At 55.4% G+C, this 68,388-nt stretch overlaps 1 protein-coding gene and 1 pseudogene across 1 annotated transcript; both read right to left on the bottom strand.

Annotated features, from left to right (window-relative positions):
• Positions 1-11,604: 11,604 nt before the first annotated feature.
• On the bottom strand, positions 11,605-42,818 carry NALF2 (NALCN channel auxiliary factor 2). Its single transcript, XM_066640210.1, has 3 exons — positions 42,363-42,818; positions 19,342-19,513; positions 11,605-18,398 (listed from the first exon to the last, which is right to left on the bottom strand). Exons 1-3 carry the CDS (start codon positions 42,816-42,818, stop codon positions 17,977-17,979), a joined length of 1,050 nt encoding a protein of 349 aa, XP_066496307.1. The 3' UTR covers positions 11,605-17,976.
• LOC136663491 (5S ribosomal RNA) lies at positions 24,484-24,601 on the bottom strand (annotated as a pseudogene).
• Positions 42,819-68,388: the final 25,570 nt, after the last annotated feature.

The following is a 68,388-nucleotide window of genomic DNA, read 5'->3' as shown; positions in this document are numbered from 1 at the left end:
AGGGTGTTTTCACAACCCCAGTAGCCTGCTTGGGGAGGCATTTTTCCAGGGAGCCCTATGGGAACCGGGCCTCTTGGGTTGGCGCAGCAGGCCGGACCCATCAAGCTGCAGGTTACACCGGCTGAAAGAGTGGTTGGGAAGGGAGTGAGCGCTTGGCACAGGCATCAGGGCCCTGGATCAGTGCACAGGCCATCGATAGAAGCCCCCTCTTTCATGACAATGCATAGCATTGGTTACAAAAGTACCGTTTCCCACCTGGCCTGGGCCTAGAGCCAGGATCGCCAAGGTTTGCAGGCCCAGGCTGGGGACTGTTTCTTGGCCATAGCCGATTCAGCACTTCCAAAACATGATCAGCAGTGCTCTGAGGGTGTGAAGGAGTCACTCGTTTTCCATTCCCTCAACAGACTCAAAGCAGGAGTCCGTGCTCTGTGGGGTCCTCTCTGCTTTTGCTGCCACGGCACTTACTCCAAGGCACATGCGTACAGGCTGACCAGCTATGATGGAGCGCGCTGCACGCCGATTGGGGAGTAAGCCCTGTTGAACACACTGGGGCCTGCTTCCAGGTAAGCAGGCGCAGGAGCAGGTTCTGGAAGTGGCTCCTTCAGGCTGCTGGTGTGAAGGGCTTGTGGCCCCAGAGGCTCGCCCCATCTGATGCTGCCTGGAGGAGAGGGGCAGCAGGTGAGGCCCAGGTGCCCTTGCAGAAGAACAGGATGGCTTCCTGTTCCAGACATTCTCCCTTTACCTGGCTGAGGGGCCAGCGGAGGCGGGTCCTGTTCCCCAGGCCAACAGGCTGGCTGCGCATGCAGCAGATGAGACTGTGCGCATCAAGCTCGGTTTGCACGTCAGACCCAGCAAAGAGTTTCCAACAGGAATTGAGTTTGAGGCAAAGGAGGTTTCATAAATATTACAATTACTCAGACTACTTTCAGCACCTCATTAAAACACAATTTGGCACCTGCCACGGTGGTGCTTGCCAACTCCCACATTTCAGGGATTTCAGCTCTGCCCTATACTGTTGACAGGAAAGTCAACACCACTGCAAGTTGAGTCAGATGCCTGCAGTCACAGCACCTGTTTGCCCCCACAGCTCCCCTTCCCCTCCTCGCCAGAAGCACCATCTCTGCCTGGGAAGACGCTTCCTCCTCTGACCAGATTCACAGACCCAGGACTCTGCCTCGCACAGGGGCTGCCTGTGTTTTGCTTCCTCTGCACAGACAGATCCCCTTGCTGGATCCTGAGGTTTCCTGCCCGCACTTCACGCATTTGAGTCTAGAGTCCTGGCCTTAAAAAGCTTCTCTGTGGGCTTCCCCAATATTTAGATATCAAATGTGCAAAATCCTGTCATTCCCTACAGTTTTTCATTCTCCAGCTCTCTTTCTTGCATCAGCAGCTTTTGAGCACAGTGGAAATGAAGAAGATGCACTTCTCCATAAATGCATCCAGGACCGTTGACTTTCTTTTCTTGACAGCCCTTCCCCTTGCCTCTCCAGCTACTGGCCATCTCATGCTGGTTGGTGCTGGCTGAACGGACCAGCCACGGCTGCTCTCAAGAATTCTTCTGCTCCAGGGAGATCATCCCCATTCTTGACTCGAGCAGGAGGCCCTGAGCGTCCTCCTACTCTAGGCCCACAGTGGCACCTTCTTGACAGCCACCCTGCCAGGATGCACGGGAGTGTTTTTCTCTCTGATTGTTCTCAGACTCACAAAGGGGAGCGGTGTGGAGTCTCACCATCTCTGCACTGGTCTGCATTCATCTGTTATTTTATGCACACCAAAGCACCTTCTGCACCAAAATGTCACCAAAGGGGAATAGTGACCTATTTCAAAAAATGGTAAGGATGCCCGAGACACTGTCTGGGAATCACCTTCAACACAAAGAAGAGTGCATAGAAGTGTTCACAGTTTGGGTCCTGCGCCATCATCTTTCATCCAAGCATTAGACCAGGGCTGTCAAACATAAGGCCCAGGGGCCGAATGCGGCCCTCAGAAGATTTTATCTGGCCCTCAGGCTCTCAACTGCTGAGGTGTTACACCTGAAATGGCAGCCCACATGAAAATTGAGCTTTCCCAAATCTTGAACTATGATCAAGATTTGCGTACTTTCTCTTCTGTCATTTGCAGTTAACGAGTTTCTATATGAGAACAGGGTCTGATTTCTGGCCATTAGCTGCTTAATGATGTCACTATCTGCTTAATGACATCACTTCTGGCCCTAAGCTGGAGCCCTGAACACTAACTTTGGCCCTCTGTATGAAACAAGTTTGTTGTTGTTGGCATCCTTCAGTCTCGGAAGACTACGGTATCACGCTCTGAATAGTGGTTCTGGAACAGTGTCCTCTCCAGTGTGCGAAACCTGGGTAAAGTAGATATGAAGGATAGACTGTTACCCATGCAGCAAATCCCCCCTCTCCACGTCGCTGAAATGGTCCAATGGAAAGGCAGAAGCCAATACGGTTGGTTCCAGTGGCATCGCAGGAGTTGCCAGAACGTGACTGTGTTCAGCCATGAACTGCCTCAGGGACTCCGGCTCCTGATTTTGCCTCAAGGTTGACTCCGGAAGCCTTTTCCATAACTGAACATAAGAACATAAAAACAGCCCCACTGGATCAGGCCATAGGCCCATCTAGTCCAGCTTCCTGTATCTCACAGCAGCCACCAAATGCCCCAGGGAGCACACCAGATAACAAGAGACCTCATTCTGGTGCCCGCCCTTGCATCTGGCATTCTGACATAGCCCATTTCTAAAATCAGGAGGTTGCACATACTCATCATGGCTTGTAACCCGTAATGGATTTTTTCTCCTGAAACTTGTCCAATCCCCTTTTAAAGTCATCCAGGCCAGATGCCATCACCACATCCTGTGGCAAGGAGTTCCACAGACCAACCACATGCTGAGTAAAGAAATATTTTCTTTTGTCTGTTCTAACTCTCCCAACACTCAATTTTAGAGGATGTCCCCTGGTTCTGGTGTTATGTGAGAGTGTTAAGAGCATCTCTCTATCCACTCTGTCCATCACCAGCATAATTTTTTATGTCTCAATCATGTCCCCCCTCAGGCACCTCTTTTCTAGGCTGAAGAGGCCCAAACGCCATAGCCTTTCCTCATAAGGAAGGTGCCCCAGCCCAGTAATCATCTTAGTCGCTCTCTTTTGCACCTTTTCCATTTCCACTATGTCTTTTTTGAGATGCGGTGACCAGAACTGGACACAATACTCCAGGTGCGGCCCTACCATCGATTTGTACAACGGCATTATAATATTAGCCACTTTGTTCTCAATACCTTTTCTAATGATCCCAAGCATAGAATTGGCCTTCTTCACTTCCGCCGCACATTGGGTCGACACTTTCATTGACCTGTCCACCACCACCCCAAGATCTCTCTCCTGATCTGTCACAGACAGCTCAGAACCCATCAGCCTATATGTGAAGTTTTGATTTTTTGCCCCAATGTGCATGACCTTACACTTACTGACATTGAAGCACATTTGCCGTTTTGCTGCCCATTCTGCCAGTCTGGAGAGATCCTTCTAGAGCTCCTCACAATCACTTCTGGTCTTCACCACTCGGAAAAGTTTGGTGTTGTCTGCAAACTTAGCCACCTCATTGCTCAACCCTGTCTCCAGGTCATTTATGAAGAGGCTACTGGATGTAGCCACAAGGCAATGGAGGTTTGGGATCAGAGTTTTCCTTCTCTCAGATGAGCTGCTTTCCCAGGCTAACGAGTCCCATCTACCCGGCAGCTGTTTAGTTGCCTCTTACGACAAGTACAGCCAAACTGAGGGCCTGTTCTTATCCCCCAGTCCCCAGGGGTAAAAAAGTTCGACACCCCTACATTAGACTAACTCCTGTGGCTGTACGGTTTTAAGGCATCCAGTCCCACACCTACGAGTATGAAATGAAAGACTCAGGCTGCAATCCTAATCACACTTTCCTGAGAGTAAGCCCCACAGCACAAAATAGGACTTACTTCTGAGTAGACCTGGTTAGGATTGTGCCGTCAGTCTCCTGTGCACTTCCTGGAGATGAAGTCCCATTGAACACAGTGGGACTTCTTTCTGAACAGACATGCACCTTCTCCCCTAGTGACAGACCAACCCACATGGTGGACAACATCATGGTTCAGACCTGGGGAGGGACGGAAAAGGTGGAGAAGCAAACGGCCTGATGAAAGATTTCTGACAAAGGATGTGTCTGTGCAGAAACCCGATGCAAGTGGGACTGCCTTCTTCAGGACCACAGAGAAGAAATCCACCACACCAAAGCACCCCCAGCTCAGATACAGATGTGTTCTTTATCATAAATCATCCACCATCAACTCCCACTGGAGTTCGTCTCCCCACTTTGATCTGCCTCAAATATGCATTGAAAAGGGGAACCTTCCCTCTGACCACCCCATTCTGAGCAGGAAATGGAGCCAGGGAGCCACAAAGCTTCATTACATGGTCTTCTCCTTAAGAATATGCTCCCAGACTAGACTTCTCTCTTCTTCCACCTCCACACATGGAAGGGGGGCATGCATCATGTGGCTACTTTCCCGCTGATCCATTCAGGATTCTTCCAGTGGGCACTGGATGAATGCAGCGGACCACAGCCTACGAAAGCCGAGTGCACCACAATGTGCAAAGGGCTTTTGTTTTCCACCACAAACTGAATGGCCAATATTCCCCTGGTGTATCTTGCTCAGGGATCTCTTGATCCCTTACCTCATCCAGCACAAGGCCCCCCCCCTGCTTCCTAGAGCTCTTTCTTGCCAGATGACAGCATACCACTCAGCCTAAACCAGCCTTCGAAATAGATCCTGTTCACGCCTCTCCTCTTCACACCTCTATCCTGACACCAGTTTCGACATGCTCCAGCTGTTACTCGCATTGACACATGTTGCTATAGGGTGAGGCAGCCTGGAGGCATCTGTCTGGTCGCTGCTTCTGTGCCCCAAATCCCTGTTGCATAAACCTTCTCCCACCCTCCCCATCGAGCAACAGTCCTGCCTGTCTCCCTTCACGAGAGGATTCCAGTAGCCCTGAGAGGGGGATGAGTTTGTCCCTTCCCCCCACACGAGGTGGGTGAGACTCAGCTCAGATGCCTCCAGCCTCCACAGCTGCTCTCACCAGGCATCGCAAAATGCAGGACAGAAATATGAGGGCTGTGAAACTGAATGGCGGGAGATCTGGGGTGACCAAAAGGAGGGACTTCTTGGCACAGCAGCCCTTAGTCTATGCAAGTCATTGCCACAGGGTGTGTTTCTGGTCACGAGCTCAGGCGGCTTTTGTGACACCTTCCTGGAAGGCCAGGGGTCTGGGATCCATGGCTTGCACGTGGGCCGTGGCAGGAGTGAAGCCTGCCTTTGCCCCTCACTGGGGGCTTCTGTGGGAAGCAGGTGCTGGGCCTGCCGGGCTCCCTTGGGCCAGGGCCAGCAGGGTTTCTCTTCTGGTCATCTGCAGAGTGAAGACACTGGCAAGCAGAGGTGGCTGATGGGGCCAGGGCCCACCTTAGGCCCACTTCCCACTGGCCGTGCGTGTCTCCTCCCAAGCCCGTGTCTGGCTTGTTACGGGCTGGCTGTTGCCTGGCAAGAAGCCCTCCTCAGCTTCTATGTGGCAACATGTTGTGTGGAAACAGACCTGAGAAAAACTGAAGGATCCCGAGCAGCCTCCCCTGAGTCATGCTCGCCTGCAAGCCTCTCGGCTATTCCGCTTCCAAGAGTCTAGATGGTGACACATCTGGCAGGCCGCGAGTGGGGCAGTTTCAAAGGTGTCTGCCATTTCTGACTCAGACAGGACAGGTCAGGACAGCCTATGGCTCCCCCACCCCACCTGTGGCTTTGACGCAGCCAGCAGCATGCATGCGCACCCCATGCTCCGGAGGCAGGCGCTCACAGCTCCTGGTTCTGCAGTCGGGGCAAGCAGGAGAAGACACTGCCTGGAAGCAGCAGCGACTGAACTGCGGCTCTGCTCCAAAGAGGAGCTGCCCCAAACTCTGGTGGTCAGAGTGTTCTCCAAGAGCTCAGTTAGAAAGGGCTCTGCACACAGGGTGCCCCCCCATCTCCATCAGGCTGAAGGTGTGCTTTGGGGTGACCACAAGGTATCTAGACAAGGTATCCTCTTTTTCCAGGACAGTCCTCTTCCTTAGCCTCATGTCCTGGAAAGGAACTTAAATGTCCTCCTTTTTCCTATGAGCAGCCCCTACTGGCAGCACATAATCTTCTTGTAATTAATAAATTATATGTAATATAATTTAAAATTTAATAGTAAGTAATACAGTGTTTAAATTAACCACATGAAATCACATGAGATCGATATATGAGTGTTTTTAGCTTTTATTTTGCCATGCTCTATATTTTTCTTGGATGTCCTGCATTTTGGGGTGGCTTGTCCTCCTTTGTGGTTATGACAAATGGTCACTCTGGGTGACCGGAACAAACGTGGGCGAGCAGGTGGACTTTTCAGAGGTCTGTGGGCTTACAGAACCTGAGCAGGCTTCTTTGAAGTGAAGTCTCATCAAGCTTCCTGGGAAATGGCTTCCTGGGAAATATGGTGGGGGTTGCAGGCTCCTTTGCAAGGCTGGGAGGCCCACCAGGCCAGCACTCTCTCCTCGAAGGATTCGATCCCTCTTCCCACCAGGTGCTCAAGCAGGCTGGCAATCACAGCACAATAATGGTGTGTTTGAAAACGACCAAACTCCTTGACTGACAATAAAAGAGCAAGGCCTTCTTAGCCCGTGTCCCACTCAGTGTGTTGGTTCATGACAACACACAGAAGCTCAGGCTGCTGCCATGTGCTGAGCTTAACTGGCCTGAGTATGGGCTGCCACATTGCCACAGTTGCTCAGAAACAACATGGACAGCGGTAGGTGCAGAGCAGATCTGGCAGGACCCGTTCAGCCCACAGCATGGACACGCAGAAGGACAGGTACAGCCGGAAGGCTCACTGGACTTACAGAAGCAGGGGCTGCCTTGGGCTGAGGGGCTTGTGGGAGGACACTCCTGGAGAGAGACTGGAAGGGAGAAGGGAGGCAGCGGGGCTGGAGTGGGAGAGGAATGGGGCGGCAGGCAGGCAGGCGTCATCTCTTTGTCATGCAAAACTGTTTCCGTTCACTGGGGCTGGCTGGCACCTGACGTGCTTATTTGTTAGTTCCTGTTGATTTCCTTGGAACCGACTTCCAAGTTTCTGTGTTCAGGCTTGCAGCCCAGTTCCCTGATCCAAAGCACATTTCTTGGAAGTCAGTTCCACTGAAACCAACTTCCAAGTAGGGCATCTTCACAACACTTTAAGACTTTTTATTCTATGCAGAAAGCAAAGGAGACCCCACTTTAATCTTCTTGGACGCACATCTGTCTCTGCCTTTCTCAGCTCAGAGAAGTGGTCATCCCCAGTTCTCCCTGCTCAGTTGGCAGGAAGTGCAGATGTTGTGATTGTATGATGACCAGTCAGCATTCGTGCTGCTGCACTGGAGAGGCCACTTGGTCCTCCCAGGGCTTGGAAAAAGGGAATCTGGCTTCTCCTGGAGAAGCTGGGCTCATCAGCAAGAGGTTTCCAAGGCATGCCAAGCCCTGGAGCCAGAGGGCGAGCTGAACGAAGGGTGGTCTGCACTGGACTGCTCAGGCTGCCAGTCTCCCAAGGCAAACCCAAACAGAAATACTTTGCTTGATGGCTGGGAATATTTTGGAAACCTCTTGGATTGCGATCCTTTTATTAGTTGCACAACTTTGCGATTTTTCTTTCATCAGAGAAGTTCTGTGAAGCTCCTTTAATGCGAAAGCAAACAAGACTTTCTTCCCAAGGTCTCCCTGCCAGGCTGATTCAGTGCAACACAATGTGATCTTGTTCACTTGATTAGAAGAGCGCTTGAAAACACTTACCGGGAAGGAAGCTACAAGCAAACCCAGAGTGTTCCCAGTCTCCCAACAATCATGCCATTGCTTTGGGGTGAAAACAGATGCCTCATTGTGGAAGGGCAGGCTGGGTTCCCTAGTTGAAGCTGCACGGCCACACAGCTCAAAGCCCTGGCAAGGCAAGCTTGGAAATGGTGCCACAGGAACCACCTGGAGAGCCATGGATGGGGGGCACCCACCAAGACTGCTCACCACCCAGTAAGTCCACACTCGACGCCACCTAAGTGGCACCCAGGGCAAATGCCCGCTCGTGCCACACCCTATCTATGCTTCTGGCAGTGAGGAGGCTGCACCTGCAGAACAGATAGAAGCGGCCGCAGCTCACCTTCTCCCAGGAGGTGTTGCAGGTGAACTGAGAAATGAGTGACAAACTCAGAGGTCTCAACAGCCTGCCTCCAGGGCAAAGGGTTGCTGGTTTCACTTTAGGTGAAATATGCAAACACTCAACCCTGCAGGTGATGAGGAGCATTGTCAGAATCCAGGGCTGGGCTGTGCAAATGCAGAGGGGTTGTTTGCTGATTTTGACCATCAGCCTTATTGTTCAATAATGTTCAATAATGTTGAGAATGCCCCATTTCCAGGCTGTTTGGTGCACAATCGAATGGGTAAGAACCTTCATTCTCTTAAGCCACCGCATTTTTTTAAATTCTAGCCTGTGTTTGTAATGTAGACTAGGAAACCTTCCCCCACCCATTTCCAGAATGCCTGATGTGTGTCGGCCCAGGGCACTGACCTGAGGGAATGCAGAGGCTTCCTGGCTGGTACTTCACAGCTATTTGTTGCAAAGTGAGTTGCTGGCTTCTGGGAAGGCTTTTGAGAAGCAACAGTGCCCTCTAGTGGACAATGCTGAGAACCACAAACAGGAATGCTTTCCCCTTTTGCAGTTTAGCCGCAAGTCCAGTTCAGGTCCCTGGCCCAATTCTGAATGCGGCCGCCAGGAACTGAATGCAACAGATGAAGGGCCGAGCGAGACTGAGCCAGAAGTGGGTGGCCGCACGCTCCTTCCAGAAGCCTCCTGCCACCATCTCCTGCACCTGCCCCCTCCCTGGAAGCTCTGCCGGCTCCCGGGCAGTGCCAAGAGAGGCTCTGCCTAGTCTTGATCCACTTCTCCGCCTGGATCTCACTAACAAGCTTCATGAAAGGCTCAGCAATGAGGCTCCAGCCAGACTGGGTGCAGCTCCTTCCATCATCCTCCCCAATTAATTAACTCATCAGGATGGAACCATCCTGCCACTCTGCCCCTCCAGGCGCGTGTGGGAAAGGGATCAGTGTCACCTCTGCGAGAGGCGCACTCGTCCCTGACCTGGTGAGCAGGGCGCAGTCCTTGCCTGCTGCTTCTGCTCCGCTGGGCGAGGCACCTCCACCTCCACCGTAAGAGGGGGGCACTCATGGCCTTGGCTGGGTGGCTCCTCCTCGGCCTCTTGCCCTCCACCTCATTGTCTCTGGAGCCAAAGCTGACCCACTGCTCAGTGCTCCTTCCTTCCGACTCCCCTGGGGTGCTGGCCAGGCCCCGCTTTCTGCCTCCCAGCCTCAAGCAGAGCGGCACTGTTGCTGCTCCTGCATCAGCCTCCACAACCACAGCTCTATGTGGCCATCATGTAACACGGCCTGACCAACCCCACCCCCCGCCTCTCTGGGTCTCCCTGGTATCAAGGCCATCGATCTGCCAGGGAGGCCAAACAGCAGCATTGGCAACTGCAGGGGTGGCACAAGACCTGCTGGCACTTGAGGATACCAGCCCCCTCACCCTCAAGTGGACAGCCTGCATTGGAAATGGAAGAAGAGGGCGGAGCAGGCAAGGACATGGGGAGGTGGGCCCTCCTGCTGCCTTGTCCTCTGCCCCACCTCCCTCTCCCTGTTCCAATTTCAGGAGTGGAAGGAAGGGGAGATGGAAGTGGGCAAACCTGTCAATCTGCTGCCTGAAGTGAGGGCCTCAGTTGGCCTCAAGGAGAGGCTGGCCACGAGGCCCTCTTCAGAAACCAGTCGGAACTTCTGTGTTAATAAATGTGGCCATTAAGCTCAGGGAAAAGGGGGCCGCACAAAAGATGGGTGGGGAGGTTGCATGACCAACACCCTTTGTGAAGACTGAGTGGGCACTGGCCACCCATCCTGAACTCAGTGCCCTCCCCAGATGTGCCTGTGGTGGCTTCTGTGGCCATTCTCTCCTGTTCGAGGTTCTCCCTGAAGGGACACGCTTGTCATTTCATGTCCTCTAAGCGATACTAATCTCCCCCCCCCCCAGCAGCAGCAACTTCAGCTTGTCTCTTTTGTGGGGAGATCTGCCTGCAGGTCTAAGACAGACAGCAGTGCAACAGGTCCAGCTTTCCCGGTCCTCACGTGATGGAACCGTCACCAGAGGGTGCCAAGCAAGCAGGGCACCCTGAGCTACTCTGCAGCTTCCTGCATCCTTGGTCCAGAGGATTGTGGGAGTGTCCTGTCACGCCCTCTAAAGGCACTTCTCCCTCCCCCCTTCCCCTCCAGCAGGGGCTTCTTGGGCTCTCCCTGCAAAATCCCCTCTGCACCCTCGTCAGGCCTCATTCTGCAGCGAGTCAGGCAGGCAGCTGTGCTAGCTCTTTGTCAGAGGTGCCAGAAGGCAGGAAGCCAAATGCCAGGCGGGATCTTGCTGTAAAACATCCAGGGAAACAAGAGGCACTGCTTATCTCTTCCGGATAAACACCAGGGAGGCTCTGGCAAGCAGGCAGCTTCCGCTCACTGCCTGGGGCCTGCAGCATCACCTGTCTCGCTGTGGCCAACAACCCTGAGCAGTCCGGGCAGGGCGGTTCCTGCACACTGCCGGCCAGGAGGGAGGCCTGTCAGTGCTGCAGTGAGGTTCCACTGAATGGGCCTCACGGAGGCACCCCTCCTGCAGTGCGGTGATGGACAGCTGTTTCTACCCTGGTGCTCCAGCCCCACTCCCCACCTGCGGGGCCTGCTGTGCTGCAGCTCCCACTCCCCGAGTCCATGTGCAGAATGTGGCAAATCTCTTGACCTGGGACTGCCTGACCTGAGGTCACCTCCCAGCTGGTGACTGAAGTCTCCCAGTGAGCCTCCCATGTGTGCCCCAACAGCCCTGGCCTGCTTGTGCAAAGGGAGGTCACCAGACAGTTGAGGACTGCTGCTGCAACTTGGCCTCTTTGACAAGGGCTGTGTGTGTGTAGCGATGCAGCTGAGGATTTCCTGCGGCAAAACACCAGCAGACAACAATCAGGTGCCAGCCCAGCTGAGGGAGCTGCCAGACGGGGGAGTGTTGCCAAATCCGGCACTCGGGGAAGGCAAGTGCATGTCTGCAGACTTGCCGGCAAAGCTGGCACTCAGCCCAAGAGCAGCCAAACAAGGAGCCCCCTCGTGCTTCTGCCACGTCTAGCAAATCCAGCCCTGCAAATCCTCCTCCTCCTGGCAGCTGATGGGCAGAAATCCAGCTTCTGCTCCTCGGTGATTGACATGCAGGCCAGGCCAGCCAGGAAGCACACAAGGCCCTGCCTGTGCAGAGGTGTCTGCCTGCGGAGAAGGCCTTTGAGCGAGGACGTGGTGGATGGGTGGCCCTCCCTACCAGGGCTGTCCTGGGGGGGGGGCAGGCTGGCCCAGCAGATGCCAGCCTGGCAAGAACTCTCTTCTCTCACTCCTGTTGCCTTCGCCTCTGCGGGCAGCTGTTGGGTGTCCCTGCAAGGCTGGAGCAGCTCTTGGATGCACAAGGAGGGGAAAGAAAACTGTGTGTGTGTGGGGGGGAGTTATCATCAAGTCTTAACATTTTATTTCTTTACTGGGTTAAACGAGGAGCAGAGAAAACCTCTGATCCCAAATACAACAGAACTGAAAGCCGTACTGGTACAGAGACTATCGAAACACAGAGTAGTAGGATAATAGGTCAATACAACGGAAGTATAGCATGGTTTTGTTGTGGGTGGGTTTTTTTGTCAAACCATCCTGGAAAATAAATGTAGGAACTAGTGCAAAAGAGTTCTGAACATGAAGCACAGTGTATAAAAGGGCATAAGAAAACTGCCCCCTCCAAGGACACAGTCACTTTCTTAGGACAGAGGGAGGGAGGGAGAGAAACCTGGTGGGGGTCATGAGAGCCAGAGAAAGGAGGGGGGGGAAGCTGGAAAGAGAAACGGGGGGGGGAGTAGAAAGAATCTTGTCCAACACTGACTGGAGGAGGTCTGGCTGCCACTCACCCGCTGAGCCAGGACACAGGACCACTTGCCGGGCCAGCAGCCACCCGGCTCACCCGTGCGCTTGAGAAGGGTTCAGTGGCAAGCAGCCAGTTCCTGGTCCTGCTCAGCACAGTCCCTGGAGCGCCCCCCCCCCAGCTTCTCTTCCCTGTCTAGCCGAAGGTTGGGCTGGAGTATTGGGGGAGGAGCTTTGGCAGCGGCTGGAGAGCCCCCTTCCCACTATGAAGGCCCTAAAGGTTAAAAAAAATACCCAGCATAAAAACGAACCTTCCGAAACCCCCGCGGACGTGAATGGAGGGCGCGGGCTGAGCTGCAGCCTCCCCTCCCCTCCCCCCACCTGTGCAGGCTCCTTTGGCCACTGCCTCCCCTTTCCCACCCCACCCCTGAGGAGCAGCTAGAATGGCCGGGGGTGGGGGATGCTGTGCAGCCCTCCCTTTGAGAAAGAGGCTGCTGGTCTTTCTGGCTGGGACATGAACAGCAGACTGCTTCAACCTGCGTCACCAGCAATGGCCAGGGGAGGGGTCCCCCCTTCCCCTCCTCCATATTTTCTGCCAGGATGACAGAAGCACAGGCAGGCACCATGCTGCAGCCAGACTTTCTTCAAGGTTTATCCTCTAGAAGAGGGGTGCCCAAATCCCAGCCAGGGACCACTTGTGGCCCTCGGGAGCCCCCAGTCTCCAATGAGCCTCTGGCCCTCCGGAGACTTGCTGGAGCCCGTGCTTGCCTGATGCAATTGCTTTCAGCAGGAGGGCAACTGTTCAGCCTCTCACCTGAGCTGTGGGACAAGGGCTCCCTCCACTACTTGCTGTTTCATGTCTGTGGTACAGCAGTAGCAGCGAAGGAAAGGCCAGCCTTGCTTTGTGCAAGGCCTTTTATAGGCCTTGAGCTACTGCAGGATCTTCATTCATTCATAGAAGTTCCATCTCTAATAAATTCATTCAAATTTGAAATGTAAATTAATTCATTTTTTCCCCAGCCCCCTACATAGTGTCGGAGAGATAATGTGGCCCTCCTGCTAAAATGTTTGGACACCCCTGCTCTAGAACGCCAGGGAAATGTCGCTTTAAACTCCCCTGCAGATTCCACCTGCAAGGTATCAGTCCCAGGAGAGGCACTGGAGGGCTCTAGCGTGTGTACGACAACAGCGCAGGAAAGGGCCATGAAGCAAAGGCAGCTGGAAGGTGCAACTGAGCTCATCTCTGAGAGGGACACGGACATCCCCCCAACTCTCATTTGGCTGGGCTGCCCTGTTGCCTCTCCCATTCTGAGGAAGAACTTCTGGGCTCCAGGAGAAGCAGTGCCAGGGCGGTTCAGGCCCAACCAAATGTGCAGAGACCTACACAAGGTGGCCTGATCTGGGAGGGGGGTTAGTGTTTGTAAAGCAAATCAACCTTCCCCTCCAATCTGGTCACACTTTGTGATTGCACGCACAATTAGTTTGATCCCCTGAGCTCAATCAAGGCTCTGCACCTTGGACCAGACTAGGCTTCCTCCCAGAAGAGGGTCCTGATCACACCCTCAGCGGCTCCAGGAGAACAACCCTTGAAGCCCCTCATCCATGGGCAAAGTGGCACTTGAAAAGAGATGGATGACTCCATGCTCCTGGCAGCACCCGTCGGGTAAAGAAGAAGACAAGACAATCACAAACCTGCAAAACGTAACCAGAACCATTTTCTAAAGGGCCTGCAGTAATGGAAGAAAATCTGAATGGATCTTGTCAAGAAAAGGTAGGCAAACTTCCAGCCTCACTGCACGTGCAACTGAACTGTGAAGCCCAGAATCCTGGAGGCCACCTACAGCTGGTGCTAGAACACATCCAGCCAGGTCCCCCTCACTCCCAGTAATCCTGGGAGTAAGCCTTACTGCCCAGGTCACACCTCCGCACCCCATGCCCCACTTTGGCTGACTCTAGTGCTAGATCTCATGGCAGAGAGTTCCCAGGTCAGGTGCATGAAGACTGACAGAACTCACTCTCTTGTCACCTAATGGCCAATGGCTGAAACCACAATTAGCACAGACATTTGTAAGTTGCCATGGGGGAGAAATCAGAATAAGCATTTTAGCTCAGTCTGGCAGCTGTCCTTTCTAAATGTTCTGGAAACTGGTCTTCCAGAGATGTCTTCCTGGCCTCCTCTTTACTTGAGAGCTCAAAGCTCTGACAGAAAAGGTCTCTTCTGCTGAAAAGAGCAGCAATCCTCCCTCCCTCCTCCTTTCCATGGAGGCCTCTCACACCTCTGGAACTCCATGAGCAGAAGCGGCCCATGCATGGCAGGGTGAAGCGGCTGCCTCAGGCACAGGCCAGGTGCCCCTGCCCCCTCTCCCCAGGGTGAGAGAGCCTCTTGGAATGCCCCCCCACCTGCCAGGTGTCTTGGCCCTGCTCCCAGGGTGGGGAAGCTGGAGCCCTTTGTGGCTGCGGCATGCATCATGTGCCAAGGCGTCCTCTTTTTCTTTTTTAGGGGTGAAACAAAACAGAGTCTAAAACTCTTCTTCTGTAACTGTCAATTATGTCTAAAATAATGCTGGACTTGTCGGATTGTGCCCAGACATTCGGAAGCATGCTTAGCAGTTGTGGAGGGGCTTTGAGATGGGATCACGGAGTGTACTTGGCTCCATGCAGCCCACCAGGAGTCTGGCTGAAAGGCTACGAGCCCCATGGGGTGCGAGCTTCCATAAAGCCCAAAGAAGCTATCGCGACCCACTATGGGTTTCATGATCACAAACCAGAAGTGGGTCATAACAGCTTTTTAAAAAAAGCTTTTGAGGCTTGGGGAGCCCTGCAGAGGCATCCACGGGGATTCCCGCATGCCACAGAGGCCAGCACTGCCTTAGGTAAGTCTCAAACCCCCACTTTTGGCCCCAGCAGTGACACAATTGTGGCAGTTGTACCTGTGGTCTTTGCCACCACCCTGCCCCTTAAGGGGGCAGGGACAAGGCTTTCCTGGCTGGGGTGTTGTGATGCCCAGTCTGTGAACCTCTGCCTAGATAACCCCTGGAGAGTGCCCTGTCCTTTGGGAGCCTGTCGCTGCCAGACCTCTGGGAGACGAGGCGCACTTTTCTGGTCTGAATGAAAAATGGGCGCCTCGTGTCACTCTCCCCCGAAGATGCCTGCATTTAAAACAGGGGAGAGGGAGAGCTCTCTGCTGCCGCTCTCTGACTGCAGTAACTCAGGCAGAGCAGCAGTGGGCCGCCTCCTCCGAGAGAGATGGATCTGCTGCTGCGTCTCTGTGCAGGGAGTGGCCCCACCACCTGAGTGCACCCAGCATCAGGTCAAGCAAAACCACCCAGCCAAGCAGACCCGAGATTCAGGCCCAGAACAGCAGATCCTCCTGCCAGAGGTGGGCACTGTAGGAGCCCTGATGGAAAGGAGGATTTCTGGGTCACACGTGTGCCACAGGTGAGTTTATCTGGCACCTGGCTTAGGAAGTGACTGTGTGAGGGACACCCTTCAGCCTGTCTTTGGAGGTACTTCCCTTCCTCTGCTGCCTCGTCAAGGTTTCCATTGACTCTGGTGTTTCTTTGCGGGGACTGGAGAGCTGCCGGATGGAGGGTTTCTGGAGCGATGAGCTGCTGCTCTATCTGCTCATCCAGCTGGCAGGTGGGGAGGAGTGTGTGCGGAGGGAGGGGGTCAAGGCAAAGGCCCAATCCAAACAATACACTGGGGTGGGATTGTTGGGCCACACCAGCCTGTCCAGTGACACACATGCCTGTCCTGCGCAAAGCAACTGCCTGTCTACACTGCCAGCTTGGTCCTCCACAGACCCACTGGCCGATCATGAGGCCTCGGGACAGCCCGTGCCCCGTGCAAGGGACCAGCAGCCCGCCGCAGGTGCTACTGGCAAGTGCGTCCACAGCCATCCTGGAAGAAACAGGGCAGCCCCTGGCAGGGCCAAAACAATCCATATCACACTCGCTCCTGCCAGAGGAAATGTGGGCCAAGAACACAGGCTGTGTGGAGTGCAGCCACAAACCATCCTGCTCCCTGCAAGCCACTGAATGATCCAACTGACCTGGAGACGTGAGGAGAGCCAACAGCAGGGACAAGGAAGGACTCGGATCGACAGAGGAGATCAGCGGAAGAGCCGAGCGGACAAGATGGACCTGAAGCTCCCAAAGCAGAATGGGTGGAGCCTGTTGTATGGGCCAGAGGTCAGGCAGCCAACGAGTGTTGGGGGGGCAAAGACCACACCTCACCCACATAACTGATTTGGATCAGACCCACTAGAGACTTGGGGCCTTGGGAACCACTCTGCCCAGGCCCCGCTTAATCTCTTGCTTTGGTGAGATAGACACAGCAGTCCCAGATGCCGCCTCCTTGGAGCCCACCTTGCAGGGGGAAGTCTTTGCGGGGGGGGGGGGGGGGTTCTGCCTAGCCTTGCATTTGGGCACAGCATCTCTGGTCTCTTCACAGGCAGTGGAGTCATTCTTTCTCTGGGGGCTGCGGCCTCCTTCCAGGGCCTGCTTGACCAATGCACCAGCCACAGGCCTGGTGGACAGGAGCTCCCAACAGCAAGCCGTTGGCCAGGCTCGCTGCTCCCCTGGCTGGCTCCACAAGAGCTGCTGGGAGATCCCCAGGAGGGGCTCCCTAGCAGGACCTGCTCAGCAGCACCAGAGCCATCACACACTGCCCTGGTGCCCGGGCAGGGATGATGTCACGTGACACGTGTCCCGTCACCTCACTGCCAGGTTCTCCCTGGAGGAAGGGGTACTCGCTGCATAGGCTTCATGCCCCCCATTCCTTCTCCAGCGGAGGCTCTCCTTTCCATGGGAGAAGGAACAGAGAGCACAAAGCCACCAGCACCTCCTCCACCCCCCTTGGTGCAATGCCTGGGGCAGCTGCCCCTCAGACTCCACCCTGGTTACAGCACCTTCTCAAACACAGCCATTCTGCTTGGGAGCACCCGTGACCAGCCCACAAACACAGAGGCAGCTGTGCCCCTGAGCCGACGGGGTGCGTGTGTGCCCAGAAGAGGAGCAGAGCCCTAGAGACAGCTCAGCGGGCGGGGATGGAAATGCACTCAGGCCCCACCAGCTGCAGAGGCAGCCAGAGAATTCACGCACAGGGGGATCTGAGCACAATCCATGTCCGAAATGACAACGAAAGGGGCGAGCTGGTGCAGACGGACCCAGGCGGGGCCGAGAGGCACTCTGGGAGGTCACCCGGGGAAGGAAGGCCCATTCCTTTCTAGCGAAGCAGAGAAGCGCTGCCCTGCCTGGGAGGCACAGCCTGAGCCGGCTGCTTGCAGCGTGGACAGAGCCAGGCCCCGGGAAAGGCGCAGCCTTCCGCAAGCAGAGGAACCCACGTGGCTGGAAGTGCCAGCAGTGCTCTGGGCTTGACCTGCAGCAGTGAGGACAGGAGATCATTCTCTGTGTGGCATCGGGGGGGGGGGATGAGTGGGGCCTCGGACGCCAGTGGACAGGAGGGAGCGGGGGGGGCCTCTGTGTCATCATCAGCATCACTGTTTGGGTCTGGCTGAGAGAACAATACAAACGTGGTGCCTCTGGCCGGCCGGCTCCGTTGCCCCAGGGCACAGGCACCCAGGAGGGCACTTCTGCCCCAACCACCATGGACCGCCGGTGGCAGCGAGTGGAGCGGAGCCCCCTCTGCCTCTCCTCTGCCCCGGCCCCCCGCCTGGCCTGCGGGGCCTGGCTGTACCTCATCCTCGGGCCCCCACGGGCCTGCTGTACACTGAACCCTTCTCAAGGCGAAGCCCCCACAGCCCTGCAAACGCGCCGGGGGCCTCTTCGCCACAGGCAGCCTCTGCGACGAGCCGCTCTGGGAGGGAGATTCCGCGCGGGGTGGGTCTGCGTGTGCCACCCCCGATCCTGCGTCTCCCACTGGGGGAAGAGCGGGTGCTTCCCCCCCGGACAGGGACAGAGCAGGCACCTTGCCTGGAGGTTTCCTTTCCCGCTGCAGAGTCACTCGTCTCTGGCCAGGCTCTCATCCATGGCAGGCAAGGCCTCCAAGCGCAGCCCCCCGCTGCCAGCGGCCCCCCCACTGTGCACGCTGGAGAAGGACACCATGGTGTGGAGGAGCATTAAGACCAGTACACACAGTCTGAGCCGGCTGTGGCCGAGGCGGGCCCCTGCAGAGACGGGCAGCAGGGACGGGTGGGGCTGGGGGTGCTGGGGGTGGTGGTAGTAGAGGTGGTAGTGCTGCTGCCGCTGCTGCTGCCGCTGCTGGTGGCGGGGGGCGTCCTGGTGCTGCTGGCCACGGAACGCCTCCGACTCCGTGGACTTGGTGGAGGCGTTGGAGTTGCTCTCGGGGTGGGGGTCGCAGGAGTCCCACGGCACGTCACAGCACTTGGCCTCCTGGGGGGGCAGTGGGTTCTCCAGCAGCCCTGGCAAAAGACAACAGGAAAGAGCAGGAGTCAGCTGAAGGGAAGAGGCTCCCCCCACAGAAGGGCCGGAGGAACACAGGCAGGGCTGCAAGAGCCCTTCAGTAGGCCGGCCCAGGCAGGCAGCTGACTGGCAAAAGGGGGTGGGGGTGGGGGCCAAATCCAGATGTTTGGCATCTGGCTGGTGTCCATAGACAGACAAGGTGGCAACTGCCCCTCCCTTCCCCCCATCCCCTGAGAACAGCCCCATCAGAAAGTGCTCCACAAGAGGAGAAGCAAAGGAATGAAGGGAAGCTGACTCTGGGCCCCCGAGGCCTTCATGTGGGACTGGACCCATGGCGGGTTGAGGCGGCCTGGTGCACCCGACTACTGATGACTCCACTGCCACCCTCTAACCTCCTGCCCCCTCCACCCCCACACCTGTGCAGTACAGTCAGGAGGTGGCAGAATGTGTCCCTGGCACAGCCACTCTCCTTTTACCACCAGCCCCTCCGCCAAGCGCTCCCAGGATGCCTTTCCAGACCCACACCAGCCTAGGAGGAACCAGTGCCTCTTCCCGGCCTGTGAGGCCCTCTGGGGCTGCCCACCAGCTCCCTCCTCACTCACTCTTTGCTCCAGACGTAAAGCCCAGTCTTACTGGCTTGTCATGCCAGTATATTGCCAGGGCAACGAGAGCCCCACTGTCAAAGGAGCTCCTCTGCAGCGGTTAAGTTGCATGCTGCCAGCAGCCTGGTGCAGAGGCGGGGAAGGGGTGGGGCAAGATGGAGTGGGACTGTGCCTTCAGCCGTAGTGCTTGATCCCTCCTGCCACTTGCCTCCCAGTTCTTGCTGCAGGCTGTGTGCTGCCACTGCCTTGACGCTCCCCGCTCCCCAACTCCATCTGCTCTGGCTTCCTCCGTGCACCATGCTCTCCACCACAGGGACCCGCCTTGCCAAGTGCCCATTACCTGTACAGATGAAGCCAGGCAGCCCTCCATAGATCAGGTCGTCATTGTCCGGCAAGACAAAGGGGCACCTGGTCTGCACCTCCAGGCAGTATTGCTTGCATGGAATCCGGTGTGGGCACTGTTGCTGTGTCACATTGAAATACTCCGAGCACAGCCAAGCCTTGTAGACAGCCTGCGGGAAGGAAAGGAGAGGCCAGAAGAGGGTGAACACACGACCGAGCATAGAACGCTGCCCCGCCGCTGGGGCCGACCCAGCATGCTGTGGAGATGCTGCTGGGCACCCCTGCAGGCAGAGATGGGATGATAGTGGCTCTCCTCCTCTGTAAGAGGCACCCCAAAGCCATGGGGGGAGAATGGTGGGGTGGAGGGCGACTGCCTTGCAGACCTGGGAAAGAGCAAGCTGAGCCAAGGAGGTGTCGGGGAGATCAAAGGGCCACGTGAGCGAGAACAACTTCCGCTCTTAAGGTCTGGGAGGGGGTGGGAACGGACTGGGCGTCTGTGATGAATGCCTTGTTCCCCCCATCTTCTTTTCGGGGGGGGCAATTTTTAAACACTTCTTCCTGTCCAGAAGCTCCTGTGCAGGTCCAGCAGCTTCAGAGCAGCTGAGAAGTCCTCCTGCAGCCACCTCGTCCTTCCCTTGTGCAGGTGGATCTAGTCTTTCTGCCCAGCTGGAGTAGCCAAGACTCACTGACTGGGGGCCGAACCTGCTCCTCTAAGACAAGGAGTGGGGTGGTTTGGTGGGGGTTCTACTCCTCCAGTCAGGCAGGCCACATCAAACGGGGGGGGGGGGATGAGGTTCCAGCACAAGGCCAGGCTCTGTATGTTCCGTCCTCCTCGTGGAAGGAGCACCCACCCACTTCTCACCCAGGGAGTGCGGCAGGAAGCAGGACTCCTGGGACCAGGGCAGCAGCTAGTGACGGGATCTGCTGTACATTTACATGCAGATACATGTGGGGATTGATGTGGGATTTGTTCACCTTTTTCCCTCCAAGCCAAGTGGCAAACTTCAGAGGGGCTTAAGGGAGGCGAGTGGTGCGGGTGTGCGCCTGCCTGCCTGCCTGCCTGCCTGCCTGCCTGCCTGCCTGCGCTTTGTTCTGGAGTAGCACACCTGCTCCATCTGCTGGACACTACTGGCTACTGCAGCCATTCAGACCAGCTTCACTTTGTGTCCATTCTGCCAAGTCCCGGCATTTCCATCAGCCTGCTTGTCCTCTGCCCCCTTTCCTCCTCTGGTTTAATTCCTGGATTTTTGATTAACTAGACCACTCTGTCTCCCGCCTGCCTGCTGGGCAAAGTGTGACATTGAAAGGGACGGGGCAAGGCCAATTCGGTTCCACTTTGTTTTGCAAAGGGACATGCTGGAACTCGGTATGCTGTTAAAAGAGCTTGGTTTCTGGTGAGGGTTTGTATGGCCTCCAGGCCTCTTCTTGTGGCTGCCAAGGAGAGAGTGGTAAGCCTAGTGGGGCTGCTGAGTCTCTGGGGGGTGGGGAAATCCAGCAAGTATGGCATGGGCTCCTCAGCTGCCAAATCCCTCCCCCATAATCAGCCAATGACTATATCTAGCTGCTGATGTCACCTGAGTGGGTAGTCCTGGCTCCAAAGACTTTTCTAGCTGTCTCTACCCTCCCACCACCCTGTTTTGCCCCTTCCTGCTCCCATTCTGCTTGCTCGTCACCACACTCCCCCGCTCAGTTTCACCCCTCCCCCTTTGCAAAGGGACCCCAAAGAAACTTTGTACCCCCCAAAAAATTCCTCTCAGAGGCCCTGGCAGGACAGGATGGCACAGGCTCCCCTGGCTGAGGGGGCAGAGCCAGGCTGGCCAGCGCCTGCTCTCTCCCTCGCTCTCCTGTCCCCCTTCCCCCCTGCGGCAGCAGCGCCCTGCCACGCGGGACCTTTGCCTGGGCCCTGGGAAACACCTGCCGGAGTGACTCAGCACAGCACCCCACACCTGCAGCTGGCCTTGGGTAATCCGGCTCACTTCTTGCAGCACCCCCCCCCCCCAAAAGATGTCATTTCCTGGCCCAGGCAGCAAGTCCCAAATCCAGGGAGATCTCTGGGAAACCTTTCCTGCCCCCTCGGGGGGGGGGGGAGGTAAAAATTAAGTCCACTGAACACAAGAAGCAGAACCATAACTCCTTGAACCACAGACCCCTTTCCCAAAGTAGCTGCAGGAGACCACAAGAACAGCCCCCTCCCCCAGCCAGAGGCGGCATTTCTTCTCTATCTTTGAGATGGAGGGGCTGAACTTCAACACGAAGAAGCAATCAGGCAAAGATGCCCACTTAGCCAGGACCCCACAGTGGTTTCAAACTTTTAGCACCGGTACCCACTTTTTAGAATGAGAATCTGTCAGGACCCACCGGAAGTGATGTCATGACCAGAAGTGACATCATCAAGCAGGAAAATTTTTAACAATCCTAGGCTGAAGTCCTACCCACACTTATCTAGCAGTAAGATTCATTTACTACTATTGTTTAAAGCATATATAGAGAGTAGCCTGTTAAAAATACAGATCTATGACATTTCCCCAATGCAGTCACATGCCATGATAGCATCAAGTCTAATATTCAATAGCATCAAGTGTAATATTTAATATTCAACAAAATATTGAAATGAGTGGGGACCCACCTGAAACTGGCTTGTGACCCACCTAGTGGGTCCTGACCCACAGTTTGAGAAATACTGCTCTAAAGAATTTCCTGATAAAATTTTCAAAGAATTTTGTCCCCAGTAATGGGAAGTGTGAGCAAATTCATGTCACATGGAAGCCACTGGGGTGGGGGGAAGAACCCAGCTGACGGCACTGGTCTGGACACCAATTTCTGTTTGGAATTTTCTCCAGGCAAATGAAACTCTGTCTGAATGGATCTGGAAGCCCTTCAGATGGTGTCCAGAGGCCGTCAGAACAGCCTGCCTGGACCTTCAGCTACAAGCACTAGCCCTGCGCCTTCAAAACCTCACAACGGTCAGCAGAAATTCAACAGGAAAGGTTTTCCTGCCTCTGTAGCTCCATGCCCCAGAGCACTGCCTCTTGAATTTCTGCCTGCCAAAAGCCACTGTACAAGAGGCGAAGGCAAAGTGGCAGCAGTCCTGACCAGAACTTGGATGGCACCACATTTTGTAAACAGACCACTGATGAAATAAGTCAGGATTTCCCCAAAAGTTGAAGCCCCAGGCTTGGCCTCCCCCCATCCCTGGTCAGTGCCAACTGCCAGCCTTCCTGCGGACAACAGTTCTGTAACCAGCAACTCCTTTGCTTCCCCTCCACTAATTCTCTGAAGGCAGTGGGCCTGGCAGTTTTACCTCGGTCAGCAAGGAGCATCTGCACTGGACATGCCTCATTAGTCGTGAATGCAGGGAAATGAAGGCTGCTAATGAGCGGTTTGGGCACCTCTCCAAGGCTGGGCACACGAGGAAGCAGTGGGAGGAAGGGCAAGAGGGCAGGCCTCTCTAGCAGCAGTGATCACAGAACCAGCCAGGGGGGCACAGGCTAGAGTCAAGGGAGGCCTGCTTTGCAGACACAGCAGGACAGGCAGTCCTCTCCCCGAGGAAACTTTGGGGGGAGGGGGCGCAGGTGGATTTAAGCAGACTCTGCCCTGCATGCCTTTCTCTCCTAAGGCCACGCTCAGCCCTGTTGATGTTCACAGGGACGCCATGACCAGAATTTGATCTGAAAGATCACAAAGCGGAAGGGAGACCATCAGTCTGTCCAGCTTTGAGTGGCAATGGCTTGCCGAGGTCTCAGGCAGGGAGTGGTCTTTCCTAGTGGTCTATCCATCCCATTCCCTTGGGATGGATCTGCACCCCAAGCAGGAGCTCACCACTGAGCTGCAGCCCCTGTGGAACATCTCTTAGGTTTACCAGGGTAGAGAGATGCTCTTTACACTCTCACATAACACCAGAACCAGGGCACATCCACTGAAATGGAGTGTTGGGCGGGTTAGGACAGACAAAAGAAAATATTTCTTTACTCAGCGTGTGGTTGGTCTGTGGAACTCCTTGCCACAGGATGTGGTGATGGCGTCTGGCCTGGACGCCTTTAAAAGGGGATTGGATAAGTTTCTGGAGGAAAAATCCATTATGGGGTACAAGCCATGATGTGTACGCGCAACCTCCTGATTTTAGAAATGGGTTATGTCAGATGCAAGGGAGGGCACCAGGATGAGGTCTCTTGTTATCTGGTGTGCTCCCTGGGGCATTTGGTGGGCCTCTGTGAGATACAGGTAGCTGGACTAGATGGGCCTATGGCCTGATCCAGTGGGGCTGTTCTTATGTTCTTATATTCGGGGCTCTTCTGTAGATAGCGACTAGCAGGAGAGATTTTGTGGGAAATTCCAGTTGTGGGTTTGTCTCACTCCAGTTGTCTTTTCAAGCTCTTAAGACAGTTTGGAGCTGCTGAGTGCTAACAGGAGCGTTAATCTGCCCTGCCCAGATGCAGATGAATAGATGGGGGAGGGAACAGATGGATGGATGGAAGGCAGATGATCAGACTGAGGCATGCCCCTCCAAGAGAGAAGTGGGGGCTTGTTCATTTCATTGGAAAAGAGGTCCCAGGATACAGAGGAAGTGGAGGTAAGGGGAACTTATCTCCGAGTAAACCCACCTAGGACTGCCCTCTAATTTTATGATTTGTAAATAGTTATACATCTTCATATTCACTGTAGATACTCGAGTATAAGTCGATCTCACAGATTAGCCAAGGGCAGGTTTTGAGTCAAAATTATGGAATTTTCTATGACCCTTGGATAAGCTGGAGGGGGATTAATCTTAGAGGATTGTCTGATTATAGTTTTGAATGATTTTAACTGAGGCCAGATCCTGAAAAATACTATATTTATTAAAAATATAGAAAACATTCATTTTTATTCATTAATGTTTTAAATTCCGGTCTTTGCAACCTTTTTGTAAACACTATCAGAGTAAGTGCACTGTAAACAACATACCAGTAGAACCATTAATCAAATCCTTCTTTAAGGTGCCTAGTGTGTTAAGCCAAAGTTTCAATATATAAATGGTGGTGGTTGGCAACCTTCAGTCTCGAAAGACTATGGTATAAGCCTACAGCACCTGGTATTCCCAGGCGGTCTCCCATCTAAGTACTAACCAGGCCTGACCCTGCTTAGCTTCCGAGATCATGGCATAAGCCTACAACACCTGGTATTCCCAAGCGGTCTCCCATCCAAGTACTAACCAGGCCTGACCCTGTTTAGCTTCCAAGATCAGACAAGATCAGGCATGTGCAGGGTAATATATAATGTGCAACATATAACACATAACTGGGAGTGTGCAATTCAATTCACAACCGAGAGACAAGCAACAAGAAATGAGCATGAACAAATGCAGCTACACATAGTTGCAACCCAATTTACTCAAAAGTAGACCCCATTGCTTTCCATGGAAGTTATTTTTAAGTAATGGTGCACTGAACTGTAGCTTTGGACTTTGCTTTAAATGGAAACAGGGATTACATCCTGGTGTTTAAAAAAGCACACCTCTGCCACACATCTGCAAAACGGAACAAGGGTGCAGAAGGGTGTGCTAAAGAGAAGGAGGCTTGCTTGGAAGCCTTAAGCCAGCCATTTTCAACCACTGTGCCATGGCACACCAGTGTGCCGCGAGTGGTCCACCTGTGTGCCACAAGAATTTGGGGGAAGATCATTTATTAGTAGGGCCAATGGGGATGTGAGCCCCCCACCGGCAGCATGGTGTGCCTTGTCAATTGTCAAAAACCAGATGGTGTGCCTTGACAATTTTGATGCCTTGTCGGTGTGCCACAAGACAAAAAAGGTTGGAAATCACTGCCTTAAGCCCTGGCTTGTTTTTTTTTTTCTCAGGAGACTAAAAGATTGACTTTGGCTGCAGCTTTGCCCTGGAGGGGTTGATATGCAGACTAAGAGCCCTCTAATTATCTTTGCATTGTCCAGTATCACTTGCTTCAACAACCCTGACCCTGAGTGATCTCACAGATAAGGCGAGATGATCTAAGCTTGATTTATTGGCAGAAAGTTCTCATCTTATAGGCAAGGATCTATTTGGTATTTGGGATACCATTTTAAAAGTACATTTGTTTTAAACTAGTACCCTTATCTTTTAAAAGGCGCAAAAAGAGAATCTGGGAAACTACAGCTGGACATCAATACCTGGAAAGATTCTAGAACAGATTACTCTGCAGAATGTCTGTGAACACTCAGAAAATAATAGGGTGATTTCCTGGAACCAGCATGGATTTCTCAAGAACAAATCATGCCAAACTAACCTCATCTCCTTTTTGGTACAATGCATAGCCTGGTAGCTCATGGGACTGCTGGGGACATGTCGTGCCTAGAGTTCAACCAAACAGCTGACAGCCTCCTGTGACATCATTGTGGAGAAAATGAAGGCGTGTGGGCTGGTCGCTACTGCTGCTGCTGGGGGTGGGGGAAGGGGTCCGAAGCTGGCAGAACCACCATTTCCAGCGAGGGCTATGAATTGGCTTCACATCAGCCTGGAGAGACGTATCGAGCCACTGGACTCTGTCTTGGAGCTCCTGGTGACTTGGAGGAGGGGAGTGAGGAGGATATGCAGGTGATGGGGGTCAGCGATTTCCCGGGAGAAAGAAGCAGGACTCCAAACAGCTGGGACAGACCTGATCACTGGACATGGGCCAGCAAGATGAACTTCCATGGAAACCAGTGTTAAGTGCTAAAAAACCCAACCCAGAGGTACATCTTTCTTAGCAGAGGCCAAGTACAGACCAGGCGACTTTTGGCCCAGTCCTCCCAAGGGCCAGGGAAGAGGAGGCCACCGCAGGGGTCAGGCGAAATCAGACCAGGAGGTGCAGCCGGCGCCCCCTCTTTCTCCCAGTGGCTGGGAGCACCTGGCAACAGCCCACCCACTCCCTCATCCTGCAGTTCCGAGGTTCTGCACGCAATTACGAGAACCAGGGCCTCTGTGTGTGTGTTTACACAATCAACATTAAGCTCTGTTATTAGATACCTATCATGGGCAAGCGTAGTGCCCCCTGACTCGAATGTACAGGGGTTTGGAGAAGACCCCTTTGGAGCCAAGGACACGCTTAGAAGCCCCATGTTTCACCTGGATCTCCTTGTCCTGGTTTGCCATATCTAAGCAGGTGCCAGGAGGGCTCCGAGGGAGTTAATCCTGCAGAACTGCTCCACTTTGCACTCTGCTCTAACACTTACAGCTTGATTGGCTGCAGAAAAACACAACCACAGCCTCAAACTAATTCCAAACACGCAGGGAACTGGGAGACAGTCACCACAGTGCAGGCTGAGCTGGAGAAATGCCACTCATGACCTCCAGCAAGGCCTTGTTCCTGCTAAGCCTAGCCCTGCGTTCACAGGCTCAGAGAAAGGATCACTGGGTCATGGATGCAGAATGTGCCCCTGAGCACCAGGGCCCCAGGCCACTGCACACTGCGGCGCTGGCACAGCTGTTTCCGGGGACATGCAGAACGTCCTGCAGGTGAAAGATGTTTTCCTTGCCTGTCCCACTGCTAAAGAGAAGTGCTGGGGTCAGGGTGGGATAGACATCCTGGAAGTAAATGCATTGAATGACCAGCAAACAAGAGAAGCCCTCTTGGCTTTGGAGGTGCCCAGTCCCACCAGGTGGGCTGTTGCAGAATGGATGGGAACATTCTGGCCCAACAGGCAATCAAGAACCACCAGCAATGGAAGATCCTAGAGGGGGGCAGCAGGGCCCAAGCAGTGGAGAAGTCATTCCTCAGTAAGCGAGCCCCCCGCCAGCTTTGCCTGCAGAAGATCCCAGGTCCAGTCCCTCTTTGCTAATTCAGGGGGAGAGAGGCTTAGAAAGACCCCCCCCCCCCAAGCCTGAGGCACTGGCAATGGATGGATGGAGTCAGGAGAGGGCAGGCGCCTTCTTTCTTTCCTTCCCTGCACTTGGAGGCTGCGTCTTCCACTGCCTGCCTCTGGGGTGCATTCCCTCCAGGTTGTGCTGCACATGGGCAGGCAAAGGACAGGAGCACCACTTGTCTGCACAAGGCTGGGGAGGGTGCAGCAGCATCCCCTCTACTGCCACTTCCTGTGCCCCCGGCTAAGCTCTGCCTGCCGTTACCACGCATGGCATGGAAGCTCCCATTCAGTCCTTGCAGCCTCGTTGCCATGGGAACCCGTGGATGTTGGTCTTCCAGAGGTGGAGCAAGGGGAGTGGGGGGGCGGTGGCAGCAACAGCCAGACCAGTTATCAGCATGGCAAAGCTGGGACCAACTTCTCTCTGGCAGGGAGGAGACACTGTCTCAGCAGCCCGTCAGGCCAAAGCAGGGTTGCCACCTGTGGGCTGAATAGCAAAGGCTCTGGGCCTAAGAAGCAACAAGGCTGCCAATCTTTTGGCTGGCCTTGTTCTTGTGCCGGAGACCCTGGTGGGAAATGCCTCACCGAGCTGACACCAAAGGTGTGGGAGTTGCCCAAGAAAAACATTGGCAGACAAGCTGGAACACAAGGGGTTAACATGTCTGCAGAAATGGGAGGGGAGCTCACTCTTACCATTCCTGCATGTGTTGTGGGGGGTGCCACAAAAAGAGCGGGGTGGGACTGAGTAGACAGACAGTTTGTGCGGCACAGAACCGAAAGGTTTCACATGGGACAGGGTTGGAGGGATGCCTGGGATCAGTCCCTCAGCCCTGCTCAGGTGCTCAGACTTGACGTGGAACCCTTGGGGTCTTGCACTTTCCCCATCGGAGGATGTGGCAACAGCTCCTACTACACTTGGGAGAGCCACTGAAGTGGGGCAACCCCTGCTGCCCCACGGCACATGACGCCCCCTGAAGGCCTCTGGAGCCCTGTGAAAGCAACCACTCCCTGGCACAGCCCTGCTGCTCGTGCGCTGGAGGAGAAGCCAGCCAGCCAGCCAGCCAGCCAGTCGCTGCCACCCGCAGAGTCCTGAAAGCAGGCATGGGGGGGAGGCGGGGGAGGGCTGCTGTCACTACAGTCGTTCTTCCAGGCACAGCCACTGAAGTCAATGTTTTGACCAACCCGATTGTCTTTGAGGTGGCACACAATGAGCCTCCGATGGAAATGAATTCCTGTAATGTACGTGGGAGCTTTTGTTTAAGTGATCGTCAATCTGCCACTCGCTTGTGGACTGACTCCAGGAGCCTCCCTCCCGCAGAGCGGCTTTTCCAGTGCCTGCTCCCTGCCGTCACAGGACCCTTGATGGGAGTCTTTGGGGAGGGAGCCTGGGCTGAGATTCCAGGACACTCAGGTTCACTGTGTACTCTGGACCGCAGGCCCAGTGCAGGAGAGAGAAGACTGGCTCTCAGGGCCTGGAGAGCTTTATCTTGATTCATCGGAGAAACTGGAGGAGTTCAGGGCCACCGGACTGCCTCGCCAACACCTGTCGGACTACTGGTCCCTTTGGCAGGGTGAAGCTCTTGACCTGATCTGCAGGGGAGATGGTCTCCTTCCCTCCCTCCCATTCTCTGTGGCCCCTGAGAGTGAGTCTTTCATCTCTTAGGAACTGAGTGACCTGGAAGCTCAGCAAAAGCATCATTTGCATCTTGTTCCAGCAAAACACTCCCAAACTCACCCACCTTCCTAACAACCTGTGATGGTCCAGGAGCCGACAATGGTCCTTTCTGAAGCCACAGCGGTTCTTTTTCTTTTTTTTTTTTGGGGGGGGGGGGAGGATCTTCACAGATGGGATTTTGCACCTAGAGACAAGAAACCGATACAGGAGGCTGCAGGGGGAGAGTGTCTATGAGGCCTCCTGGTGGCAATGCTGAGGAAGCCGTCCAAACAGCCTCACCGGTGCTTTCCAACCCGACTGACATCCCCACGCAGGCTGGATGTGGAGCTCACTGTCTTTGCCTTGCCCTGCGCGTGGGGCTGCCACGCATCTGCTAGCACTGCTCCTGTGAGTCTGCTGATTGCCGAGTCAGGCCGCGATCGGCTCACTCAGCCCAGAGTCCTCAGCACTGACTGGCAGCAGCTCCCCAGGGTTACAAAATGGAAAGGGCCTTTCCCAGCCCTGCCTGGAGATCCTGCCACGATTCTGCAGGAAAGTGCCCCCTGCTGTGTCATGGGGAGGGGCATGAACCACACAGGGCACGGATGCTGTCTCTCCCCCCTCATCCCTTAGAATCCATTTCTGTCCTGTGCTGGCCTCTGAAAATTCACAGGCAGATCCCACTGCCTCCCCAGTCAGTCTTCTCCACCCTACAAGACAGAAAGGAGCAGGCTTTTAAAACAAACAGAAACACAACAACTGCTACACCCCCAGGATGAGGCACTGTGCTTTTCTCCTGAGTTCCTGCAGCAGACCTGTGGGGTCCTGTGATGAATGCCCTGCCCTCCCCCCCGACTTTTGGCCCATTTCCCTGCATCTTTGGACATTCTGAACCAGGGAAGCCCCTGCTGCCCCCGCCCTGGCAGCTGCACTGTGGGCAGAGGCCTCCGCTCCACCTCCCCCCTCAAGAGCAGGTGCCTCTGCCGAAGCCACATCCAGCTGGCTCAAGACGCGGACGTGCCAGGGAGGGTGGCAGTGGTGCTGGTGGAGATGCTAAGGCAGAAGGACAAACACACCACCTGTCTGGGGGTCTGGGGACTCGGTCCCCTGCAGACACACACCCCACGCCTGGAAGCCTTGCTCAGAGGGAATCCCAGGTGCAAAAGGCCTGGAGGGCCTCTCCAGCATCGTCTCCTAAAACGGTCCCCTCCCCAGTGCACTGGCCCGACTGGAGGCAAGCCTGCCCTCTGGTTTCTTCGCTGCACAGCTAATTTGGAATCTCCCCTGGATGCTGGGAGTGGGAAGATCCCTTCCTCCCCCGTCCGCCTCTCACCGACTGCACAGGCTCTGGCTGCAGAGAAGAGAGGTCAGGACGCATCCAGCATCCCCACTTGTCTCCATGGCAACTGGCAAGCAGTGAGAGACACTCAGGCCAGCGACTACCTGCATCTCTTGCAGAGGCTGCAGTCAGACATGCAGAGGGGAAGGAGAGACGCCCCCACCCTTTGCACAAGAAGGAAAGCAGCCCTCTCTTGAGGGGAAGCCTGCATGATGCGTGTGCCTGGGGGAGGAATAGACACAAGGACAGGCAGGAAGTGGGTCTTGGGCCAAAAGGGGGAGGCACAGGGGAGGAGGAGGCAGATGCTGGATGCCTCTTTGAGACAGGCCTTGGAGGTGTTCCTGGAAAGGGAGGTCTGACTCCTCTCCTGCCACCGCTGGCGTCCTGGCTGCTGTCACCCGCACCTCCACCACAGGAGACCTGACTGGCGCAGGGCCTGCACCACCAGGCAGCCTGCCCGTGTGCTGTGACCATGTCAAAACCAGTGGCCAAACCCGGAGAAGTGCGTGAGTACAGCACCACGGCCCTGCTTGGTGGGACGCACAGCAGGCAACAGGCCTCTGGGCACAGAATTATTAACAGAATCCCAGACCCCTGGCCAGGCTGTAGTTGAACACCTTGGCACACACGTTGCGTGCACATTATCTGACAGTGTGGGCCCTCCTCGCACCCTGCTGCCCGTCGACTTGCACCCCAGACACAGCTGCTGTATCACCTGCCAGCCTGACCGTGACTGCTTCGGATGGCCTGAGGCAGAGCCAAGGAGTGACCAGGCCTCGTTTCCCGAGCCTGAGATGGGCACAGCTGCTCTGCTGATTGAGCACACCGAAGTGCTTCCTTCGGATCAGAGCCTTGCCTAAAAGAGGGGTGGAGTCAGGGAGACTCTCCATGGTGGTCCTCAGCATCCCACTCCAGTGCCGGGGCTTCCACAGTGCAATCTGAGAAGGGGGAGGGGCTCATCCCGGTTTGCTGCTGCTGCCGCCTCGCTATCTTCCGGGAAATGCCTTGTATGTGTGTGTGTGTGTGGGGGGAGGCCTTCGAAGTGCCTCAGGAACAAACCACACGTGAGGAGGAGTTCCAACAGGGTCCCATCAACACTGGAGGGGGGAGATCTCTTCCCCCATCCAAGTTTCTCTTCAGCAGTTTTGTTAAGGAGAGAAAAGCACCAGGGAGTTGTCATCTCTAGGGAAGCAAATGCGGTCAAGGGGGGGGGGGTTCGAGTCTCCTCCCTCTCCTACCCACGCTGCCTGTGATCGTCCCCTACCCGCGTCATGGTCTGAATGTGACACGACATGCACTGGAAAACAGAGGAGGCCCAACGCCAAGGAAAGCCAGAATGGCAGGCCAGCTTCTCAGACAGACAGACCGTTCAATCCCAGTCCTCACAGGCGCTACCTCAACCAGCTCCTCAGCATCACGGGTGACCCAGTGCCAGGCTCCAAGGGGCCAGGAGAGTCGGCCTGGGACCTCTCTCTGTTCCCTCCCAGCAGCTGCTCTGGGTTCTGGGAGTGCTGAGCACCTGCCTGCCTGCCTTGGGCCTCCACTTTCCAAGAATGAGCAGTAGCCGCTGGTGCTTTTCAGCATAAGCACAGTGGAAAACAGCTGAAGAGTTGCTTCCTCCGTTTCAAACACATCCTGTGCATTCCTCACAGTCCCCCTGAAATAAATCACAGCTACCTTCTAATTTAGTCATTCACACAGCAAAATCACCTCTTCCTGGCTGTGACTGCTCCACCATGCATGACAGGGTGGGAAAGTTTACTCGGGAGAAAGGAGGGTCTTGGGGGGCTGGATCCCTGGTAGTGATCTCCTCGGCAGGAACTGCTGGCAGCTAATTTAGGACCACACAGCAGGGCTTTTGAACCCATGATTTACACATCACGGCCTCACCTGTGGAGTATTTCCACAATGCTTGTCACTCTGACATCTGTAATTTTGGGCGGTTATCTATAAGGATATCTGTTTTCTCTGAAGCAAGGGAAATGCCACATCCTTCCAGAGACTGGAATTAAGGCACAACTTTCCCTGCCTTCTGATGCAGGTACCCTGAAGCATCCCAAAGAAAGGAGTGGGGGGGGGCTGAGTACACCACTGTGCCCCTCTGAGACGTGGCCAGGAAAGATGCTGTTTCCCCCAGTTGGGGCAGGGCCGAACCCTGGCAACCTTTGGCTGCACGGCAAGTTCGGTTCCGTCACGGCTGAGGGGACTGGAGCCTGTCCCACCAACTGCTCCCCGCGTCAGGTCAGCACCTTCCCTTTCCGTGCTATCGCTTGATCTGCTGTATTTTTCCATTCTTCAAGCAGCTCAGCGGGTGTTTAGTGTGCATATTTTCCTGTGACATGTGAGTCCTGCCCTTCCTGCTGCAGGTGGGTCAAGACGGCTCACAGCCCAAGCATGCTGACGGACATGTCCCCCCCCCAATTGAGCGTGCAGCAGCCCCAGGAGGCAGAGAGGCCCATGGGCTGTGGCCAAAGGGCCAAGTACAAGCCCAGTCAACCCCTGCAGGCAGCACGGGAAGGGCTCTGCTTCCACCCCACCCTCTCCAAGCCTGGATCCAAAACTGAGACAGAGATGGGAACACAGGGGGCTCCTCACTCACCCGGTGGTGGCAGAGCAGGGAGGGGAGGGGAGGGGTCGCTGGAGGCACAGATGATGCAGCTGCTCAGCCTGCTCCCCACCCCCTGCAAAGGGGGCACATGCCATTCTCCGCTGAGGTCAGCACTTGCTTGCATTCTGTGTAGCTGCCAGTGGTTTTGAAAGGAGCACCTGTCACTTAAAGACCTTGGAGGTCAGAAGCTTGGAGGTGTCTGGATCACCCTGGGTCCGGCTACTCTCTGCTCTCTTTCATCCACACCCCCCGCTCCAGTTTCTCTCTCTGCTCATTTTCTCTCTGCTCCCAGACGGCTCCTGAGCACTGCCTAAGCTCTCCCCCATCCAGGCTGGCAGGAAGAAAAGGCAAGGCACTGGGAGGCCCAGGACAGATGCTGCTCCTGAGACTGATTCTCTCCCTCCCCTTCTCCCTGGGTATGGTCTCTTCCTTGCAAGGCAGGCCAGCTCAGCCTGCCTGCCACACAGGGCTCTGGCTGCCTCAGGGGCCAGTGGACGGCTCACTCGCGGCTGTCCTTCTTTGAGGCCCACCTGCTAGCAGCCTGGATGGGGCTCCGGGCTGCAACACTCACAGATTGCCATCCCCAAGCGGCTGCCCTTCAAACAACAGCTGAGCCTAATTCTGCGAATACAGCGGGGCGTGAGCTGCATCCTGATGGCCCCTGAGTGACAGTCAGCTTAGCCACTCAGCAGCTGCTGAGAAAGAGGTGTCCTGTCCTGCAGAGAACCCCAACTCCGCAGCAAAAGGCTTGACAGTGTGGGAGGGGAGAAGGAAGCTGGTGGGGTGCTCTGGTTGCAAACACCTTGGCCTGCTCAAAAGGTGCAACACGTGCTCAGTCAGGGTTCCAGTGCCTCCCTTGGCACCAGCAGCATGGTGGGAAATTTGGAGGTGTGGGGGCCACTGTGACACCTCTTCTTAGCCGTACCCTCGTCCCTGCAAAGACCAGACAACCACAAGGAAGTACTTCAAAATTCTCTCCAAAGCATATTCCTGCCTCCTGTTCACTTACTCCTACTGCGAATCAGACTCTTCCTCATTTAAGGATTCAGGTCATTTCATCCCAAACTCTTGGCAATAGTTTTAAACAAAGACAGAAACACTGAAACATGAAATTAAAGGGAAAAATCTATGGAAAATGTTAAAGTATACTAAAAGGTTAGCCCCTGCGTGCTTATTCAGAAGTAGGCCCCACTGGACTCCACCTGGTTTACACTTGGTAAATTTACAAACCTGATAAGTCCTAGTGAACACAGTAGGACTTACATCTGCATAAACATGTATAGGATTCTGTTCGTAAAGTAATATGAGCTGCACGGCTGTCTCTCTGGCAGCCCCTGGCCCAGGCATTAAGAGGTGCTCCTCGGCTAACTTCTCAGTTTGCCTCCTAGCATGCCTGGTCCTTTGAAAAAGTTTCCAAAACAGCATCTGAGCATTCCTGCTCAGGGGTGGCTAACTTCATCAGCCTCCCGAGTAGGCAGGTGGCAAGACTTCTCTGGACTGGCCAATCCGGGCACCACTGCCAGTGAGTCAGGCTCACCCGACACTTGGCTCTTTCCTGCCACACCCTGGGTCCAGCTTCCCTCTGTTCTCCTTCACCCCCGCCCCCCACTGGCTGCTCAGAGACCATGGCCCACTTCACAGCCTCACTCCTTTGCGTGTGGCAGGAGCGCTTTTGGGACAGACACATGCAACGTCACCAATGGTAGAGCAAGCTAACCTTGAGGGCCGCATCATCAGTCATGGTGAGTGACTGGGCCCAAGAGCCCCTTCCTCCTCCTCCATGGGTGACTGGATTTTTAGTAGCTGCCCAGCAAGCAGAAATCTAACAGCAAAATCATTCCCAGCCTGAAAATGCAGTGATGGAGACAGCCTTGACCTCAACTGGGCTACGTGCTGGGAGATCTTCCTTAAGGCCCCCTATTTCTGTGCCGTGGCCCGGGAAGCAGGTTCCGCCAGTGAGCTCAAGTGAAACCCAAGCAGGGCTGAGTGCATGTGTGGCTGCTCAGTTCCAAGAATCCAGCAGTGGGAAGGGGGTGCTGAAGGGTGCAAGGCCAGGCCCTCCCTACGTGCCTGATGCCGGTACACAGCATGAGCGAGGGAGCTACACCTGCTGCCATGACTGAATCCTGGGCCTCTGTTCTCTGACAGTCCTGTGCCCCGCGTGCCTTCCTCTTTCCCAGCCACAGCTGAATCCTTCAGTGGTTGGCCCTGAGCTCCTTCCTGTAGTAAGGCTCTGAGTGGAGTACCTGCTGGACTGACGTTTTGTCGCCTGAGCACAAGAACATAAGAAGAGCCCCACTGGATCAGGCCAGAGGCCCATCTAGTCCGGCTTCCTGTATCTCACAGCGGCCCACCAAATGCCCCAGGGAGCACACCAGATAACAAGAGACCTGCAAGGCCTCCTGGGAATTGTAGTTAAGAACACAAGAACAGCCCCACTGGATCAGGCCATAGGCCCATCTAGTCCACCTTCCTGCATCTCACAGCAACCCACCAAATGCCCCAGGGAGCACACCAGATAACAAGAGACCCGCAAGGCTTCCTGGGAATTGTAGTTAAGAACATAAGAACAGCCCCACTGGCTCAGGCCATAGGCCCATCTAGTCCACCTTCCTGTATCTCACAGCGGCCCACCAAATGCCCCAGGGAGCACACCAGATAACAAGAGACCCGCAAGGCTTCCTGGGAATTGTAGTTAAGAACATAAGAACAGCCCCACTGGCTCAGGCCATAGGCCCATCTAGTCCACCTTCCTGTATCTCACAGCGGCCCACCAAATGCCCCAGGGAGCACACCAGATAACAAGAGACCTGCAAGGCTTCCTGGGAATTGTAGTTAAGAACATCAGAACAGCTCCACTGGATCAGGCCATAGGCCCATCTAGTCCAGCTTCCTGTATGTCACAGCGGCCCACCAAATGCCCCACCGAGCACACCAGATAACAAGAGACCTCATCCTGGTGCCCTCCCTTGCATCTGGCATTCTGACATAACCCATTTCTAAAATCAGGAGGTTGCGCATACACATCATGGCTTGTAACCCGTAATGGATTTTTCCTTCAGAAACTTGTCCAATCCCCTTTTAAAGGCGTCTAGGCTAGACACCAGCACCACATCCTGCGGAAAGGAGTTCCACAGACCGACCACACGCTAAGTAAAGAAATATTTTCTTTTGTCTGTCCTAACCCGCCCAACACTCAATTTTAGTGGATGTCCCCTGGTTCTGGTGTTATGTGAGAGTGTAAAGAGCATCTCCCTATCCACTCTGTCCATCCCCTGCATAATATTGTATGTCTCAATTATGTCCCCCCTCAGGCGCCTCTTTTCTAGGCTGAAGAGGCCCAAACGCCGTAGCCTTTCCTCATAAGGAAGGTGCCCCAGCCCAGCAATCATCTTAGTCGCTCTCTTTTGCACCTTTTCCATTTCCACTATGTCCTTTTTGAAATGCGGCGACCAGAACTGGACACAATACTCCAGGTGTGGCCTTACCATAGATTTGTACAACGGCATTATAATATGAGCCGTTTTGTTCTCAATACCTTTCCTAAAGATCCCAAGCACAGAACTGGCCTTCCTTACAGCCGACGCACACTGGGTCGACACATTCATCGACTTGTCCACCACCACCCCAGGTGGTGAAGCAGGTGAAGCAGGTGGAACATCCAATGTATGCCACTGGGGGACAAACTGCATACTGGAAATGGTGCTGCTGACCCCCCACATTCCTTCAGGGTACTATGAATAGGGATAGCACTACCAAGTCACTGCTAGCAAGGACAACAAGGCCAAAGGGCTCTTGCAACCCCTTCGAACGGGCAGGTTTCCTGCACAAAGGAAAGATCCTGGCAATTGCTTTCAGAAAACAGGAGCAAACCAGCCTGCAAATTGTGCGGGTACCTGATTCCAAAAGGCACCCGGAGAACTGCATAAATAACATACTAAACAGCTTGGTCAGTTGCATAGGCTTCATGCCCCCATGGTCTACTCACTGTCTTCCCCCCCCCCGCCCCGGACAGTCATGCTGCTCGTATACAGCCAGAGCGCACTCTCCAGACCTCCTCGTGTCCAGATAAACTGATCCTTGTCTCAAGCAATCTCAACTCTGCAGACTGGCTGAAGAAGCCCATCAGTTGTGCCAGCCCAAAGCCCGCTTCACCCAGCAGCCAGGCACAATGATCCCAGGAGCAATGGACTCTGCCCTCCCCAGGTGTAGGCAAGTCTGGGAAGGAAGGCAGGCACTAAGGGTGGCAGCCATGAAGGGCAGAATCGGCAGCTGAACTTCAAAGAAGAGTGAAGAGGGAAGCTCAGCGGGTGCCACTTCTCTTGCCTCTGCAACACTAACATATGACAAGCTGCACCTTTTAATAATAAATAATAATAAAACTTTATTTTTATCCCGCCCTTCTTCCTAACGGGACCCAGGGCGGCTAACAACATATTAAAAAAAACAAATTTTAAAAACATTAATCCATAACAGATAAAAACATTTAAAAACACATTACAGGGCCATAAAAACAGTAGTCAGATTAAAAGACAGCATAAAAGAGCAAGTCACCGAGGAATCAAGCCTGTAAAAAAAAACTAAACGATGTATAAAAAAGTTAAAAAGGCCAGAAATCAGAAGGCTTGTTTAAACAACAGTGTTTTCAGGCCTCGCCGAAAACTCTCAAGAGAGGGAGCCATTCTCAAGACAAGGGGAAGGGAGTTCCATAATGTTGGTGCCACTACCGAGAAGGCCCTATTTCTTGCAGCCGCCCCCCGGACCTCCTTGGGTGGCGGCACTTGCAAAAAGGCCTTCTCTGATGACCTGAGAGGGCGAGCCGGATTGTACGGGAGTAGGCAGTCTCTAAGATATCCTGGCCCAGAGCAGTATAGGGCTTTAAAGGTCAAAACCAGAACCTTGAATTGGGCCCGGAAACGAATTGGCAGCCAATGTAGCCCCCGGAGAAGCGGGCTGACAGAGTCAAACCGCCTAGCTCCGGTGACCACACGGGCCGCATTCTGTATGTAGTTTCCGAACCGTCTTCAGGGGCAGCCCCACATAGAGCGCGTTACAGTAATCTAACCTTGATATCACCGTGGCATGGATCACCGTGGCCAGGTCTGCACGATCCAAGTACGGTTGCAGCTGGCGCACCAGCCGAAGCTGAGCAAAGGCCCCCCTAGCCACAGCCGCCACCTGGGAATCCAGGAGCAGCTGCGAGTCCAGGAGGACCCCCAAGCTGCGAACCTGCTCCTTCAGAGGGAGTGCAACCCCATTCAGAGCAAGTCGATAATCCAGCACCTGCATCGAGGTTTTCCGAACCAGGAGAGCCTCTGTCTTATCCAGATTTAATTTCAGTTAGCCCCCATCCAGATCCTCACTGCTTCCAGACAGCGCTCCAGGCCCTCAACCGCCACCCTGGAGTCTGGAGGAAAGGAGAGATAGATCAGCACATTGATGACACCTCACTCCAAACCCCCGGATGACCTCTCCCAGCGGTTTCATGTAGATATTAAATAGCATGGGGGACAGAATTGAACCCTGCGGCACCCCGCACCTCAAGGGCCAGGGTGTCGAACAGGCATCCCCCAGCACAACCATCTGGGACCGACCCTCCAAGTAGGAGCGGAAATTCCCTTTTGAAATTCCCTTTGCTAAAACCAAAATCCAATCCCCCTCCCCACTATTTGTTCTTCTTTTGGCTTTCCAAGCTTGCATGTTTCTGTCTATGTTCTTGGCTTGTTGCTACCAATATTACATTAATATTAGATTCTAGCTTTTCAAATTATGTTTTTGTGATCTCTCTCCCTATTTCAAAGATCTGCAGTTTCACTTATTTATTCTGAATGTTTCGAATCCCTCTCTCCAAGCCTGGGATTCCTACAGCAGCTTACAACACCATGTAAAATCCTGCAATAAAACTAACAATCAGAAGAAGAGATTCCATTGGACCAAGTCAGCAGCAGCAGAAGGGACATGTGGCGAAAACAGCAGATCCCTACGGCCTGGGGAGGCAAGGCAGGGTCTCCTGCTCAGGTACCAAAAGGTGAAAAGGAGATGCCAAGTGAAGCTGCCTGAGGATGCAGGGGGTTCACAGCAAGGGCATGTTGGCAGGGCAGACCCCTTCTTGGGGGAGCAGAAAAACCTCCAGACAAAATAAAGATGGGGGTGTCAGCCTCGCCCTCAAAACTCCGGAAATACTGACGCTCCTACATGGCAGCCCAAATCTTGCTGGCACCTGAGAATTTTCCAGCCTCTGAACAATCTTGGCTGTTAAATTTCCAGCAGAACTCGACAGCCAGTGGTCCAGAGTGTCCTCTACACACCAAAAGGCTGGCGATGTCGACTGGGCAGATGAGGTGTACCGGTGCGACTGGCACCCACTGCTCCAAGGAAGGAGCCTGCAGGGCAGACAAAGTGAGGCAGCCTCTCAGGGTTCCTGGGCCTGGGCCATGGATAGGGTCCAATGACTGGGTGAGAATGTTTTCTGGGGCACGCACATCGTTTTCTAGGTGCAGGACCTTTTCTCTTTCTCAACGGAGAAGCACTGAGGCGCCTGAGCCTCCCTCAGCCGTCAGAGGTGGCACGGCCCAGCTGCAGGCTTCCCGCCTCCACGAGCACCAGGGCTCGCCTTTGGCATCACTGTGCCTGGCTTGTGCTGCCTGAGGTGGCAGGCACGGGCTCAGCTCACAAGACAGGCTGCTTCCACCTTCCCTCCAGAAGACACCCTGGAAGCAGCTCCACAACAGGTGGCTATTTGTACTCTGGGACGACACATTCCAGCAGCAGCACCATCTTCTCCGATGACAATGCAATGCTGCCATGTTGCAGTTATCCCTTTGAGACCCTGCCCTTCCCCCACGGAACTGGCAGGAGACCTCGCTTGTTCCTCCAAAGAATCCTGTGAGGCAGTCTTGAGTGCAAGAGCCAGAGGTTCGCCTGAGGCTCTCCCATGATCAGGTTGCAGGCATGCTGACCAGAAGAGGTCATTGCCAGGCCCCCTGATCACGTCCACAAATCTCCTTCCCCCGAGTGCTCATGGTTCCCTTTTGTTCAATCCCACGCATATCATGTGGTCTTGTGTGCTTCCTGAAACATCTGGTGGGCCACTGTGAGATACAGGAACTGGATGGACCTGAGGCCTGATCCAGCAGGGCTGATGTTCTTATGAGAGAGAGAGAGAGAGAGAGAGAGAGAGAGAGAGAGAGAGAGAGAGAGAGAGCGCATGTCAGGGGTGGTGGGGTGTGTCTGCCATAAACCATCCAGCTGTTCCTCATTTGCTTTTCTTGCATTTTCTCCTTTAATTTTCTCATTAAAAGTCATCTCAAAGAGTTAAGAGAGGGAAAAACAAATGCAAGAGCTCTACAAGGTTGGCTAAATGCAGATATTCTCTGACAACAGACACTGGATTTTAGGACGTAAGCTGACAATCTGTGTTGGGCCTTTCTCAGCATAAATGCATCCCAGGGGATAGAAGAAGTGGCAGTCCCTGTGCAGGAGTCTGGGGCGAGAGCTGGATGTTGGCTCCTTGGAAGTTGTTTTGCTCCACCTTCTCAAAGCCTCGGCAGTACATAGGCTGGTCCCCCAAATGTTAACCCATCCCCTCAAAGCACAGCTGTCCTTTCGGTCCTGACCCACACCACTTGACAAATCTTTACGTTGAACAGCTACTGACCACCATGATGGTGGTGATAATAACAACAACAACAGCTGATAAAGTTTTGACGCACGATACACCAGAAATTAAAAGAATAGAGAAAAATTGACCATTATCGACACAGCAACATCTGCCTATAGTAGCATTGATGAAAAGAGCATGGAAAAAATTAGTAAATATCAGGATTTAAACATTGAAATCCAAAGATTATGACACAAACCAGCAGTGGTCATCCCAGTGGTGACTGGTAACTGGTGCAGTCCCCAAAACACTTGAACTGCACTTAAAACATCTGAATATTGACAAAATCATAAAACTGGCCAATAAGCTACCTGCCTGGTCCAGCACGTATTATTCATGAATACATCAAGACTTCTTAGGCCCGACTAGTAATTAACACCCAGTCCAGCTAGAGAACCAGCAGCTGTGATATGCAAGAAATCATAACAGTGCTTCTGAAGCAGCCAAGGGCTTCACATGTCTTAGCCTGATGCTGCAACATGCAAGAACAAAAACTGCAGCCAGCTCTACAGGTTCCCTGGAGGAAATCGGAGTGCCATGGGCAGCCTCTTGCTTTCCTGAGAACCAGCTCAAGTGTCCCAGTCCAGGCCCTTTTCAGCTGGACCTCCTGCAAACCAAGACCACGGCTGCTGGTGCTGCCAGGATGTTATGATGCTGCTTGTTCAAACACTACCAAGGAACGACATCCACAGAAAACCACTCCTATATAGTGGGAATAGTTCAGGCCTCAGCTTGCTCAGTAGTCCTACAGTGCGGCAGCTACGTTTCTCTGGCCTAATCCCCAACCAACACAAGTGGTTGACCAGACGCCCACAGGAACCATTGCCTTCCACCAGGCCCCCAGTCTGGCACTGTCAACACAGACTAGAAGAGGTTCCCCATGAGCTGAGAGAAGGGCTTCTCTCCTTAGAAAGGTGCGATGCTGCCAGGGATCCAAGCTGGAGTCTTGGCACGCAGAGTAACTGGTCCAGCACAGGAGCTGCAGCACAAATGACATGGGGTCATGGGCAAGTCAACAGGTGAGTCCCTGGACAGCAGCCCCTGCAGGATAGTGTGACACAGGATCCCCTCGTCCTACATGACTGCCAGTAAAGATGCTACACTGATTCTCAGAGACAGGACTTAGGAGAAACCTGGACCCAGCACTCAGACAAATGGAGAACTGCAGGTCAAGTCTCTATCTTGTAAATGGCACCCCACCTGGGCATGTTGGGTCTGGCTTAAGAGGCAGCCTGTCACCTTTCCCATTCTGCAAGAGCTCTGCTGCATGTACCGCAGTAGGACTCACTGGGCCTTGGAGCGAAAGCACCAACCCTTCCAGTACTGCCAGGGGAAACAATGGCACCTGAGAAACCCCTTGGCCAATGAGCTTTGCTCAGGCCTGGTCTCTGGTCCAAGTCAACCAACCTGACCTGACAGCAGGAAATTTGGGGCGCACCTAAGTTAGACTGACCTGAGCTAGCAGAGGCCCTTTCCAAGGAAGCGCTAAGAAGGAGTGGACTAGTGGGGTTTGCAGGACTGGATTCCCACCAGGTGGGGAAAAGGCCGTAGCTGTCAGGGAGCTCAGGCTTCATTCTGGAGACATCCTTCCTGTCCAGGCTCAGGTAAGGACACCGGCAAGGGGGCTTCGGCAGAATGCGGCTCTGACCTCCAGCATAGTTTGGCTGCTTGTCTTCCCCAGTTTTGCCTCCAGAAACCTCGTCCTTGTTTCAAGGGGCCCGCCTGGCTTTCCAGGGTGCCTCCCTGGAAGCCTTCCCAAGCGGCCTGGTGCGCCCCACGTGCACAGCGAGGAGAGGTCCTGGTTGGGGAGGCCCTGCGGCCCACTCCGTCCCTGCAAGGCCGGCGGGAGGAAGACCAGGACCAGAGCTGGGGCCCTGGCCTGCAGGCCTGGAAGCGCCTGCCCGCCCGCCCGTCCGCCCGCAGCCACCGCCAAGCACCTCCGCCCGGCCTACCTTGCAGTCGCGCAGGCAGGAGCGCACGGAGTAGCCGTCGGCCTGCAGGAACTTGCCGAGCAGCAGGTCGAACTCGTCGAACTTCTCGCGCGCGTGCAGGTCCAGGCGCAGGTAGGCGTCCAGGCAGGCGGCGCAGGCGTCCCAGGGGCGCGCGGGCGGGCGCAGCTCGGCCCGCAGGCGCTCCAGGCGGCAGTCCAGGCCCTCGGGGCGCGCCATGCCGCGCAGCAGGTCCCAGGCCGAGTAGGCGTCGCAGAAGGGCAGGCGGAAGCGCGCGAAGTGGCGCGCCCAGGGCTCGGCCGGCCCCGCGGCGCAGGCGGCGCCCAGCTCGGCGCGGGCGGCGCGCGGCTGGCCGGAGAGCAGCGCGCCCAGCAGCAGCAGCAGCAGCGGCGGCGGGGGCGGGCGCGGGCTCGGGGCGGCGGCTCGGGCTCCCGCGCGCGTCCGGGCGCCGCCGGGCATATTTCCGCGGCGCGGCGCGGGGGGGGCTGCGCGGGCGGCGGCGCTGCGGCCCCCCTCCGCGGCGGGGTCACCTACCTGCGCGCCCTGCTCGCGGCCGGCCCGGGGGCGCGGGGCGCGGCGGCGGCGGCGGCGGCATGGCGCGGCCTCCTCCTCCTCCTCCTGCGCCCGCGCCGCCGGCCGCGCCTCCGCCCCCAGCCTCCCGCCGCGGGGCCGCTAAGGGCCGCCCGGGACATGGCGCGGCGCCCCCGCTGCGCCCCTCGGCATGGCCGGCCGGGCGGCCCCGGCGCCGCCTCCTCCGCGTCACCGCGCGGCCCTCCGCATGTCCGGCCCGCGCCGCCCCCGCTCAGCCCCCGGCCCCCCGCTGGCGCTGCCCGACGCGCTCCGGAGCTCGCTGCCGCTGCCTCGCCGGCCCTGCCCGGCCATCCCCCGCGCCAGCCTCAGTCCGTCGCCATCTTCCGCTCGCAGGAGCGCCGGGGGAGGGGGCGGCGCCTGCGCGCAGCCGCCGCGCCTCCTCCCGCGGTGCGGGGCCTGCGCTGCGCTGCGCTCCGGACCGGGCCGCCCGCGGCGGAGGCGCGGCCCCTCCCGGCACTGCCGGCGCGCGGCCTGGTGCTGAAGGACAGCTCCGGCGGGCCGCGGCGCTCGCCCGGAGGACGCGGGCCTCGTCCGGGGCGCCCTGCGCGGCGGGGGGCGCGGGCCGGGAGGGCCCGAGGGGGCGCAGAGGGCCGCGCCCGAGGCTCGGCGCCCCGCTGAGCGCCTCCCTGCCGGGCACCTGCAGGCTCCGGCCTGCCTGCCTGCCAGCCAGCGGAGGAGCCTTCCCCGGGCAGGGCGCGCCGACCCCGCAGCCGTCGAGCCCCCGGGCGAGGGCGGGGCAGGAGCCCGGGCCTGCAGTGTCCCGGCCGGGCCTGCAGGCCGCCTCCGCCCGCAGCGCGGCCCAGCCCAGCCCGCGTCGCTCTCGGGGCCTCGGGAGCGTCTCGAGACCCCCGTGCCCTGGCCAGGCTTTCCCGCCTTCCCAGACCCTCCCGGAGCCGCGCGTGCGCGCGGGAGGCCCGACTTGCGTACAGGCCGACTTACGGCCGGCTGGCAGAGCCCGGGAGGCTGAGGGGTGCTGGGACCGCCTGCTGCCTGCCAAGGAGCCGGCCTGGGAGCGCCCGCTCCAGGGCTTGGACGCGGAGTGAGGCCACCACGAAGCCGTCCTGAGGGGACGCTGGCCTGGGGCAGGAGCTGGAAGGCCCTGGCAGAGCTGCAGCAGGCCCAGGCCCGGCCAGGCCTGGTGGGGGCCCTCCCGGCACAGGCACGGGCTGTCTTCCCCAACTGGACCGACTCTGCTGCGCCAGCAGGAAGAGGCTGGAGGCGGCTCTCGGGCCTTGGACTGGAGGACAGTCTGGGTGCATTTAAAGGCCCGCCCCCTCGCCAGGGATGTGCACTCTGTGCTCCCCACGAAGTGTGTCGGCCTCCGCACTGGCAGAGGCCTGGGAAACGAATCCAGAGGCTCCGCTGAGTGGAGAAGAAGGACTGCGGCGGAGCAGCACCTCCCCAGGGCAGAACGTTTCTGAGGTGGGTGTTGGCACTTGCTGTCCTGCACTGAGCGCAGTGGGTGAGGACCTGCTTTGTAATCGCACCTTTGGCGTCCGCTTCAGAATGGATTTGCTGGAAAATGCACACAACCTCATGTACGGGGGGGGGGGGGCAAATGCCCCACAGTGCCATGACCCTTCCCCCCACCACCATTTTTTTTTCTTTTTCAATCCTGTTTTTGAGGCCTTAAAAGCTCCACAGCCTTCCCGGCCCCCAGAAGGCCTTCAGAGACCTTCAAAATGCCAAAAAACGGCACACGGTTTTCTGCAAAAACCAGAAGTGCCATTTGTGGGGCAGGGGTGGCATTTTGTGGTCCTGGCCCTGGGTGGCACTGGGGCCAAGTTCACAGCTGCATGCAACTGACTAGACTCAGCAGCACGTATGTTTGTGGGAGTGCACTTAGGGCTACGGTCTAGTTAGGCTCTTCTTTGCCGTAACAGTGAACAGACAGCATCTCTGTCTGTTGAGTGTTGGGAGAGTTAAAACAGACAAAAGCAAATATTTCTTCACAGCATGTAATTCACCTGTGGAACTCCTTGCCGCAGGATGTGGTGATTTCATCTGGCCTGGATGCCTTTAAAAGGGATTGGACAGATTTCTGGAGGAAAAGTCCAATGCAGGTTACAAGCTGTGATGGGTATCTGCAAACTCCTGGTTTTAGAAGTTGGCTTTCTCTTTATGCCACAGGATGCAGGTATCTCGTCTTTTGTGCTCCCAGAGGCCTCTAGTGGCAAAGGCATCACTAGGGGTGCAGGGGGTGTGGACCGCACTTAGGGGGTGACACTACTACTGGCCCAAATTCTGAAATGTTGGTATTTTTGAATAGTTCAGTCATGTTATTTATTCCTTGATGTGTAATTTTATGCAGAGTGCAATGAAATAAATTATGCTGAAATAGCTGTGTTCTGTCAAACAGCAGGACCAAATAAGCAGAAAAGGAAACCCAGCTGCCATATGTAACAAAAAAGCTGATTTCTTTAATTCAAAACTAACCAATGAGACTGAATGTTCTGAGAGCGACTGAAGTGTTATGACGTAGCAGGGAACCAAGCAAGTGTTAGTATGAATCAGCTCTCATTTCCATGGATCAGAGCAAATACTAGAACTAGAATTCAGTTGGGTGAGTGTCATCAAGTTGGTGACTGATTTGTTGGGTGACCTGAACTGTGATATATTAAAAAAAAAAGTGAGTGGGGGTGACACCACCCCAGTGATGCTCCTGCATTGAGGCCGTGCATATGCTCTTGTAATTCGTTCTGTATGGTCTAGTACAGAAGGTCCATCACGGGGGTGACACAATGAGCTCTCACCGGGTGATGCCTCTGTCTGGTGGGCCACTGGGAGATTCAAGAAGCTGGACTAGTTGGGCTCTGGGCCCAATCCAGCAGGGCTCTTATGCTCAGCAACCTCGTGGTACAGAGTCGGAGGTGGAAGCTACTTCAGCACAGAGATATGATGACCTGCGGTCTGTTCTCCAGGCAGCTCCTTGGCCACATGTGTCTGCAGGAGAACGCTCCACACATATGCAGTGCTCAGGATCCTCCCTCTTTGGTATCATTCTCTGATGCACATCAGCTCTGGAGCCAGCACCAGCACCACACACTTTTCCTGGTTGTGGCTGTGCAACTCCTCCTCAGTGGCTGAATACTGGGAAGGGGGGGAGATACATGCAAAATAAACAAACTTGAATGTCGGTTGTTCCTCTGCCAGTATCCTGGTATGTGTGAAAGTTGCAGTCTCTCACTTGGTTCAGCTTTCAGGTGTGCTTATAGAATCATAGAGTTCGTAGGGACCTACAAGATCATTGAGTCCAGGTCCCTGCTAATGCAGGCCACTCACATCCACAGAATCCTACACAAATGGGGGCTTCCCAAGGGATGGTCTTGTGACCTCCGTTCTGAATTGTTTCATGGTCATTGATACCATGACTGATTGGCAATCAGGAGCACAGCTCGACTGGAACATCTGTGCAGCCAGGAGACGGGTTGATGGTACTTGGCAATTCCCAGTTAATGCCTCAGAGTATGGTTCCTCCAAAGCCTAGACATTGCCCTGGGAGGAGGGGCTGAAGGAGGCCAGTCTTCTTATGGACCTGGCAGGCAGTGGTGTGCAATGGGGGGGGGGGGGAGTCTGAGATGCGAGACCTGCAGGCTGCCCAGAGCCATCTGATGGTCTGAAGACTACGGGGAAATGTGGGGAACTGGAGTCTTCCTGACTCCAGCAGGCATGAGGGGGGTGGGTTCTCCCTCTCCTTGTTTCATCTACCCAAGGCAAGAGAATGTGCAAGAAGGAAGACGTGGAGTGAGGAGCAGAGAAGGCTGGGCTGGGCCTTGCCCATGTTTGAGGTGCCAGAAAAGGGGGGGGGGACTGACTCCAGCCATGGCCTCCTGCAAGCTCCTGGACAGCCATTAGTCTCAGCCGTCAGCACCTTCCAAAAACACCAGGACAGAAGGCCTGTTCTGTTTGGGGGGGGGGGGCACACATTCCATTCCTGGCAGCTGGCTGGTGTCTTTTTCTGCCTATGTAAATTGTGCACAACAGACCTTGTTTGAAGGTGTTTCTTAGTGACAGGACTCTGCCTGCCCCCCCCCCCCAACCTGGCACTTGTTGGTTCAGGGGACAACGGAAGCACTTGGTCCCCTCCTGGCTGTTGAACGCTTGCTCCTCTGGCAAGAGAATGGATGTGTTTTCTCAACATACGCACACTCCATCACTACCCGTCTTCTCTCTCTTCTGGAGTAATTGTGATTCAGAAAGCAGTTTCTTTCAGTAACATGCACTGCTGTTTACTGAGGAGGGGACAAACCTGACATGGGGTGTGTACTCGCTGTGTCCTCCAGGAGTCCAGGCTACAGTTCAGCCTGTGGTTCTGGGCTCACAGTGAGGCTCTGCCATGCAAGTCTGCTTGCTGTGCCTTCATTCAGTGCCAAGACGGGAGGGTGGGACTTGTGTGAACAAACACCTCCCTCCGCATTTTGAGGTGGATTGCCAGGAGTGTTCACATGCAGCCTGAGTGGCCCAGCACATCAGTGACTGGTTTTCTCCAGCCAGAAACATGGAGGGGTTGGGCACTGGGGTCCCTGAGAAACGCATGGGCTGTTCACAGCTGACAGCTCTGCACCCCACCTGCTAGGGGGGCTTTCATGGCCTCATCTGAGCCAGCCCTTTAGATCAGTGGTTCCCAAACAGTGTACTGTGGCACCTTGGGGCGCTGCAGCAAACTCACAGGGGTCCCGTGGGATGTATCTGGAACCCTCTCCTTCCCATCTCTCCCAGGCACTGCCATTTTGGTGGGCCAAGATCTTGTGCTGTTCTCGCATAATGTCTCAATATTCTTGCAGGAGCTTGTGAGATCTCGGGGGAGGGTTGGCGGCTGGCTAGTCCTCCCGCTCTGTGGGGTGCCAGGGGATGCCATGGAAGGAGGGTGCTGTGACCATGGTAAGTTTGGGAACTGGTACTTTAAATCCTTGTAGATCAGAGTCAGCAGTCTACGGCCTACAGGCTGGGTCCAGCCCCCCAGCCAACATCAGCTCCAAACCCCAAAAAGAAATAGCATAGTTGCGCCTTCATTGCTGCCAGCCCCACAATTCCAGTGGTGTAAGTCGGGAGGGGGCAGGAAATCAGCCACAGGCTCAGGTTGTGCACTGAACAGCGATCTCTGGTCTCACCAAGAAGATGGAGCAATCCGCAGCAGAGGCCCCTGGTCCGGGGGAGACCCACCTTCTCCTGCCCTCCAAGGACTTCCTACAGATCTGCAAAGGGTTGTGCCTCTAGGCTGCCATGAATGTAGCTGGCCCCACCAGAGAGACATGGCCGCCTGTGGGGGGGGGGGGGTTGCCAACCTCTGTTGTAGGTGAACTTTCTGCTGTTTTCCTCTATTGTAGGAGGGAGGAAAGCACTTTGGGGACCTGGTGCTTCTTGGCTGCCTCCTTATCATCTGGCATCCCGTTATCTTTCCATCCCCCTTTATTCTATTATTGATGGTGGAAGCCTTTCATTTCAATTTCTGTTTTATATTTGCATAAGAAAGGCTGGTTCCTCCCCCCCCCCCCCATTCAAGACTGCTCCCTCCCTTCCCTGCCACACAGATGATTCCATCTCTGATGGGTGCCATCATCTTCCCTGGGACCTGGCAGAGGGCTTCAAGGATTTTTCTGGTCAAGACACCCAATCAGAGCTGATGATGAAGACGGATTCTCCCCCACCCCCTTCTCTGATCCCTCTGATGAGCCAGCCAGCCCCAGGTTCCCCAGCAGTCCCTTGGGGGCTCCTTCTCTGAAGCTGAGAGGAGGGACAACTATTCCAAGAACACCCACAAAGGTGTATCACTGTGTTGGGCCAATCAACCATGGGCTGATTTTAAGACTGGGGCAGCATTTGGCCTCCCCAAAGCATCACCCCCAAACAAGACTCACCCCGGGGGAAATATTATATCAACTTGTACAAGGCAGATATTCAAACCACATATTTGTTAGGACAGGAACAGAAACAGCAAGCATTCTACTGATCACAAACACTGGCTTCTGGGGGTCGCTGAAGCCCCCTCTCTTCTGAAAAGTGTCAGAGAGCCCTGCTGGGCCAGAGGCCACCACGGACGCCCCTCCCTTCCACCGCAAAGGGTCTTCCCCAGCCACCGGAGTCACCCTGGGAGCTTCCTCAGGGCTCCCAGGCTTGTCCATATCCAAAGCCATGGGAGCAAGGGGGGCTGAGCTGGGCTGAAGCTCCCTAGATTAAGCGGGGGGGGGGGGTGTTAGGGTTGCCTCTTTTTTACCACTGCCATTGCCACATGAGGTCTGTGTCTTTCTCTGCCGCCTTTCCTCATCCCCTTCCACCTTCCTTTTCCTCATGTATCTCTGTTTAGATCAGGGGCCTCCAAACTTTTTGGCCAGAGGGCCGCATCAAATATCTGGAGTGGTGTGGAGGGCAGAAAAAAATTTAAATATAAAATTTAAATAAATAAATTAGCGATGGAACTTAGATGAGTGAATAAATGAATGGATGGGCCCATTCATTTAACCTCTCTGGCCCTCAGAACACCCTCCAGACACAATCAGCACAGTTCTGGTCACGTTCAGTTGAGTGGGCCGGAGGCTTTCAGGGGACAAGAGGTTGGCTGCGGGCTGGAAAGAAGCTTGCTGTGGGCCGCAGTTGGCCCCTGGACCGGGGTTTGGAGACCCCTGGTTTAGATTATAAGTTTGCTCCAGAACCAGATGAGCACCAGCAATGGGGCAGCTGTGCAGAATCAGCCCCACGCTGGGTCCTTCTGGTCCAGCACTCCATTCCCAGGAGCCAGGCGCCTCTCGGCACTGAGGAGGACCGGGCTGTGATGGCCACCCCTTGTGGCAGATCACCCCCTCCCCACACTCAGAAGGATCCTTGGCTCATGTCTGTGCTAGGTCACCCCCCGGGCTGGTCTCTCCCTGAACCCTGTCCCATTGCTGCATATGGAAGACCCCATTGCTCCATGGACCCCTCCACTGGTAGTGGCACCACAGTCACCAGTGCACCCCACCTCCATGCTGCTTCCAGCTGTGAGCACCCCGCAGGGGCAGGAGGGGCGCTGGGCGGAGGGCTTCACAGCCACTCCAAGCAGATGCTGCTAATTTTGGCCTTTGAACTCTGTGCCAAGCTGCTGTGGCACAGAAACCCCACCCAGCACTCAGAAGAGCTGCCAGATCTTTGAAGGCAGTTGGGGCTGGGAAGGGAATGAGAAGCCTGGCCCGCATCTTGGAGCCAGGGCCTGGGCCCACTGGTGTTGCTAGGGGGGTGCGGGCAGTGCGGGCCACACCAGGCGACGCGCTGGGGGGGTGATGCACCCTGGGGGGAGGACGCACTAACTTTGCGGCTTCAGGAGCTAGCCTGTCATGCCATACACCGTTGGATGCGGAATGGCCAGCAGAGTACAGTGCAAAAAACAGAATTGAAATCGCTCCTTTCGTTCAAAAGTTATGGCCAAAGAACCGGAAGGGAAAAATGCATGGAGACCTATGAAAAGTGAAAGTGAGCCGTATCACGCGTAGGCATACTTGCCATAGTTCTTTGGAAAGGGCAGGCTGAGAGGAATACAATGACACCAGAATGGTCCTGATCCAATGAATGCAGCCCCCCCAAAACACCCGAGAAGCTCCCAGCTACAAGTCTGAGTCCAAAATGAAGCCACATGGCCACGTTTACTCGCGAGTAGGCAGGCTTACCTTTGTAAGGCTGAGAGGCTCCAAGGAGGTCGGAATGGTCCTCATCCAATGAGTGCAGCCCCCAAAAACACCAGAGAAGGAGGTTCCTCCCTCCCAGACTATGAAGCCCTGTGGAAAGCAAAGCAGCCTCACATTTACTAGCGAGTAGGCAGATGTGCCTTGGCTGGTGATCAGGCCAGGCAAAGGGGAATGTGAGGACACCAGAAGGGTCCTGATCCGATGGAGCTGCTCCAGAAGGCAGCCTTCCCCCCCCCCCTAAAAAGAACAAAAAAGAGGCTTGAATGGTAAGGGGAAAGTTTTCTATTTTGCACATGCAAAGCCAGGAGGGTCTTTATCTTGATGTGCCTGAAATAGAAGAACTTTAAACTGGGCACTGGGAGGGCTGAGGAGCTCACTGATTCTTTTTGGGGGGTTGTTATTGCAGGCAGTCTACAGAGTAAGCTCCATTGACCACTGTGGGACTTACTTCAGAGTAGACATGCATAGGATTGGGCTCACAGGGTGTGGGGGTGGGACTGGACCTTAACCCCATCCCCAAAGAGGTGAGCGTCGTCTCCATCACAGCTGCATATGGTTGAAGCCAGTAATGCGCACATGCTCCTCTGTGGGCCTGGCAGTGAGATCAGCTCCATGGTGGTGTCATCACCCTCCCTCCTGTGCCTGCCCCACACATCTTTCACTAGGCCCCCATTTAAAGAAAAGGACATGACCCATCGTCCTCATACAGTAGAGTACCTCTGAGCATGTGCAGACTGACCTTCTCTGTGGAGGAGCACTGGCCTGTCCAGTTCTTCCAACCCAATGCCCCCCCCCCCAGTTCAACCCAGCCATTGGTCCCCTTGGCAAGGCTCCACCACCGTGCAGAGAACAGCCTTGCTGACAGGTTTTGGCAGAGCTCAGGTGGCGCTTCACCCCTGGCTGGGTCTGCAGGCCCACAACCCAGCCGTGGGGCTACAGCTGCAGAAGAAGTTCATTTTCATCCATTCCAGTGTGACCCTAAATTCGATTATGCTAATTTTCTGCAATCAATTTTCTATACTTCCAAAATTTTAGAGAGACTTAGGAGTGTGTTTGGTTTTCCATATTACTTTATCTAGCTGCTAATGCGCATGGGCGGGTAGACTGGACTCTGCATCAAGAAGCCTAGCAGACCCGAGCTCCAAAGACTGTTGAGGCTGCCAGTATGCTCCCCTGCCCTATTTTGCCCCCTGTTCTGCCTGCCCCCATTGCCCCCCTTCCCCTTTGGGAAGGGGCCCGGATGAAACTTTGTACCCCCTGCTAAAATTCCTCTCATAGGCCCTGCCCTAGAAGAGGCGCTTCCAGTCCGGGGGTCCCAGTCATAGGCAGGCTGCAGGCTTCCCTCGCTTTCCTGTTCTAAAAGCTTGCATTCTGCTGCCCTCCTGTGGCCGAAGCCTGCAATGGCAAGAGCTTGTTAATCCATTCCAGACCATCTGTTCGGGACAGAGGCACCCGCACTGTGTGAAGCGGGCCTTTTACTCCTGCCGGAGCCAAAGGGCTGCAGGAAGACAGTGCAAGATAATGTGAATGCAACTTCAACCTTCAATATGGTTGTAGAGAGAGATCCCTAGAGGGGGAGGATTCTGTACCCCCCTTCCTTGGGAGGGCACCACCAGCCAATGTGGGAAGTCTCCAGTCCCCAGCAGTGTCTCTCCAGGCTGTGATCTTTCCATACCCCAGCAATCACACCTTTTGGCAGGCAAAGCAGGGGCTCCACAGCCCCTCCAGACCAGGCAGTGCCTCCTGTCTTTCTCCCTTCCTGTCATTCTGTTCAGGCAAATGACATTCTGGCTTTCTGGCAGTCTTGGCTGCTAAGTTCTGTGGCCTTCTTTTGGCTGGGGAATTGCAGAATCTGCCCACCGTTGCCTTTTAGTAAACCAGTTCTCTCCCTCATGTCCTTTTCCAAGTTGTAGTGGATTGTATCAGACACTAGAGGTCACCAAATCCCACTCATAATCCCAGGGTTGGTTGTGCCTTTCTCCCCACTGCTTGGAAGGTGGGAAACCCCCGTTGCTGGGTTTGATGCAGACATGCACAGGATCCTGACCTGGCTGGCAGGGAGGAAGTCTCTCTCTCTCTCTCTCTCTCTCTCTCTCTCTCTCTCACACACACACACACGCACGCACGCACGCACAAACACAGAGCAACTGGAGGCCTCCCTATGCCAGTTCATTCTCAGTGACAGCACTGGCTGCCCTCATGCAGATCTGTCTGTGAGCCTTGAGCAGACCGGATGTGGGTTGTTCTCCTAGGGCTTGGAGAAAGTTCACATGGAAAAAAGGTTCCACATTTGCAGATCACCAGAGAGTGCCCCATCAGCGCCACAGGAGTGGTGACTGGCCCAAAGCAGCCCTTAGCAAGGAATGGAGGGAGGCAGGGAGGGTAACCTGGGCAAGGTGGGGAGCGCTGCATGTGCGAGAGGCAGACCAGGTCTGCCTCGGGGCTCTTGGCCTATGTGACTGTTACACACCTGCTGCTACTGCTGTCAGTGGAGGTGGGCAAGATCAAAGCGAAGTTGGGCTGCTTTATGGTGAAGCTGCTGGGGCCGCTGTTCAACTCTTTGATGGTCAAACGTGGGAAACCTTGAGAAACCGACGCCAGTCCAAGTGGCACCGGCTGGTGGAGGAAGAATTAGTGCCCCCAGCCCCCCCCCCACATGAGAGTGGAACCTGACTGGGGGGGAAAGGCTGGGTTGGAGAAGGAAGCCCTGCCCCGCGGTGCCAAGGCTCTGGGGAGAGTGGCACCTGCCTGCATCCTACCAAGCTAGCGAGCAGACCTGGGCCCAGACCATAGAAGTGGGTAGCAGGGCTCAGGTCTTGGGGGCCACCTGCAGTTGGATGGCCTGCAAGCGCCCATTTGTGTCTTGAGGAGGAGCCGGGTGGCCCTCCCGGCAGGCCCTGAGGGTGGAAGAGAGGATCAGCAGACTCAGAGCAGCATCCGGCTGGGCTCCCTGTTGCTTTGGCTCCCCTTGGAGAACTCTGGATCCCCTGCTGTTCCCAAGAGCTGTGCAGCGACACTCCCTGGGGACTCTGCAGCACACCCTGAAGTGTCCTGCGGCATCCACGCCAGCAGCAAATGCTGAACTGGCCGGGATGTGAACCGGAGGCTGGAGTGACCACCCCTCTGAGGCCCACGCCCAAAGCCTGCCTAGTGAGCCGGATTATGGTCTTCCAGCTGGAGCTGGTCATGGGTGGCTGATCCACACTGCGAGCGGGTTCAGGACTCAAGCCTGCTTCAGACCAAGCCCCGGAAACACCCTGCTTCTCACAGGCTGCAGGGAGGAACGTGAGGTTTTCCCAGGTGAGTATGTGATGTGGAGGAGGCCGGTGGCGATGCTGGCAGAATGCCTTGTTCTGCCTGTTGTGGCCCCTCCTCCAGAGCCACCTCCCTGGAGGGTGTGCCCAACAACCAAGACCTGCTGTGCACCCAGGCACGCAGACAACAAGTGCCTGATACAGGAGCCCCCATGCTCTCCCTTCCTGGAGAGGGCTGGTGGCATAGACCTCTCAAGCGGTAGACCTGAAGCGGGAGCAATGAGCAGCTCCCCTCCGTATCTGTGGGTGCCACAAGCAGAGAAAGGGGTGCCGCAGTCAGGGGTTTGCTGTGCTATGGCAATGGCAGAAAAGGATCCCTTGCTTGTTTGCCCTCAGACTGACCTCATGAACAATGTCCTCATACCAGACATGAAGACCCAGCTGGCTTCCTGCAGTGCACTGCCCCGGAGCACCATTGCCATTGCCAAGGGCTGCCATGGGGCTGCAGAGTCTGCACATGGGGTTCCCTGCAGTAAAGCCTTTAGGGGGAGAACTTTGCTGCCTCCTGGTGGATGAGATCAGAAGGAGAGCTCGCTTCATTTTGGGCACTGTGAGTGAGAGAAATTAAACCAGTCCTGGCTAGTCAGGAAAAAGGTTAGATTGTGTGAGGTTTTTTATCTTTTCTTTGTAGTTGTTTTCTTTAGCAAGTTCATAAAAGAGTTTTGCCCGGGGGGGGGGGAGTTCTGCAGGTTTGGGAGCCTCCTCTTATTGTAGTGCTTTAGCCAACTACATATTTGGATTTATATGAAAGCCTTTCATTTGTCAATGGACCTTAATAAATTGTGTTCCTCATTCCTTTTTGTTTGGGCCTTGTTGAGAGACCCAAGACCATTACTCCCCTCTTCTAAGAGAGGAACTAAAGAGGACCCACCAAAGGTTTATGTTATAAGGAAGGGGGAGTCAGCCCAGGGAATCCCTCTAGTGATCCTGGCTCTTGGGCTGGTGGCAGCAGGGTAGTTACCTTGGTTCATCCCCACGCCCACCACCTGGGGCGTTGCCCCGCCCACTGCATGGGGCGACGCGCAGGCCTCCTGCACTGGGTGACGCAAATCCTAGTGGCGCCACTGGGGGCATCCTCAACGCCACGTGGAACGAGTTGCTCAGCCTTTGCAGGAGTCTGGAAGCTCCACTGGAGGGCACTCAGCCCATTACCTGAGTGGCCGTCAATTATGCCTCCCACACTCCTGTCCTCACCATCCCTGGATGTTGCCCTCTTAGTTTGCCACAGGACCACTCATTCCCTGGTCAGCTCTGGCACAAGAGGGCTGAGGGGCTGCGAGAGGAAGCGCGTCACCAACATGCCCAGCGAGGCTTCGGGATGAGCAGACCTGCTGCCCTCTTTTCCAGGCAGACGATCCTGCCCAGGGCTGCCTGTCCTGGGCTTTCTGCTTCCGGAGACTGTGTGGGCCTCCGTTCCCTGCTCAGTCACAGCTGACGCTGCACTTCCAGGTGTCTTTGTGCAGAAGAAAGGCCCTGACTTGATCACGATTACAACTTCCAGAACAACACAGTGTGTTTTGTGGCTCACGTATTTATTTCAGAAGAAGCTTCTCATCCCCTTCATCAAGTGCATTCACAGCCCACCCCTCTCCCCTGCCACTCCCTAGCAAGCAGCCCTGCCAACGGAGCATGTGGTGCATGCCTTAGTGGGGGGGGGGGAGGTGGGGGAGAGAGAGGTAGTTAAAAAATCTTACCTCCTGGTAGGCCATCTGCCCACCTATGGGTCTCCTGGTACCCCTGCCAGCCATTTTGCTTGCATAAGTCTGAGGAGCAGAAGGGGCTGTGCTGGGCTACAAAATTGGGGTTTGGATTCTGGTCAGTGAAGTTGACACTTTCATTGAGCTGTCCACCAGCACCCCAAAACTGATCGGTCATAGACAGCTCTGAACCCATCTGCACAGATGTGAAATTGCCTTCCTGAGTAGAGCCCTTTCTCCTTTGTGCTAAACACTCCAGCTGGGTCTCTGGTACTGTTGTCTTAAACAACCTGCATGTGCTCTGGAGATACTGGATCCTGTTAACTTTCCCTTTCAGCTTATTTCTAACTGGGCTTCTCAATTGTGGGAAGTACGCCCTTCAGAAGTGCGGGGCTTTCATGCCTGATTTGCTTGGCTCTCTTCTCCCAACACGCATGGCAGAGCAGATCACAGCACAGCCACTTCTCTCCCCAACACTGCATCCCTCACCAGATCCCGGGCACCAACAATATCAAATCCAGAGTCACTGGCCCCTGCTGGCTCCCAGATGAGCTGCCACAAGCCATTTAGGACATCAAGACGCCTGCCCTCCTCTCCGTGGCCAGAGGAAAATGCCAGCTGCCAAGGCCTGCCGCTGAGGCCTAAGGCCTGAGGCGGACTCCAGAGCCTGACTGCTGTGCACGGACCGAGTGGGCTATGAGAGCAGCGCCGCACGACTCCTGAACAGTTTCTGTCCCACAGCCACAACTGCATTGAATAAGGCGATAGAGTTGTTACCAGGCTCCTGGGCATTATGGTTAGGGGGGACATGATTGAGACATACAAAATTATGCAGGGGATGGACAGAGTGGATAGGGAGATGCTGTTTACACTCTCACATAATACCAGAACCAGGGGACATCCACTAAAATTGAGTGTTGGGCGGGTTAGGACAGACAAAAGAAAATATTTCTTTACTCAGCGTGTGGTCGGTCTGTGGAACTCCTTGCCACAGGATGTGGTGCTGGCGTCTAGCCTAGATGCCTTTAAAAGGGGATTGGACAAGTTTCTGGAGGAAAAATCCATTATGAAGTACAAGCCATGATGTGTATGTGCAACCTCCTGATTTTAGAAATGGGTTATGTCAGAAGGCCAGATGCAAGGGAGGGCACCAGGATGAGGTCTCTTGTTATCTGGTGTGCTCCCTGGGGCATTTGGTGGGCCGCTGTGAGATACAGGAAGCTGGACTAGATGGGCCTATGGCCTGATCCAGTGGGGCTGTTCTTACATTCTTACGTTCTTATGGTCTGTTATACTGTTTTTATGTTATGATGCATGTTGTATAGAATGTGTGGGTGAGTGTGTAGAGTGTGATTGTTGGAACTGTTGTATATATTTATGCTTGCATTTATTATTTATTTATTTATTTATTGGGTTTGTATTCCGCCCTTCTCCCCAAAGGGCACCCAAGGCAGCTAACAATCAAGTTAAAAAATACAAGGCAGATAAAGATTAAAAATACAACACACTTAAAAACAATGAAAAACAAGATAAAATACATAGCAGCAGACTGAAAGCACGCAATAAAAGACATAAATTTATAAAAACAGCCCTTATGGTGCCTCGAAGGCTTTCCTGAATAAAAAAGTCTTCAGGCCCCGCTGGAACGTTAATAATGAGGAAGCTGCTCTCAATTCAAAGGGGAGGGAATTCCATAGTGCAGGTGCCACCACCGAAAAGGCCCTGTTTCTGGCCGCCATTCCCTTCACCACTCTCAATGACGGCACAACCAACAGGGCACCTTCTGATGACCTCAGAGAACGGACTGGATTTTACGGAAGAAGGCGGTCCCTCAAATACACTGGTCCCAAGCCGTTTAGGGCTTTAAAGGTCATAACCAGCAACTTGAATTCTGCCTGGAAGCGAATGGGCAGCCAGTGCAGCCACCGGAGTAGCGGCGTGATGGAGTCAAACCACCGACCCCCAGCAACTACCTGAGCCACCGCATTCTTTGTAACTCAAAGGTGCATAAACTTCGTTGCGTTGTAGCACATGACAATACACTACCACTACTTGTAAGGTTCTGCTTTTCTCAGCCGTCACCAGTGAGGTGACTTGTCACAGTGCTGGTGTCCTTATGACAGTTTCACCATCTCTGTGGCTGCCTTTTTCAAGCATTTCCTTATTTGTCAGAGGAGCCTGACCCCCGTCCAGCTGCGACGCGACTTCCATTCCAGCCAGGCGCAACAGGGCTGGGTTTTCCCTTTTCCCAGTTCTGCCCTGCAGATTCCACGGCACCTTTGGCTCAGGTTGCTTTGGCTGTTGGCAGCCCAGAAGCCAAAGCACTGGTGTTGCCAGACGGGAGCCCACCGGAAGGGGAGTTTGTGGCCATGGGTTTGCTCTTTCACGAGGCCTCTCACTCCCCCCTACCCCGTGCCTTGTCCTGCAACCCTCGTCCCTGGAGTGAGGGCAAAGAGTTCCAACCAAGCTCCACAGAACCCAAACAGACGGAGTGTCAACTTGTCACTGTCCCCAGCTGTGCCTTGCAGGTGTTGGGGAGGCTGTGCGACAGTCAACTGTTCAACAGGTGCTGCTGCAGTTCCCCTGCTGGACCTGACTAGGTCATTCACACGTCCAGTGACTGCAACCTCCTGCAAGCCTGGAGGGGGGAACACGAGCTCATTGGACCCCATCGCCTGGCCCCTCTGCACTTACACCCACTTTGAGAAGAGCCTGTCCGGCAGACCAGTTTTTGGCAAGGAGCGAGCTGCAGCTTGGGCAGAAATCCTGGCTTGCGGTTGCCGTTTATCAAGAACCTGGGCAGACGGCAAAGGGGCTCCAACTGCTCGTGTAGTGGGTGGGGTGGATGCACTTTTCGTCCCTTTCTCTCCCCACCCGGATGGAAGGGAAGCTTGAATGGTTTTGTTTGGAAAGTAATGAAAGTTCAGGCTGTGAACTCTTACTGTGCTCACTCTGATGGCAGGCCAAGAAGTAGGAATCTCCTCGTTGTTTTTGGAGCAATTGTCTTCTGCAGGTGGTTCTTTCTTTGCATGCCTGTGTGCACGTGTGCATCTCCGGCCAGTCGCTATATCTTCCCTTCTCTCCAGTGCATTTACTTGCCTGCCTTCCTGCTGCCCTGCCCCCGTTTGCCCATTCGCTGTGAAACAGCCTGCTTCAGCACCCCTCCCCCATGCAGAACCCTCACATCAAAAGGCTCCTGGACCAGCCTGTCTTTGGACAGGGGCGTGTTTTGCCTTCACTGCCCAAGACACAGCTGCCCACCCCTGCCCCCAAACACCATGTTGTTGTGCCTGTGGAGAAGGACTCCGTGTTGTCCACTGCACTTGTTCCTTGCTTGCTGGGTGTTGCTTTCCTCACACCAGCATGTTTCGGTTTTGTGAAGCCAGAACCAAACTTGGGAAAGTCAGGCAAGACGTACCCCAGACCACATCAGCGACATCGCTACAAAATAAGGTGAAATGGTGTGAACGAGGGTGGCTATCACTTTCAGGGTGAAAGGACCACCCTTTTCTCCATAGTGGACTCATCCTGGGGTGGGCCTTCATGGATGACCAGTTCCGGAAATGAAGGGGACTTCAGCCCATGTGCAGAGCTCTGGCACCTAACAGCCAGGAGGGCACTGAGGAGGTCTGGGCGGAGGCACTGAACAGGCAGGTGCCTGCAGTGAGCCTTCCCTCCTCAGAAGGAGCACAGGAGAGTGAGACGGTTGAGCGCAGGCAGAGTTTCACCGGCCTGCCTCCCAAAGGAAGCAGTGGCCCGTTTTGTTCTGCTCCAGGCTTTTGCAGAAGGCCTGCCGGGGGGGGGGGCAGTGCCAGGGTAGGTGAGCAGGTGAGTTTGCTTTCACAGTTCCTGCTGCAAAGAATGTCACCTTCTGGGACGTTCAAACAGCTCCGGCCAAGCCTGCAGTTCTTACCTAATGCAGAAAGAATGCAGGAGCCGACTGCAGACATTCTCAGTGTGAACTCTTGGCTGCTGAGGAGGGGCAGCGGCTCCTGAGACGTCAGCACATCGCCCAGCCGACAAAAACACTTCTTTTGCTTGCCAAGGGGGCTTGAACAAATGTAGGATATTCTGGGGGTGGCTTTGGTTTTGCACTCTTTGCTCTAGTTTGGGGGGTATGACAGCCACCTTACTTGCTGATTCAAGTAGCTTCCTCGTGAAGAAGCCAACATCAAGACTTCCTCACGAGAAAGCTGCTTGAATCAGCATATAAGGTGGCTATACCATCCTCCCAAAATTAGAGCCAATTGGGCAAAACTGATGCAATTTTTTTTTATTCAGCACCGCAAATATTTCCAAGGATAGGTCTGTAAGACAGCAGGATGCATCGGCCTCTGTTATCCCTACTAAAGAAGGCAGACGAAAAGTGGACACGTGTCTTGTCAAAAGGAAGTGCCCAGTTCTGGCAAATACATTCTTGCTTGCATGAGGGCCACTGCTTCAGTGCTGGGGCTCCACATGTACTCGCTTCCTGAAACATCCTGCCGCACCTGGAGTGAAAAGCACCCCAGTTGGGATGTTTGCTCCCACAGCAGCTGCAGCCCCAAACTCTCACCCCCCTCGCCACTAGCAAGTGTTCTGAAATTCAGGGTGAAGTCACTCCCATGCGCAGGGCTGTGGAGATGCCGAATGTGGATTCTGGGAGGACAGACTCTCTTTCTCGGTCCACACAAAGCTGTCTCTTTGGGCCTCTGACTTTCCCCTCTGGAGTGCTCAGGTGTCGTTTGTCTCTGGGATGGGAGCCACCAGGGCGCTGGACTCCACTGCACAGCCCCTCCCCCCCTTGCCAGGGTGGGAATCTCCTGCTATCATCAGCCAAGGAGCATTTCACACACACCCCTCCGCTGACACAGATGTCAGGGCTGCACTTGGTGACCAGGCCTCTCTTGACTGCTGTGCCGACTCCCTTTGCAGCCAGCTGTTGGCAGAGTGGGAAGAGCAATTGCACCAAGGGAGCCAAGCTAAAAAACCCTCCATGTTAAGCGAAGACAGAACCTCCATATTGTGCGGCAGTGATGGGATGGAGGCGTTTGTGAGACTGGAGAGGAAACAGGGGTTGGTGGCCACCTAGAAAAAAGCATGCCTTGGGAGGTGTGGTGCTGGGCCCTGCCTGTGAGCGACTTTGAGGGAAATGGGGTTTGTGGCCAGCCGACCTTCTGGATTCTGCACTGCCTGAGTCTGTCTGCCCCACTCCGCGCAGAGCCTGCTTCCCACCATCCCCAGTTCTCTGCAGGCAGGACGGACCCAGGGCCCCTGGCTGTTTGCAGCTGCAGTGTATTCCAATGGGCATTTGGTCTTTCACGGTCAGTCCCTGCCATGCATCTCATGAGCCCCTCTTCCTCCCCCAAAGCTCCCTGCAGGCTTTCCCGAGTCCGGAGTTTGCTTCCCTGTTTTCCCTTCAGTTTATCTTCTGACTCTGTATTTACTGCTGAGGATGGCCGGGGAGGCTGCACTGGGCACCTCAGATGTGGGAGAGCCCGGCACCTAAAGAGCTGTGCCGTGAGCTCCCTGCTGCCGAATGAACGGCTGCCCTTGCTCCAGGCTAGGAACTGCCCATGGCGTCTGCAGGAGAACGTGCTTCCATTCGCCCACGCGTGGCTCGCTCGGTCTCCTATACCAACTGCACAGGAAATGGACTCAAATGTGGGATAACAAGCAGGACTTAGGGCCTGATTAAACAAAGAAGAGGAGGAGGAGCTGCTCACACAGCGTGAAAACGGGCCTGTGGAGGGCCTTGAGGAATCCTTTCTGGGTCCCAGGCAGCAGCCAAGCCTTCAGTCTGCCCAGGTGTCACTGCCAGAGGCACAGCTGTGAAGCCATCCCCAAATCACTTCCCCTCGGGGCCAAAGGTTGCAGTCTTTGGCAATGGAGACCGTGTCCTGCTCTCCGGAGGTATTATTCCCTGCTTTCTGACTTTGGGGACATGCCTGGCAGTGCTGGAAGGGCAAGCCTGCCAGATGCCTCGGGTGCCGCCCGCCCATCTCCCAAGCGCCTGGCATGCAGATGGGAACACTGGCTGGTGCGCAGAGGCGCTTTGAGCAAGGAGCGAACGGCTGGAGCCTTCCGTGCATCAATAGTGTTCACCCAGCGCAAGAGCTCAGCTGCGGGGGGCTGCGGGGGAGAGGAAACCACAGGACAGAGTATAAACAGGGCGGGGTGCCAGAGCCCTCTTCCAAAGTCCCATCTTCAAACAGCCCACTGAAGGAGGAGGGACAAGAGAGCTCCTTCCACCCTCAGCTGTCTTCTGTTTGCACAAGGACTAACAAACACTGGCTGGACGCTGGCTGAAGCTAAACAGGACGTGACTGGCTGCCTTGCCCACTGGGGGTCTCGGCCTGGCATTAGGCCTACCCAGAGAATGCCAAGGCAGGCTGGCTTGCAGCCTAGATGCAGGTTCCTGGGAGTGGCAGGCCAGGGGCAAACACTCCTGGCCAACTGGGAGGCAGGCGTCTGGGTGGCCATGGTGGAAGGCGCCCTCCCCAGCTGGCCTGTTCTGCAGCCACCACTGGCTGTTTCAGGGCCTGGTGTTGCAGGTGCTGGCAGCCACCATTTCCCCCCCCCCCCAGCAGCCTCTCAAGCGAAGGCAGGGTGTGGGATCCTCACCCTTGCACTGCCCCCCTACTTCCCCACAGGGTGGGTTCCAAGCGACTGTGCATAACTTGTGCTATGAAACTGGAAGAAAGATCTATTTCCAGCACAGCACACGGCAGTGTGTGGCCTCCTCGAACCCTGCTGGTCCTTGCAGCATCCCCGCTCGTGCCCCACTGACAACTGCCTTCATGCTCCCCCCACCTCAGGACCCCTGGGCTGCACATCGCCCTTGCTGTCGTACTGAGTCACACAGCTTTCCTCGTGTGTTTGGTGTCATTGTGGCTCCTCCCCCACCCTTAGGCTGCTTCATGGTTAAGAAAAATATTGCAGGCTCCTTGCTGCCCATCAGAGCCTGCAAGGCGCAGAGCAGGAGTGATCCTGGACACTCCTGACCAATGTTTGTAGCTTGAGCCCCCGTATGGGGGGGGGGGGTTGGTTTGCTTCATGACCTGTCCTCAGGTAGTGCTCTCATGAAGAGCCAATCGGATTGAAAGGCACTCTAGTCACTGCCGGGAAAGAAAAAATGGTGGCTGGCTGCCTGCCTGCCTGCCTGCCACCAAGACTCCTGGGAGCCATGCTACTGCCAGCGGTTGGTTCTCCGCTCCTCACTCCCTTTGGCAGCCCCTCCCAAGGGTCCTGCTTCCAGCCGTGCATAGTGGTTGCCCCCCTGCACCTGCACACAGAGTGGCCTGTGGCTCAGACCTCCTGCGTGTGGTCAAGGAGAAGTTCTCCTGAGCCACAGACCATTCTCCTGGAGAACCCCCCCCCCTTGACAAGGAAGAGCCTTTGGCAGATAAGCAAGGCCCCCGTGCGCTTGATGTGCAGGCAAACAAAACAAGACGGCGCCTTGTGGAATAAATGCGGACACTGAATGGAGCCGAAAGGACCTTCTCTGCGGTGGGGAAGAGAAGGTCCTTCTCTTCCTCTAGTCCGTCATAAGAAGGGGTGCACAGTTTAATGCCCAGTGCTCGGGTTGCTGCACCACCCTTTCAGGTCTGGTGTGAAGTCTTTGCTTGTGGGAACTGGACTGGGGAGAAGACACGAGGGGCTCTCTGGTGGTGCCCTCCCCCTCTCCGAGGTGCTTCTCTGCTGAAATCGCGAGCAAGCTTCCCATCCCAGGTCTTGTTTTGAAGACTTATCATTATTTACTTTCTGCTGTTTCCAGAATTTCTGCAAAACAAGTTGCTGGAATATCCTTGGTTTTGTTCTCCCCACAATCCTGAGCGATTCCGACTCCACAGGGCCACCCAGGAAGCGAGACCGAGTAACGAGTTTGAATCCGGCTCTTCCACAACGACTGGGAGTCTTGTGGTCAGTTTTGCAGCACAGAAACTCACCCAACCCCTTGGACTAGCAGTGAAGCTGAGATGCATAAGCTCCACGTGCTGCCCAAGACCAGCTTGTGCACACACGGCCTGGAAGACGTCCCTGGGTGAGACCCTGCACCTTCTGAATGCCTCTCCCTGTTTCTTCTGTGGGCTTCTTGAGAGCGAAACAGCCGAGGATTAAAAGAGGAAATGACAGCAAGAAGGGTCAGGGTGAGGGCTTGGAAGGCCCAGGCCGCCTGGTCTGTGCTGGAGGTGGGGAGGGGGCGGGAGAGCCCAGCATCTGGAAGCACTAAGGGCTGCGCCTTGCAGAGGAAATGGATTTCATAAGACAATATTGGGCTCCTGCCTGATTTGGTGCTGCTCTTCCCGCAGGGAAAGCTTGCTGTGCTGGATCACCTGAGCATCAGAAGGAAGCGCAGAGGCGGGGCTGGGGGGTCTCTGCACATGGGAGCCCCGAAGTCGCCACGTGGGGGGGGGGTCTGTGGCTCTCCCTGGAGGAGACACTGGCAGGCAAGAGTCTGGGAGGCAAGACACATGGTGGGCACACGGCCTCTTCGGGCTGCAGCACCAACTGCTGGGCTGCCGTGAAATGCTCCCCTCAGCTGGTGGACTTTCCTCAGGTGCTTTCTTGGGACAAAAAGAGAACTGCAGCCAAGTAACAAGGCTCACAAGAAGCCGAGTCCCGGACTGCCAAGCGCAGGGAGAGAAGCCACCACCCACTCTTCAAGCGCCCACCATTCTCCCCCTGTGGGGCCAGCGGTAACACTCTCATGGGACAGATGCCCTCTAGGTGACTCTGCTCGCCTGCCACCCACACCTTCCCTCCGCAGCGGTCTCTCCCCAACTCCTTGTCTCCTGACTAGGCTCCAAGTCCACTTGGGGGGGGTAAGGGGCTGGGGAGGCAGCTGGGGGGGAACCCCAGGGCTGGGCTGGCTATGAGGCCCACTGCAGTGCCCACTTCTGAGAAGAAGCACCCTGCCTGCCTGGCTGCCACTGCCTGCCCTCCACCCTGCGCCCAGTTTCTGAGAATGGGCAGGAAGAAGACTGGTGCAATGCCAGCCCAGTCCTTCCTTCAGCGCTGCCGCCTTCCCTGCTTCTCCTGGCAGCGAGAGGCGGCTGCAGCAGCCTATTGCCCTCCCTCGCCTGCCTGCTGAACCTCAGCTCTGGCACAGCCTCTTTCCTCCAGGCAGTCCTGTTTTCCCAGCGGCTCAGGGGTGAGCAGGTGCCCCTCAGTCCATGCCCGGAGGGTGCCTGAGGCTCCTGGCTGGATCCAGAGGTGCTGCCGGGCTGGGCTGGGTCAGGTCAGAGAGGACTGAGGCGGAGGACAAGCTAGTCCTGCTTGGTGGGCATCAGCACTGACCCCGCTCAGCCTGAGGCCCTCCCACTACGCCCCCTCCCAGGGGCTGCAGACTGGGCTGGAGCCTCTTGCTGGGCTCCATCCAATCCCTGGCTGACTGCTGCCCCTGGCGACAGGCCGGCTTTTCCACATGTGCACTGCAAGGGGCTACAATGCTTAGCAAACCTCTTGGGAGCAATTAGGTCAAGTCTGAAAAGTGTCAAGAGGATCAAGAGGCTGCTTGGTGGATAGTGTGACCTTGGGGTGACCCTGGTAATTGGCTCAGGGTCCAGGCGGCCTGAGAGGTGGGGGTCACCAGCACGCAATTAGCACTGTGATCAAGAAGAAGATGAGCAAAAGGCAGGGCTGGGGGTCCCGCTCGTTGTGGTTTCCTGGGGTGTCTGCAGAAAGGGGTTCTGGACCAACTCTGCTAGCTAGTAGTGCAAATGTGACCAGCTGCTCCAGAGGCGCTTTGCCAATTGACCACACCAGACCCAGAGGCTTTTGAGCAGACTGTCTTTAGCTGGACAAAGGCCTTCTTGGCCACCTCTGCTGCCTGATGCTCTAGAGCAGGGGTGTCAAACACATTTCATATAGAGGGCTGAAGAGCATTCATGATGCCTGCTGGGGGCCGAAAGTGATGTCATTAGGCAGGAAGTGATGTCATTAAACAGGTCATGACCAAAAATAAGCACTTTTTTCACTTAGGAACGCATTAGCTTCAAATGATAGAAGAGAAAATATACATATCTTGATCATATTCAAGATATGGGAGGGCTCAATTTTCAAGTGGCTGCCCCTTCAGCAGTAACACCTTAGCATGGCTCAGCAGCTGAGAGCCGGATGAAAAGCCGCATCTGGGCCCCGGGCCTTATGTTTGACACCCCTGCTCTAGAGGAGCAAAAGTTCGAGAGAAACCCTAGGGGTGAATCTGCTCCTGCAGCCCACCTAGAGCTGACCAGTGCCTGAATCACAGGCTTCCTAGCCAAGAGGAGCTCTGTTTGACCGGATTTCGTGTCAGCTTGTTCACCCTCACCCAGATGCCAGCCGCCTCCAGGCAGCACTCTAGGATTCCTCCTGAGGTGAGAGAGCACAGGCAGGCAGAGCTGGGTGTCAACTGCATAGTGATGGTGCCCAACTCCAAAGCCCCAGGTGATTTCCTCTGGCTGTTTCTTTTCAACGACAAGCAACGTAGGTGACAAAAGGGGTCAGGCACCTCAGGATCACACCATTCTTGGCTTTGAAACCAGCTGAGAAAGGAAGAAGGACCAGAGACTGGCAGGCGTGGAAGGCAGGTCCGGATATGCCCTGCCTCACTCTCCAGCAGCCCTCCAGCCACCCCAGGAATTTCAGCTGATTTGCCCATCCAGGGTGACTCTGTTGAATGGATGGGAGGACTCAGGCAAGGCCTCCCAGTGCAAGCATATCTGCTGCAATGCATACAAGGGGCGTGGACAGCTAGAGGAAGCCCACCTCACTGGCAAGATTGTCAGCAGAAGCGGGTGCAGATCCTCCTGATGACACAAATGCATTCCTGAAGGACCAGACAGTCTCCTCAGGGGAGAAATAGTTCTGGGAAAGGGAACTGGGAGCCCGCCATGGGCCAGCTCTGCTCTCGCGGGGAGGGGGAGCTGACCCGATGTTGACACCGCAACCCCCCCTGCTGAGCGGACAAAGGAAACTAGGCAGACGCAAGCAAATGCCTAGAAATTATTTTTTCATTTTCTCCTTTATTAGCTTTTTTTTTTAGTCATAGGGAAAAATAAACAGAATTTTTAGGAGACTCAGAGGTTGACCGCACCAGCTTAGCAAAGAAAGCGCCCCCCCAACTTCCCCTGCAGCCTTGTTTCCAGGGCCTTCCTGGCAAGGAGAGCCTAGGCCTCCAGGCCCTCCCTGGACTGGACTCTCTCCAGGGTGAGTTCAGCGCTGCAGGCAGGGCAGCCTGGCTCCAGCTGGCAGCAGTTCCCCAGCTATTCCCGGCCTGCCAGCTGAGTCCCCAGTGCTGAAGCCCAAGCCCAGGCAGTCAGAGCTGCCCCACATTCCCCAGCCCACCACCTCGTTGCTCCGCATCCACCTCTGGCTGCCATCTTTCCCCTCACCTGGCCAGGTGGGAAGGGGCCTGGGGATGGGACCCTTCCGCTCCCAGACCCCTTCCCCACCTGGCCAGTACAAAGGAAAGGGCAGCAGTGAGGGGCAGTGGAAGCCACCTCCCCCCCCCCCCGACTCTGCTGCTGGAGAGGGGTTCCAGGAGGAGGAGTGAGCCCAGCCAGCCCCCGTCCACCTCTTGTGTGCTGAGAAGGCGGCAGGAAAGGAGGGAGAAAAATGTCTGCAATGGATCAGTGCGTGCAGGGAGCCAAGTGCCGGAGAGGTGTGCGTATTCTCAAGGCCCTGTGAGGCACCCATCAAATGGCTGCACAGCTTGGCAGGTGTGGTGGAGGCATACCTAGGGCTCCAACCTGCATGCTCGCTCTAGGGACCACAAAGCTAAATGCCAGGAGATCTCAAAAATCCAGCAGCAGCTGCGGCCGCCCCCTAGAGAGAGCGGGGTGGGTCACTGTGAGATACAGGAAGCTGGACTAGATGGTCCCCCTTTGGCCTGGTCCAAGAGGGTTCTTCTGATGTTCTAGTGTTCTGCACTGAGCGAGCAGAAGATTTGTTGGCCCTTAAACCTCTAACCAAAAGGCAGGCACTTTTGCCTGCAACTGGGGGGGGGGGGCTGAGAGGCACCGAGAATGTGAGAGGCCAGGGTGGGGGGGGGGGCTCCTCCTCTCATCTGGAGTTAAAGCTTTGAGGGCTTGTTTGATCCAGTGTATCAAGCAGAGGGATCACTGGTGAGTCCACCCCCTTCCAGGGGAACAATCCAAACCAGGACCAGGGCTGGAGGCTGGTTCCTTGCCTGGTTCCATCAGCCTAACAGATGGCAGGGAAAAGGATGCCTGGTGATGTCCAGCTTTGGCTGGAATGCCCTCCTACCAAGGAAGCACCCCTTCTATAGGGAGGGCTGCTGTTCTAGGAAGGCAGCTCTGTCCCCCCCTCCTGTCAGGAAGGAGGGCAGCTACAAAAAGGTGTGTGCCAGGAGGAGAGCGAAGCCTTGCTGGCGGAAAACGTTGGCGGAAATCTTGACAAGTTTTTTCCAAGTGGGCTGAATTCAACCAGGAGGTCACAACCCAAGATCCGGGTGTTCACCAGAGAAGTTCAAAATCTCCTTTGCAGATGTTGAATGGCGGGGAAAGTGCCACGTGACGATTTGCTGTCCAGATCTGCAGAGGTTGATTCAGATGTGAGGACAGGACCCCTGAACTGCGTTCAAAGAGAGGCTGACGCCTCCTGGGGAGAGGGCCCTTGTGCAAACCCCTGTGCACAGTTCCGAGGAAGGAAAGACCTCTACACAGCCCCCCCCCCCCCCCCGCTGCATGAATGGTGGGATGCAGGCAGCAGGAGTCAGAGGGTGTCTCTGCGTCACTGCAGAGGCCATTTCCCCTTGGCCGGACAGCAGGCTTCAGAGCTGACCTCTGCC

Source organism: Tiliqua scincoides, chromosome 12, assembly GCF_035046505.1.
Source record: "Tiliqua scincoides isolate rTilSci1 chromosome 12, rTilSci1.hap2, whole genome shotgun sequence".
NCBI lineage: Eukaryota > Metazoa > Chordata > Lepidosauria > Squamata > Scincidae > Tiliqua > Tiliqua scincoides.
Note: the sequence above shows the minus strand (reverse complement) of the source record. Positions and strands in the feature narration are given on the sequence as shown.

Bases quoted from the DNA above. Each gene is read 5' to 3' on its own strand.
- NALF2 (XM_066640210.1), bottom strand. From the start codon at position 42,818: ATGCCCGGCGGCGCCCGGACGCGCGCGGGAGCCCGAGCCGCCGCCCCG. The intron at 19,514-42,362 runs GTAGGCCGGGCG...TCCTTCCCGCAG, and splicing joins CCTGCCTGCGCGACTGCAAG to GCTGTCTACAAGGCTTGGCT. The intron at 18,399-19,341 runs GTAATGGGCACT...GTCTTTTGCCAG, and splicing joins GCCTGGCTTCATCTGTACAG to GGCTGCTGGAGAACCCACTG.